This window comes from Silurus meridionalis, chromosome 16, assembly GCF_014805685.1.
Source record: "Silurus meridionalis isolate SWU-2019-XX chromosome 16, ASM1480568v1, whole genome shotgun sequence".
Classification (NCBI taxonomy): Eukaryota; Metazoa; Chordata; class Actinopteri; order Siluriformes; family Siluridae; genus Silurus; species Silurus meridionalis.
In genome coordinates this window covers 10,858,263-10,918,865 of record NC_060899.1, presented here as the reverse complement: position 1 = coordinate 10,918,865, position 60,603 = coordinate 10,858,263, and the positions used below count along the sequence as shown (strand labels likewise).

Below are 60,603 nucleotides of genomic sequence, written 5' to 3'. Positions count from 1 at the left end.
GCTGTAAAAAAGAAAAAACTGTTTAAAATCATAAACCATCTAATATTTATGAATGTGTTTGACACACATTCAGGACATTTTTTATTTTTTTTTTTTTTATCTTTCACTTCTAGTCCTTGTTTTTCTTTTGTCTTCTGTATATTATTATTATTATTATTATTATTATTATTATTATTATTATTATTTTCTTGGAAACCTGTCTTAAATTAATTGATGTTGAAACTCTGAAAATAACATGAAATAATTGCTATATTTTCATTTGAATGGACTGTTAGTTGTGTTGCTTTTGTATGTTACATTCAGTAATTTACAACTCGTTGCTCATACAGGTGTAAAACAGTCCATGTCATAGACTTCCAGGGTTTTTTTTTTTTCCTTTTTTTTTTTTTTTTATTCTTTTAGCCATGATTGTAATCACATGAAATTCATACAGTAATAAAAACGGTGTATAAATAACATATTTACATGTGTGGCATGTTATTGTGGGATTTTGTGACCTGATATTGCTGAGATGACCTGAGCTAGAGCTATAAAATGCTGAAGGCATTTTGGTTGGATTTGGGCAGGAGGCAGAAAACGAGGCTGCTGTACTTCCAGACCAGCTTACTAAAAATAAAGCTAAAGGTTTCAGGAGTAAAGGTGTTCTGTAGGAGGCAATGACACTGTGTTTTTACAAAGGAACACTTTTATTTTATGACCCGTGTTATGTCTTAAATGGCAGCTTTTTCACTTTATAGTGCACCATTTTGCTTTGCCAGTGTGTATCCATGGCAGAAAGCATAGTGTTTTGTTATAGAAATGTGATAGGAATGTGCCGATTTGGCACAGCACATAAAAAAATATAAAAATTAGCAAATAGCCCAATACACAATTATTCAGGACATCTTTTTTTACAATGATCAGAATGGGCATTTTCTTCTTCTCCTCTCCATTCTCCTTCTTCTGCTACTGTAGCCTACACTCTCCATTCTCACAGTAGTGATGCTGCATAACAGCAGCAGCATTTCTGAGTGTGTTTAAAAGACCTTCAAACTATGAATCACTGGCTGTAATGGTTGCTGAACAACACAAAGCGGCACAATCTGGAATTTGGGTTTCACAATAGATGCTCTTAATTACTTTTCTATGTCAAATATCCTGCTGCACTGATTATATAGTCCGTTTGATCGAGTGCAACCTATCCTAATCTTTATGATGATTTTATTTTTTTTGCTTTAAAAACACCAACACCTGGCTTGCCTTAATTTGAATTATACCACAGTTATTATTAAAGTGACTTATCTACTAAAGTATAATTACATTCAGACAGTTAAAGGGGATATGCAATTATTACATGAAATGCATACACTAATCAACCTGGCACTATTATATGCTGAGAAATGACTGGTACTTGTGTCTATTACTGTTATATGAAATGATGCTGGTTAAATACTTACTTTGCTCTTCTCTGGCTTTATATGAACAAACTTGTTCTTCAGTTAGCATTTACTGAGCCCAGGTGTCAATAAACAGCTGACCATCAACAAGAAAAACTGATGCGGAAGTGGTAGCTCAGGGGTAAGGACGATGGACTTCTAATAAGACGGTTGTGAGTTCAAAGTCAAGTCAAGTTTATTTCTATAGCGCTTTTTACAACAGACATTGTCTCAAAGCAGCTTTACAGAATTTTAATATCAAGTACTATCAAGTACTGCTGGGCCCTTCGGCAAGACCCTTAACCCCCAAATGTATAACCCCCAGTTGTATAAATTAGATAAATGTAAGTCGCTTTGGTTAATGATATTTATGACAAATGCCCAAAATGCTAAATTTAAATAATGCCAGACAAACACCTAAGCATGTATTGTATTTGAAGGGCTCAGGGTCCGTGTGAGCATATCATACTGTATGTCCTGTAAAACACATTATGAATGTAATTCACACACCCAATTTTTTCTGCATTCACAAATTCCTCTTGTATTAGACAGTTAACAAAAAGCAACAGTAACATAAGTAATAAAAACCTGTCAAAACCTTCTAATACATAGGAATAGAAACAAACAGCTACAGTAAAACATTACCTATACATGAGGTCCTGAAGAAATTAGTTATATTTTTGAAGATTCATGATTATCACCATATTTTGTAGAAATTTAGGCACTTTTTTAGTTCAGTCTTTTGTTTCACAAAAGGAAATTAGAGTATATAGTATAGTCTGTGACTCTGGGTGTCTGCATTGTTTAACACCACCACTAGAGGACACACCATGTAAGTGTTACAAGGAAATCAAGCAAGATGGAGCCTGGGGAATCAACACAGTATCCATTTCTAAAATCGCTGTACACTGTTTTTTGGTCATGAATGAAATTATATTAGCCACAAATGCAGGTGCATTTGTTTAGACCTCTGTGCCACAGTATGTAAGGTTTTAAAAACTACACAGGTGAAGACACAATGCCCATAATGCAATACTATGAAAAACACTATGTGACATATAATATCTATAAGCTCAGCAGTTATACAATTTGTCAGATCTATTAATAACAGCAACCCTCTGTACATTGTTATGGGATAGCATTAAAAGAAATAGTTTTTTTTTGTGATTCATATCAGAGCAAAACCCAACAATTTCACTGCTGTCTACCAAAATGAACATCTGTTGGAGTATATCTGTTTGTCACTTGTTCAGTGTACAGGAGACACTGTTGTGTGTGAATTTTCCAGATCTCAATCCCATAGAATATGGAACAGTAAATTAAAGGACACAAATGCACTCACAGACTGTAGCTGAATTGTACACTCAGGAAAAAAAAAACTTTACTGCTTTTAGTAACCAAGTATTGTCAAAGAATTTACACATGCAAATTTTTTGTCCAGGAAGCTAGCTATTTTATTATTTAGGTACACAAGAATTAAACATGTGCTAGAGGTTCAGTGTCCAACAGGACCACTATACTTAAGCTGACAAAACCTGAACCTGAAGTCCATTTAAGGGCAGAATTAGCAAGAATTTATGGCTGATATTTCTGTTTAATAATGTTCTCCATACAATCTAACAGCATGAGCAGGTTGGCCAAGAAAATCAGGCAGAAATATCAGAATCCAGATGTGCAAGGCATTGACCCATGAGTGGAAAAACTTATGCAGCCAAACAAATATTTTTATTGAATGGATCTTGGTGTCCCAATTAAGCAAATATTTTTATTAAATCAATAATGGTGTTTCAATTAAACAAATATTTTTATTAAATCAATCTTGGTGTATTATTAAAACAAATATTTGTACACTTTCATCCTAAATTCTTTATTTTAATTCACAAATTATCAAGAAACTATAAAAATAAAGTTAAAAATGCTCATGCAAAGCACTATAACGTCTGCTTACATTGCACTTATTTATTAATTTTACGTGAAATATTGACCCTACCTGTCATGCCGGACACTAATACACTGAGATTCAAAAAGCCTGTTCAGTCATGCTAACAGCCCAGATGTTGAAAAATCATTTTGATTAAAACTACATTGTAAAAATGACTGCATTAACATGATATCGAGTCCTTTTGATCTTCACTTAAAAAGAGCTGATTCGCTTGTGAACATCACTAACCCTTCTAAGCCTCTGTATTGTGCATTGACGTACAACACTGGAGATTTGATGTGCTGTTTATGTAAGATCTTAGGGAACTGATTCATCCCCCAACTAAAGTTTATGTCTTATAGTCTTATGGTGTTTATGAAAGTCAAATGTAAGTAACACTTTAGATAAATACTAGAAGAAAAATCATTAATCAGGACCATATGTTTAGGAAAAATAATCCTGATGCTTCTTTAATGTTTTAAACATTTGTGTTTGCAGTAACAATACATTTCAAGCTTGACTGCACATGATTAACATTTTTTCTTTCTACAGAAAGAAAACAATATTTCTTTCTATTTTTGTTTTAATATTTTTTTGTAATATTCTTTGTTTCCCTTAATCCTTGTTATTGAATTTTCTTTTACAAGTTACAGAAAAGCAGTTCATTAGGGACCTTAAAAAAATCACACAATGTAAAACTATTATATTTAACATCTGTATTAGCGCAATGTATTTTGAATCATAGAATCCATGAAAAAATATTAGCACAGTAAATCACAGTCTTGTCACGCTCTTATTTAATGCCTCAACAAGACTAAATCACAATGAGTCTGTATTAAGACAAAATAGAGCATTGAAATTTGAGAATGTAAGACTGGCATGTGGTGGAAAATCAGGAAAGGAGGTTGGTGTGAGGATTCAACAGGCCTTTATTTCCAACTTCCCACGTCTTTCTGCAATTTTACAGGTTTTTGAATCACACTGCATTTTGAATTCATGCATATACTGAAGGTGTATTGGAAGCACTTGTTCTCTATACTTTTTAAATACTTAAACCCCCATTATGTATATTTTATAATTGTTATAAATGTTATCATTATTATTATGTATATTATAATTACGTTATATTGTTTATTACATTTTTTTTTCTTCAATTTGTGTCTGTAGTCCTCTTCTCAATGCAGTGTGGTCAGTCTTCTGCTGCCTTCCTCAGACATTTCATGTTTCTGGATGAATCTCTGCATGTCTGATAGAAAACCAATCACACTTTGGAGAGTGCTCAGCTTTCACAAATGTCACTAACTGGAATTAGAACGTGCCTGCACAGTTCCTGGACAACTAACTACTCTAAATCCGCTCACTAACTGACACGGTTATGCTGGTTTCTACTTTAAAACCACAGGACGATCCACTGTTTTCAATCCATAGAACCCTCTCAACAGTGTTGGGCAGTAACGTGTTACTGTAACAAAGTTACTTTTGACAGTAACTTATACTGTAACGCGTTACTTTTTAAAATAAAGTAACACCGTTACCGTATGGTGCGTTACCCGTTACTTTTTTAAATGAATGAATTTCGGCTGAAGTGTAGACTACAGTCTAACAGCAGCGACGCATTGTAGGATAAACCACTGTAAACACGAAGAAGACGCACTGTGGGCGTGTCTCCGCTTATTCAGGTCTGTGCGGCAGTAATGGCGAGTCGAGGCGAGAACAAAAACTTTTTAGTCAAATGTAAGCTGTGTGTTTTTGGTTCGAAGCTCATATCTACTGCGATAAACAGCAACTCCAACCTGTCAAAGCTCCTCCAGGAACTCCATGCTAGAAGGTAGAAGCTAACCAGGTGTTCTGTTGTAGATTGTTGATAGTTTTCAATTCAATTCAATTCAATTCATTTTTATTTGTATAGCGCTTTTAACAATGAACATTGTCTCAAAGCAGCTTTACACAGATAATGTGGTGATTAAACATAAATATGTTCTTTGTAAGTATGTTTGTCCCTGATGAGCAACTGTGGCAAGGAAAAACTCCCCGAGATGGCATAAGGAAGAAACCTTGAGAGGAACCAGACTCAAGAGGGAACCCATCCTCATCTGGGTTGCACCAAATGTCCATTTGAAGCAGATATACAATGTTGTGGGGTACAGTGATGATGATCAGAAGCAAACTGCACTCCCGAGTCAGTGCAGCAGACCGCCGACACCAACTACAGTCCAATCCGTCCTCAAAGCACCCGTTCTACTCCGGAATTAAGAGAACGTCCCGAGCTGCACAGAAGTGTGAAGATCCAAGGAGGGAGAGGGGCAGGAACACTGGTCACTGGAGCCTCAGGAGCATGTTTAACTCGACCGAGAGAGAGAGAGAGAGAGAGAGAGAGAGAGAGAGAGAGAGAGAGAGAGGGTGACGGGAAGAGAAGGATATGGATTATTAAGTGTAACTATTGGTGTACGAAAGTTAATGTCACTGTGCAGTTTGGACTCCGGCAAGACTCGCTATGGCAGCATAACTAAAAGGGAGAACCAGAAGGTAACACAGACATGAGGGATCTCTGGGATAAGAGACGACCCACCACACCACCGTCAACAAACCTGAGTGAACGAGTGAATGTGAGGGGACGACAGCATACAAATATACCAGTTCATATACCAGTTTTCATACTTAAGCTGTGAAAGGAACATTTTTAAGAGCTCAACACAACAGCAGAAGCCACTTTAGTTTTTGATTGTGAATATATTATTCAGCTTGCTTTGTTATTTATTTCAGAAATCCTTGTGATATATTCAGTTTGTGCTGGTTTTTCCCACGTTTTGAACCCCACGGCTTAAACAATGAAGCGGCTTATTTATGAATTTTTCCTGGGTTTTTTCCAGTTTCACAAACTTCAAGCCAAAAAACTGAGCGACATAACATTAGACCAATGAAATTTCCGAACGGAAACGAAAAAACGCACCTCACCTGTGTTCTGAGCTGCACGGCATCAGGAGAAAAAAAGTTTGTTTTTTTTAACGCACAACGATGCCAAAAGATAAACTCCCGAGAGAAATAGTTGTGAAAGGAAGGAGGAAGTCAAGTCAAGTTTATTTGTATAGCGCTTTTCACAACAGACATTGTCTCAAAGCAGCTTTACAGAAATCAACAGTCAAGGTGAATGGTGTGCATTTATCCCTGATGAGCAAGCCATGGCGACTGTGGCAAAGAAAAACTCCCTTAGATGTAACAGACAGTAAAGACAGTGAACAATAACTTTTTCGGTAGGCTACTGTTTAGATACAAGCCGTTGTAACGCGTTGAGTCAGGGTGAAGGGAGAGCTTGCTAACTTCAGTTGCAACAGAAATCATATAAGCACAGACAGGTTTCCAAAACTCGTGCTTTTTTATTTTTTTTGGCAACAGTGTTACGGGTTAGTCAAAGAAACTTAGAAATGAGCATCAGAATTTAATAAGGACATAATCCTCGCCTTGAACACACAGTAATACCGGAAAAATGCCGTGCCAGGCTATTCCCAAAATACCGCAACATATTTCACCCGTTACACCGTGTGTAACGTGTCTTTCGTTAAATCCTGTGTAAAGTACATTAGTGTAGACACCTGTGGCTTATAGTTTGGTGCGGCTTATTTATGTTAAAAATAAAAATATTTGTAAAATTCAGTGGGTGCGGCTTATAAGTAAGTCAGTTTTGTGTTTGTATAGACCATAACGCAAAAAAGGGCATTAATGGGAACATAAAAGAACGTTCTTTAACAAAGTAACTAAAAAATGACTACAGTAACGCATTACTTTTTAGTGTAAGTAATCAACAAAGTAATTGAGTTTGAATGAAGTAATTGTAACTAGTTACTATTTTTTAGTAACTAGCACAACACTGCCTCTCAGGTCCTTGTTCAGTCTCTTTTGGTTTTTGGAAGCTGGACTACTGCAATTAGCTTCTGCCAGTCTGCCCTTGCACAACATCAGACCCCTGTGACTGGTGCAGAATGCAGCTTAACAACCTTCAAATTAAAACCACCCCCAAACCACCTGACTGCTACTGTATTTTTCACTATTTCCAGCATCCAAGTTAAAGCACAGATGCATGCCTACAATGCAAAAAATGAATCAACACCCACCTACCATAAAGATGTTCTGCTCTGTGCTTCCTCCAAGCCTCAGGCAGTACTAGACTGGACCCACGTCTCTCTCATGGTACAAGGAAGATGTGAATCTTGGCCCTAGGTGGAAGCAGTCACTTGGCTTCTTGACTGGCTGCTTTACACACAGACTAAAGACCAAGCTTCACCATGCTTGTCTGTCAGTCTAAACATCTTTTTATTTTATACTGTACTAACCTCTTCAACAAGGTTTTTAGTCTGATCATATTCTCAGTCTTGCTTGCTAGTGGGTTAGCATGAAGATGTATTTTTTGAAAGAGACTACAAGGCACTTTAGTAAGTTACTCTGAATAAAAGTGACTACTAAATATTGCAAATTTAAGTGTAAACATAAAAAAAAAAAAAAATGGCCTGCAATTCAGTATAATTCAACAATGCATAGCTTAAGAGTACCGTATTTTTTGGACTATAAGCCGCTACTTTTTTCCCACGTTTTGAACCCCACGGCTTAAACAATGAAGCAGCTTAGCGACATAACATTAGACCAATGAAATTTCCGAACGTAAACGAAAAAACGCACCTCACATGTGTTCTGAGCTGCACGGCATCGGAACAGCAATTTTTAAACGCACGACGATGCCAAAAGAAAAACTCCCCAGAGAAATAGTTGTGAAAGGAAGGAGGAAGACAGTGAACAATGACTTTCTTGGTAGGCTACTGTTTAGATACAAGCCGTTGTAACGCGCTGTATCAGGGTCATGGGAGAGCTCGCTAACTCCAGTTGCAACAGAAATCATATAAACACAGACAGGTTTCCAAAACTCGTGCTTTTTTATTTTTCTTGGCAACAGCGTTACGGTTTAGTCAAAGAAACTTAGAAATGAGCATCAGAAAATAATAAGGACATATTCCTCGTTCTTGCACACATGCAATAATACCGGAAAAATGCGGCGGCAGGCTATTCCCAAAATGCCGCTCTGCTCTTAAAGGAGCCACAACATATTTCACCCGTTACACCGTGTAACAGACACTGTCTTTCGTTAAAGCCTGTGTAAAGTTCATTAGTTTTAGTGTAGACATCTGCGGTTTATAGACAGGTGCGGCTTATTTATGTTCAAAATAAAAATCTTTGTCAATATATATATATTGACAATTTCCGGACTATTAAGCGCACCCATATATATATATATATATATATATATATATATATATATATATATATATATATATATATATATATATATATATGGGTGCGCTTAATAGTCCGGAAATTACGGTAATAGTAATAGTAGAAGTGATTCATTGACCGCATATTTGTGATCTGAAATCTCTTTAACGTGGAGTAAACACAAAGGATTATGCAGCACTACCTCTTCCACCCACCCTTTCTCTACATGTGTTAGTTATATAAGACATTATTAACGTGGTATAAGACTCACTAATCCTTTGGATCAGTGGCATACGCTTCATTCCTGTCTTGTTTTTGACTGTGGAGGTAACCAAAGTTCAAGGTACAGAATGAATGAATTCAAGAATGAATTAATGAATTAATAAATTAATGGATATTCTTGTAAATTCTTCTTAGTAAGAGAAAAAAGTTAATTTTTTATATTTTTCAAAACTTGTTTCCTTGCTATGTTCCAATAGCACCTTGTCAAGCAATAACTTAATCATAACCATTGCATCATACTTGTTCTCTGGCAGGTCTTATTGTGGTAAGAACCCCAGATGGCCTGGAGGTAACCACCAGAGCAGTTTCTTTCTGAACAGGTGGAGGTCATATATCAAAGCTGTCATAAAAGATTATACCAAGTACTTACTGTATACTGGAACCCATCAAACAATTACTCATAGCACTTATAAATAATTCTAGTGCCATTATTCACTATTCATTATTTACAAAAAAAATAAAAAGACTTAAATGCATTGATACTTGTGAGGAAAATGTGTCCAGGGTTTATAATATTTTTAATAAAACATGCACATGATCATTTACAGTACAATTCAATAAGGATAAGAATTTCTATTCTTACCGATTTGTTGATATGTAGGTAATGCTTTAGACAGGTGTTCATTTGTTGTGTTACAGGGCTTGTTTGCCTGCCCTCATTATTTTTGTAGTTTTTTTGAACATTGGTGTTCAATGTCTGTCCTTGCTTGTATATGTGGCCCCACTGGAGGTTTCTGAATGATCTGGTGATCTATTAAGGTGATCTGGTGAAGGATTGCAACACATACAGCTTTACTAATGGAGTTGCATTTACTAGGCAAATAGGTCTTCTGTCTAAAAGGCTTGCATGGCATTCAGTCAAGCAACATGCAATTTCATTTAAAAGTCTTTGAAGGAATCCTTTAACCAGCTTCAGTACTAGCGTAGACAGAACAGGTCATTTGTATCTGGCAGCTACCCAGCAGACAGCAACTTGCACATCATTTTGCATTGGGTTGTTTGGTATGTCTCAACAAATTACCCATATACCCCAATGTGGTTGCTATTTCCATGGCTCTAAACCTAAGTATAAAATGGCTGCAGAATTATGGTGCCCCTCCTGCCCTGGTAGTGTAGTAGTGTAGAGCAGTGATTGGTCAAATGCAGTTAAATATACATTCTGATTATTGTCTTTAGCTTTACTGACACAGGTGTCTTCAGCAGAAGGACAGTATCACTTCTTGCGATTTTGTTTCTAGTAGGTGTGATTTAACAGGATTTATACGTTGTGCATACAGTAAGTCAGTGACGTGAAGTAAATGATAATTTGCAATGCACTAAGTGCAGTGAAATCCCATTCCGGTTGAATGTGCTGCCACATGCGTTACCACATGTATCACCAGGTTCCCAGCAATTCACTTCTGCCTCCCATTGCTTGGGCATTGTTGCCAGTGGGATCTGCAGTTGTGGGCTTATTTGATAAGCCACTGTAGAATTAAGCATTTGCTCAGCTATGCCGAGTGGAATATACTTTCAAGTTTAAAATGAGCTTGAATTCTTTGCTTGTATGAGCCTAGCTCGTGCTTTACACTCTAATGATCAGAGCACTCTGATGGCAGCTATCAGCACTCCAGCTAGTGCAGGCTAATTATTCAAGTGCATGAAGAGAATAAGAAGCAGCCACTAAAATACATCTGAGGTGGTCTCTAAAAGCTGTACCAACCACCTCTCAATTCTGCAATTCATGAATTGCTAACAGCATTTACATTTGCCTCATGCCCACTGCTACCTCCTCTTCAATGTAAAGACACTCACACTTCCCATTCAAGGAGTCTGAGGAGCTGAGTCATATACTTTATTTTTGTTTCTGCCGTGACAACACGCCAAAGAATTGCTTACCATTTTGTTCCTGGAGGGCTTCACAGCTGCGGTTCACTTCACTCCCTGCTGTGTCCATACAGCAAGAAAGGAAGGAATAATGTACAGTCAGCACAGTGTAACAGTTTGTCTGCTTTGTGCAGAAGGTCAATAGAGTTCAACAATTCATGGAAAGTTATGGCACATGTCTGTTCTTATTCAAACTTGAAACAACAGTAACGTATTACCACACCAGAATTACCATCACCCATGTTGTGTGTCAGTGCACCTTGGATTTTTTATCCACTTTTTCACCTCCTTCACAAGACGGCATAGTCATAGTCATGGTCACCATAACAAACTTCTAGCTTTCCTGTTGCCACTGAATAAGGAAACAAGGGGGAAAAAACTACACAACATCAGAACCAAACAGCCCTAGTGGTCTGCAAAAAAAGGTAGCAGAATTTGGAGTTATGATGTCCGTTAAAAGATTTTAAAAAAGGCATTGCAATAAAAATATCAAAAGATCCTTTAGCAGAAGAGGGAAAAGGTGCTGTGTTACACTGCAGTGTGATGCAGCATCAGCAGCAAATGCAGTACAAGTTAGCTTTCACACTCATATTTTGTAGTTGTTGTAGGATGAGTATTGGCAGATGATAGAGAAATGTCATTCAGGAAGAACCTTGTTTCTATTAGCTTGCAATGATTGCAATAAACAAAAATAGTTCGCAGATTTTAACAAATTTCTTTATAAATCTCTTAGCTTTTCAGGGGAAAATTTGCTTACTGATCTATGGAAAGTTGAATTAGTCAGTGTATTTTTATGTCCACAGAAAACAACAATCATCTCTATTCGCATTGCTATCAACCACCTAGAGAATTCTATTTTAAGTTTCCATTCTCCCTTCCTTGGCAACATCAAACATACAAATTTGTAATTACCATCTTCACATGGGTTTATTCCATTTACCACTACAGTAACCTCACCAGAGACTGTGCTTCTCCAGGATGTAGAGATTTGCTTGAAAACTCCCACTGCGATCATGCTCTGATGATTTTGCGTTGCTGGGTAAATTTCCGCCTCACGTTGTTCATTCCCAGGATAGACTCCAGATTCACTACGATGCTTCCCAGAATAAATCAGTTACTAAAAAATAATAAATATTTTGCTTGGCAAGGACAAAAATATTAATATATATTTAGTAAAAGCAGTGTAAAAGCTCATTATTTATAAATCTCAGTATGCCTGCTTGTCTCCAGAGAAACACAAGATTAGGCAAGTTATGCTGTCGTATCAATTAGATCGCATGATACAGTAATCCTGATTGACTGAAGAACTTAATATGCAGTCTGAGCCTTTGCCACCTCACCTGCTTGTCACTGTTCACCTTGTTTTGCTGACAGTGCACCAGGTAAGCTTAGACCTCTATACTACTTTTGTCCACGTAGGTTGCCTTTGGGTTCTTTGAATTCCAACCCCGCAAAACATGCATGCAAATGGACTGTTACTTATAAATTGCACCTTGATCTGAATGAGGATGAATTTGTGAGAATAGTGAACTAAAACGGACTGACATGGCATTCAGGGTGTATTCATGCCTTGTGCTCAGTGTTTCTGGGATAGGGTCTGGAGCCACTGTGGCCTGACCTGGATGAATGAATAAATGAATGAATGAAGGAATGAATGAAGGAATGAATGAATGCATTTAAGAAGAAAGTAAACAGACAGTCTTTTACCATTCTGAAGTTTGCTCTTATGAATTGCATGACAATGTCTTGCAAAGTACATCCCCTTTACAGATCTATGTTGGGCGAGTACACACCTGAGAGAGTGATGCACTTTTTCCCACCACCCCTCCCTTCTCAGGCTCTATCCTCGTTTCTGTCCTTGCCTCCCAATCTGTCTAAAGCCTTTGGCAGGAGAGTCTGAGCGGAGCATCTCATACCCCTCTAGGTTCTAGGTAAGTTAAAGCTGCACGTAAGCTGCTTTCAGCTTCATTCATAACGCAGGGACTCGCGCGAGCTGCTGCAAGCTCAAGGAAAGCGTCCTTTTTTTAGGCACACTTTTATATACGTTTGCATTATTGCTTCACCGTGATCGATCCTTCTCTAGGGAACATAAAAAGGTAAAGGGTGAGCATTTTTTTGGTAACAGCCCACCTTGCTGTACTGTACTTTACTGCATTGCTCTTGCACAGTCATGCGCTCCGAGTGCACGCGCCTCTGGGTCCCATGTTCGTGGCGCTAAGATCAGCGCATCAGTTGCTCCGGTTTTCTCGCGCTGTCCTCAGTCCCTGCTGTCCCTGCTGTCCCTGTCTCCCCATTCTAAACTCCTGGAGCTCTTACATACCAGAAGGTAAGGTTGAGAACATACAAATTCTTTTCATTGGGGCTTATTTGGGCATGCAATCATCGTGCGTAAAGTATTATTATATATGTATATTCAATAGATCGAAAATATGTTTTAGTTTATGATCCTCTTCAATCTTTAATTAGAAGCTAGATTATTAGAAATCTACTACAGCTACTTAAATGAGAAGTACATTTTGTATTTGCGAATACATTTGCTTTGAACAAATATTCTGCATTTCACCTAAAATGGATTTTTACACAAACTGTCAAGGACCACACAGGTGCAAAAAAGGGGACATGACAAATACTAAAAAGACCCTGTAAAATTTATGTGAATATTTTACAGATATTACTGTTCGAAATTTTTTTATTAAAGTGGAATTATTGGGATTATTTATTTCCAATTATCAATGTATAACTGGCCAATTATAAGTATAACTGCAATTGGTAGCATTGTTGCCTCTCAGCTCCAGGGTTCCTGCTGAGTTTGGGAAGAACATAACATGAACCAATGTAGATTTTCTCTCAGCTTTTTCTTCTTCAGTTTCCAACCCCCACAAAAATGCATGCAGGTGTATTAATTACTCATAAATTGCTCTAGGGTCTGAATGAGTAGGAATCTGTGTGCATGGTGAACTTCAGTGGACTGATTTGGGAACTGCAGTATTTTAGTGTGTGTGTGTGTGTGTGTGTGTGTGTGTGTGTGTGTGTGTGTGTGTGTGTGTTTGTGTAAAGAGAGAGAGAGAGAGGGAGAGAGGGAGAGAGAGGGAGAGAGAGGGGGGGAGGGAGAGGGAGAGGGAGAGAGAGTTAAACTGTACATTTAAGCAAGGAATGAGGAGGTGACACAAGATACAAGATAGATTGTTTTTACAGTGGAAAATATCAATAAGCATGCTGTTCAACATAGGGTAATATAGACAATACATAACTTATACACATTTACTTTAAGGAGGAGGTCACATGTTACAAGTATGTTGTGTGAAATTAGATTAGTCCTAACTTTGTTTGACTCACAGAGATTTGCCCAAATAGTGACACCTTATTGGATGTTCTTTCTGTTTTTACTCTGTTCTAGTCCATTCATTCATTTACTTACTGACTAAATAAATGCACTAATGCAATATAAAATAATGCTTACACAATATCCAAGTATGTCCCAAGTCTGACTTGTTAAACTGTGAGGGGGTTAATTCCTTTAGGGTTAAGTGAATCATGATTCTTTACTCTGTTATATAACAGAAAAGAGGCCAAGTCTTAAAGACAGACCAAGCTTGCTGATTGACTTCTAATCCTTTCCAGTGCTTTCAGGTGTTGATTGGATAACCCATTTACATCCCTGAGGATTTAGTTTTCCCTGGACGTCATACTATCTATTCTTTCTGTTGTGCAGAGTTGAAAGAGATCATTTTGATATACAAAAAACAAGTTATCTTGTTATTGCAATATCTACTCTATACGTACAGCCTTATTACTTATACGTGTTTCCTTCATATGACAAAAATAGATATATGAGGGTAAATTGGGGAGTAGAATAATCATATAAATAAGCAAGCATGTTTTCAAAAAACTTATTGATAATTGCATTGTATGTCACTGCATGTTTCGATGTTGTGCAACATTTTCCGATGCAGATTTGTTGATCATTTCATTGGCTCAAATCTGTGCATCTGCATTTCGATTTGATGGAAAACTCTTAGAGATGACAGCGAGCTGATGAGCATGAGCAGCATCAAACAGAAGTAATTGTTTTTTAACCTTAATTAAATTGACTGCACACTGTGCCAGATGCCTCATGGTTCCTGGAATATTATGAGTTACGTTCCCTTCCAAAAAACATAGAATTCTAAAGCTCTCATTGTGTGATTTGCATTTATCTGCTCAAACTGGATAAGTTACTTTAGCTTACTAGGTTAATATTGATCTCTGAGTCCTACTTCCTGTGTTGCAGAAATCCCTGGAGAAGATTACGCTGAAATGGGTCGCAAAGAAGCCGACTATGACTGGAAGAAGAGCACTGATAACATTCAAGAGGTGTTCGACTTCATGGAAGTGCTCGGATCGTGAGTACTATACAGTATTTTCATAATTAATACCATAACAGTAATATCGGTGGTATTATTACTTTTTGATTGTATTAAAAAGTAAAAGCAATATGCATGACATCATTATACATCACCATACAGGACAATCTTTGGAGATTAGTGATTATATTTATATACACAGTTTATACTGCAAATAAACAATACATTTATTTGTCTATAAAGTATAGGACCTTTCTACACTTTGCCTAGTGAGTGTTACTGGTCCATCATTAGTCTGTAATATAGACATATTTTGAGAATCTGTGATGTGATGTGATGTGATTGAGGCCTAGGCAGAGAGGAAGAACTTTAGCATACACAGAAGATTTAAAGATTAGGCTTTCAATAACAAGCTTAGCTCATGCTTTAATGACATTGGAAAATCTAAATAGTAATACATAATGAAAAAAAAAATGCAGTCGGTTATGATTATAATCTTTAATAGGAAAATGAAATACCTAAACTACAAATACTGAATATTATGATCTTCAAAAACAGTGAAAAAATGATTTGGTAATTATAAAAATATATATCCATGTATACATTAAACAGTGTAAAGATACTATTTGTCCAATTAGGATCTGGTTTTCCAAACATCACATATTCAGTGGCTAGACTGAATTGTATTGCTATACAATAAGACACTTTTTTATGTGATTTATGTGAAAGGAGGAGAATAATAATAATTTCAGCTTTTATTAACAAGGGCCAGATGGGGGTTTTCCTGTTGATTTCTTTGAGATGTAAAGTGCATGCTTAATTTGTTAAGGTCTGGACATTCACTTTTTTTCAAATGATTAAGTCTTTTGTTGACTTGGCAAAATATTTTGGATCATTGTTTGCTATATTATTAAGTTCCTCCCATTAGATTGGATGTACATTTCTTTGTCATTTGAGAGGCAGAATGCTTCTGAATGTCTGAAATAATTCTGAATTCATTTTGCCATCATAAGTTGCATCATCAGTAAAGATTAGTGTGTAATGCAAGCCCAAGATAACAAACTCCAATGTGATCAACCAATGAGCTTATGCCTTATGGATCATAAGCAGATCCTTTTTTCTCCATACTGTGGACTTTTCATTGGTGGAGGTTAATTTTAGTTCCGAAACTTTTGAGGCATATTTCATTGCAGATGTGATTAAAATATTGTGGAATAGACTCTATATTTTTGGCCTTAAAGTATTGAATAATTGATTGTGATACCTTCATGCCTGCCCTGTGGAGGTTGTAGACTGTTGTTTCGGGTGTTTTCTTGACAGCGCTCACAATGTTTTTATTTGTGGCTAATTCATTGATATTTCGTCGCTAGTAAACCATTCTTTTTTTTTTCTTTTTTTTTTTTAGAACATTCCAGATGGTATAATCAATGTTTGTGCAATAGCTATTTTTTTCCTTTTATCTCAGCTTCTAAATTATTTGCTTTTGTCTCACAGACAGTTCTCTGCACTTAATGATGGGTTGTCGTTTTTACATGAATCCTTTGTTAGACTGAGAAACCAGGCTGTGTGTTAAAAGTGTTTACTATGCATTTAAATTTGTTTTATTTATCCGATGCAATCGGATAAATGTGTATCAAATTCAATCCTTGTTTAACTGTTACAGTACTTGCGGAACATAGTTAAAATCTGAGTTCCCTCAGGAACATATTAAGTGGCAGACCGCAAGTTTGTTTAGTCTTCGCCTTGCAATCAAAGTGCAATCCTTGATGCAAACTCTAAAAACGAAAACAGCAGGACCAGTGAGAAAAGCTTTGCCTTGGGGGAGATGACCTGCTTATATCCTGTGTGAAAAACAACCTGAACCAAATCCCAATATCCCTCAATAGAACTTTAAAAGGACAGAATATGTCATTGCCCAAAAAATGAATGGTGCATGAAATTGCAACAATTGAACGGTTGTGATTGGGATGTAGTATCATTGAGACATGTAGGATCTTGCTTATAAGACATGAGCCATGTGCATAATTACTGGTCTAGTCTTTTCCACATAAAAAGCCATTAGATCATACATAATAATGGTGAAAACACTTAATTACTGATTTAATTACTTAATTACTACCACTATAATTACTGACTGATGCAGTTCATGGCTACCAACTCTGCTTTACAGCTTTTATATTCAGACATAAAATTGTAGCGGCAGATTTTCAGTAACTGAGCTTGTGCTGGCCTCATAGGAGCTCGGGGGTGGCAATTATGAGCAATTCTGTAAAGCTTCATGTACTTCATGAATGTGTGTTTTTGTGTGGGTGGGAGACAGTGGGAGACAGGGCATTGTAAGTGGGTGTCCTGTCACAAAGCCCAGAGTAAAATCATTTTTACCCTTGAGAATGTGTTTTATCAGAATATTAAAGGGAAGGAAAGTGTGATGACAGTCACAGGAGCTTACGTAGACCATATATGAATGAATAGTATGAATGAATGAATGAAATTAATCTGGTCTGTATAGAAAATTGCATCATCTGCATAAAAAAAACCCTTGTACTTCAAATATGGATTTTACAAACAGTTAAAAAAAGAAGGTTTTGATCCTTTCTCTGAGAGCTCAGTGACCTGTATGAAGAGCCACACCTGGATACCTGAGCTGTTACTATTTCCATTGCATAGGGGATTTTGAGGCTTTAATCCCCAGCCAGGACATATATTCCAGGTTACAGCTTCAGACAATGTGAAAGCCAGAGAACAATAAATTAAGTTACAGCAATAACATTTAATTTTATTATCAAAAAATGTGTTGGCTTTTGATTTCCTTCAAACATAAGATCCTGAGTTCGATTAATGGAGCACAAAAAACATCCATAAAATTAAACTTTTGATACTGATAGCAGGTAGATATTTTCACAAATGATGAAGTATGAGAGCCAGAGCTGAAAACCTTACGAAAGAGATTCTCTTCGGCTATTTTCTTACCTCCTACCAAAATCCTGCAAAAAAAGGCTTTGGGCAGGATTGAAGTGCCAAAGAGCAAGGGCTTTAAAAGGTCACTTACACATCAGTATCAGTTTTTTCTTTTTAAAAATCAGTCTGTTTATTTCTTTCGGAGCAGGAGGTAAATTTACATCTTAATAATTGAACAACGTCACCTGACTTCCTTTTGCTGTGTGCATTTCTTACTCTCTGTGTCTCTTAGGGGAGCATTCTCTGAGGTGTTCATGGTAAAGGAGAGGAAAACAGGAAAGTTCTTTGCCATTAAGTGTGTGAAGAAAAAGAACAAAAGGGACATCAACTTGGAGAATGAGATTGCCGTGTTAAGGAGGTACAATAAATGAATGAATGAATGAATGAATGAATGAATGAATAAATAAATAAATAAATAAATAATTTACTAATTGACCCATTTGTTTTAGGATTAAACATGAAAATGTGGTGGCCTTGGAAGACCTGTACGAGGGTCGCACTCATTACTACCTTGTCATGGAGCTGTAAGTAGAGTTTTTAACCTACACATGTAAACTTAAATCTTACAAAATATTGCAAGTGCAAAAGATTCATCACAGTAAATTGACTAATTTACATTCATGTGAGTTTAGTTCTTTCACCTCACAAGAGGGTAGCATTATCGTTCAAGTGGATGATAACTAGCCAACTAGCCAACTTATGCTAGGTATCCTTCAGAAACCACTCCAGTCTGCACTTCAATCGAAACTATTTGGTTTTAAATGTATTTCTGTAGCACTAGGGTTATTTTGTTATATTTCTTATCTGATTTATTAAGATTGTAAGCTGGCCACAAATCAGTAGCTTTTTTTGCTGATTTTGTTTATTAAAAAAAGTATAAACAAAAGGGAACATTTAAAACCATTACTAAACAACTAGTTAGTTGCCTATTATTCTGACTGATGAGTCCAAGGGTTTGGACCATTGCACTGGCCACAAACTTCTATTGCTTTATAAAGCTTAGTACTAAAACGAATTTCTAGCTGCTAAAAGTCCATCACAAGTATTTTCAGTATATCACAAAATATAGGAAAAAAAAATTACAGGTATCTAGATATCTCTAACCATCAAATAAAAAAGACTAAATAAAACAAGTGAGACCATGTACCTATTATTTTCTATGCTGTAGTTTTATCAGATATCTTTTGTCTTCTTATTTTCGGTAGCGTCTCAGGTGGAGAGCTGTTTGATCGGATCCTGGACCGCGGAGTGTACTCAGAGAAGGATGCCAGTTTAGTGATAAGACAGGTACTCGACGGAGTGAACTACCTGCATAAGAATGGCATAGTACACCGTGATCTTAAGGTATGTGTACGTGCAGACACACAGTTTTACTAACAAAATTCATCATGGGTGTAAATAGTGTGCTTTTTTACCTTAGTACAATTAAATTTTTTTCTCCAAAGCCTGAGAATTTGTTGTACTACAGTCCTGATGAGAAGTCTAAGATAATGATCAGTGACTTTGGACTTTCAAAAATGGAGGACAAGGGCATCATGTCCACAGCTTGTGGCACCCCAGGCTATGTTGGTAAGTAGGGCATATGAAAAGAAAAAAGAAAATGAGAATTTCTGTGTAAAAATTTTACTGAATATGTATTTTTTTTCCTAACCTATAGCTCCAGAGGTGTTAGCTCAGAAGCCCTACAGTAAAGCAGTTGACTGCTGGTCTATTGGAGTCATTACCTACATACTGTAAGAATTTCATCTTATACTCCTTCTATTTATTTGACTATTGTTGGTATTAGTTTTACTGTTACATTTACAGTTTAAACTAAAGCAGCTTACATACAGTTTGTCACACATGTGACCTATTGTAGTAGGACCTATTACAGTTCCACTGGACGACAAAATATTAGATAGAAATGAAGATCCCTGACATGTTAAGAGTTTAGATCATGATCGTTATACAATCAGAGTAATGAGCTGTTTTCACCTGTCATTGAACTCCAGCCAGGTTAAGCTCTTCTTAACAGGGCAGTGAGGTTGTTGCCGTATACAGAGCATAGAGTATAATGCGAAATAATTCCCCCTTGTGGAGGAACTTCTAACAGTTCTAACACATAATACACAGACATATTGACTGTACACTTGTGCTACTAAGGAAATATATTACAAATAAAATAAGAATTATACATCATTTTTTAATGAATATTAAAATGTAATAAATAACCAAACAGATAATGATTATGTTCAATGATGTGTCTCTGTAGTCTCTGTGGATACCCCCCCTTTTACGAGGAATCTGAGACTCGCCTGTTTTCTAAGATCATGAAAGCCCAATATGAGTTCGACTCTCCCTTCTGGGATGACATCTCTGAATCTGGTGAATATCTTTTTTCCTCTCAACATGACTCAATGATATATTTATATTTGTATTAAACATTTTTTATGCTTATTTTCAGCAAAGGACTTCATCCGCAACATGATGCAAAAGAATCCTAATTTGCGCTACACAACAGAGCAAGCTCTTAGACATCCCTGGTAAGATTTTACAACAGCAAATTATACAACAGTTATGTTAGTCAAAGCTTCAGAGCTGATATTACTTTATAATTTCTTTATATTTACATGTTCTGATTATTAAAACATTATCTATCTTGACTGCATGCTAATTAAGGTCACCGATCACCTTTTAGGTTATGTTGCTTACACAGCATTATAATACATCAACTAACAGTCAAAGAATACATGTTGTATGTCTGTCCTTTTACTCCTTTACAGGTTTGCCAGATATAATTGCTTTGCTTAAGATTGTGGCCACTGCCTATGATAAATCAAGAGATTAGGAAACAGATTTGTTTTTATATTTGTCTTCAGGATCATTGGAAAGACTGCCCAAAGCCGCGATATCTACTATTCTGTCAGTGTGCAGATCCAGAAGAACTTTGCCAAGTCCAAGTGGAAGGTAAAGGCACCCAGTCTCTTAAGGCTCTGCCTATTAAAAGTTTGCCTTCACTGCTCACTGGGGTAATTCATTTGATCTCTGGCCTGGTTACACAAGATGGCTTCAGCAATGATTATTTCATTTGCTCAAAAACTCATAAATGTGCCCTCTGTGTGATAAGTTATCTTTTTGTGTTTTTCAGCAAGCTTTTAATGCTACAGTGGCCATCAACCATATGAAGAAGTTACAGCTTGCTCATGGCGAAGCCTTGGTCAAACAGAGCAAGACACAGACACAAACTCAGTTGCCTGATATTAAAGTCATTTCTCACCCTGAAGCAACAAACAACAACCCGGCTTATGACAACCTAGAACCCAATGGCAACCTACCTTGCAGTCATATCGCATTGCCATCTGTTTCCATGGAAGCAAAGACTCAGTACCTACTGCCGAAAGGCAGCCACAGTGTTACGCTCACAGTTACTGAGAAGAACAAGCATGTGTACCACTCAGAACCAGGAAACCTAAATGGGTACTAAGATTTTCGATTTTAAATGATGAAAAATGTTTATGTTTTATATAACTATAATATCTAATCATATTCTTGTGTGATCATTACTCAATTCAAATAAATTTTCAATTTAATTTTATTTGTATAGCACTTTTTACAAAGGACATTGTCTCAAAGCAGCTTTACACAAATAAAGTTGTAATAAGTGTATATAAAAGAATGTTTAAATCATAAAAGTTATAAAAGAATATTGCTTATAAGTTAGTTCCTTATAAATGCAAGCCAGTGGCGACAGTGGCAAGGAAAAACTTACTGAAATGGTATGAGGAAGAAACCTTGAGAGGAACCAGGCTCCCAGGAACCCATCCTCATCTGGGTGGCACGGAATGACCATTCCTGTGTACTCCTGTGCTTTATTTTGCTGGTTTACCTCGAAATATGCAATTTATATGTAGCTTTGTTAAAGTCTGAGATGAAGGCCGTCCACAGCATGTTGACAACTTCAATTTGAGGCCATTAGCTTTGAGGGTGGATTTGGACTGTACTTAATGTCAACAGTCTGCTACACTAACACAGGACTACAGTTTGCATTTGATCACCATCACTGCACAACTTAACATCGTTTAGCTGTAATAATAGACATTCAGTGGCACCTAGATGAGGATGGGTTCCCTCTTGTGTCTGGTTCCTCTCAAGGTTTCTTCCTTATGTCATCTCAGGGGGGGTTTCTTGCCACAGTCGCCACCAGCTCGCTCATTAGGGACAAACTTTCTTCCCACTTTATTTGTGTAAATCTGCTTTGACACAATGTCCATTGTTAAAAGTGCTAAACAAATAAAATGAATTAAATTTAATTGACAACTGAATACATATGTACAGTGCATTTAGAAATAATTAAGACCCTCTTCACTTTGATCAATTTTGCTATGTTTCAGCCTGATACTAGAATCATTCAAAAGATAACTTTTCTCTTTAATCTCAGTAACCCATAATGGCAACATGAAAACAGAATTCTACTCTTTCAAGAGCTGTCCGTCTGTCCAGATTGAGCAATTGGGGTAGAAGGGCCTTAGTAAGAGAGTTGACCAAGAACCCAATGTCACTCTGCCTGAGCCCTAGAGATCCTGTTGGGAGATTGAAAAAAGAAGGACAATCATGACTGCAGCCCTCCATTCTGGACTTTATGGAGTAGTCACTAGTAGCTAGTAGCTCTAGTCAAATGAGTTTGCAAAAGCACCTGAAGGACTCTTAGACTGTAAGGAACAAGATTCTCTGGTCTGATGAAACCAAGATTGGTTTAGAAATTCTAAATGTTATTTCTGCAGGAAACCAGGCACTATTCCAACAGTGAAGCATGGTGTTGGCAGCATCATGCTGTGGGGGGTGTTTTTCAGAAACAGGGACTGGGAGAATGGTCAGGTGTTAGGGAAAGCTGAATAAAGTATTCTAAAAAAAAAACCTGTTCCACAGCACTCAGAACCTCAGACCCTGAAGGTTCACCTTCAACTCTAAGCACTCAGCCAAGAAAACAAAGGAGTGTCTTAGGGATAACTGTAAATGTCCTAGAGTGGCCCAGCCCGAACTCTGACTTTAACCCTATTGAAAGTCCCTATACAACCTGAGCCAGCTTGAGAAAATTTGCAAAAACAAATGGCAAGTAAGTCCCCAATCCTGGTTGGCAAAGCTAATCAAACCCAAGAAGACTTGAGGCTCTAATTGCTGCCAAAGGTGCTTTACCCAAATACTGAGTAAAGGGTCTGAATGCTTATGTACATATGATATTTATGTACATGTGAAAATAAATATACAGACAATTAATGAGATTAATGAGAAAGAAAATTTCATTATTTAAACAATTGCTCAATTACTGATTAATTTGTAGTATCAGGCTACAAAATAACAAAATTGAGAAAATTAAGGGGGTCTGAATAGTTTCCAAATTCATTTTAGCTAACTCATATCCAAGCAAATTCACACTATACAATTTTATCATAAACAATGGGATTTTATTTAAAAAATGCTTTGGCTTGTGGCTATTAAATGATCTACTTCTATCTCTACAGGTATGACAAGACAGGCACCAATAGCAGCAGGGAGAAACTTCAGACTGGTGTCTGCTGTGTCATGTGACTGGCCATTGCAGCATTATAAATGGACCTTAATAGGTAAACCAAATAGAATTACTTTTTTTTAAATAGATTTAATAGCATCTATTTGAACTTTTCAATCTTTAGAGCAGAGTCCTGGGCTACCACTCCCCACCAAAGATATTTATCTTACATTACTATGAAGTTCCAAAGGTTAAGGCTGGGATTCATTAAATTTGTTTTAAGCAGCTTTATAGAAAATCCTGATATAAGATATAGGTAGATATAAGTTACTAATGGCAGGTTAAAAAGTTCTTGAGATGGCAGGAGGAAGCAACCTAGAAATGCCCTAGGCCCATAGGCGAATCCTTCCCTGTTCTGGGATTATATTATATATATGTATTCAAATAATACTACATGTGTGGAAAAGAGGTTTATAGTCTATTTTTTACAAAATTGTTGAAGGCACACAGTTGTATAGGATATTTTTAAATTTTACATTTACTTTAACTCCATGAAGATATGATTTACATTGGTTGAAATGGGAGATCTTCAGTGGCCTGATATAGAACTCTAACCTATTGAATTATAACGCTGACTGCACCCAGGCCTTTTCACCCTACATTAGTACCTGACTCTGCTAAAGCCCTTGTGGCTGAATGAGAACAAATCTCTAAAAGCACACTCCAAAATCTAGTGGAATATCTCCCCAAAAGAGTGGAGGTTATCATAAAACAAAGGTTATTACATACAGCAAATGAGAAAAAACTTATAGACAACTGTCTATATAGTATGCATATGTGTGTGATGGTCTGGTTTCTGCACAGACTTTTGGCCATATAGTGAATATTATTTTAATAATAATATTATTGAACCAGTAGTAATGAACTGCAATTATTATACTAACTATACCTAATAATGATATAACAATTTATTTAACTTCCCACTTGTGTACTGTATTTTACTTCTCACAAAGACATTGTAACCTTTCACACTTTTGTTTCCATGTGTTTGCAGATTTGTGGCCTGTCTCTTGGCCACTGACAACTACGAGTTGACATGTCTTGCTGCTTTGAGCTTTGGGATATGGAGTGATTACAAGACAGCAAACCTGTTGCTTGTTGGCTTTACTCTGTATACTTGAGTTGAGAAGAGCGCCTCCATATGATCATACCCACCCACAAATGCACTGACATGACTGTATATATAATACATGGAAAATGACATGCGGTACCATCTGCAGAACAGCATGGCTAGTCACCTGGTTGTATTAGAGCACGAAGAGCTTGTTCCTCAGGACTGATGTGACATTAGCTCTGTATATTATATCTTTCGATCCATTTTTTTCCAGAACTTGTGCTTCATTTTAAATTGATAGTATTGAAGATATGATCTTTTTTTATTATTTATTTCCTGTGATTTGCTGTAATATTTAACTCTGAATGGTTTCGGCTCCCCTCTGGCTTATGCTTCAAAGAAATACAAAATTTATTTGACTAGGTTTCTCATTGCTGAGCCCAGATAGGGAGGCTGTGGTTGGCAAGTATATAATATACAGTTATATAATTATCAGTTATATACTTTTTGTTATAAATATTATTAGTTATATTTTTTTCTTGCTTAATCTACCGTAAAAACGCCAAAGTTTTATTTTTATAATGAATATCTGAATACTGTGTACAAGCAGAATGTATTTATGTATTTTGTTTTATGATAAACGAAATAACTATACCCACCACCATTTAAGAATGTCTTTCCTTTTTTTATATAATGGTTTGCCATTGTAATACTCCAGAAAAGTATTGGAAATGTATTACTCAATTATCATGTTTAAGTTCATATTTATTTTATAATATAAATAATAAATGATAAATAATAAATGTGTCCTAATATTTAAGGTCTGTGTTGACTTCTATTATTGTGCAATGTTAAATATGTCAATTTGATTAAAATGATTGATTGTCTGATTGTTCTATATTGTTAAGCATTCTTAAATTCTGGAAAGGGAAACATAAATTACACAAAACCCCTTACAAATAGAAATATTAACCAAATATTAACCCATTTCTTTTCTGAAAGATAAAGGATAAAAATAATTTGGAAAAAAAAGAGAATTTAACATTAATGTAGTTAGAGATTATTGCAAAAGTCCTCAGTTGTGTCATTCCCATGATTAATTTGTACAATCCTTTTAAAAATCCTTTTTTCACTCCGCTTCCTGTGTTTCCCTGAGAGCTTAAATGTTTACATGCAATCTGCGTAGCTATTTATGTCAAGGGGCTTGGAGACTAGATTTAATTCTAAGTTAATTCTTTAACACCATCAACCTGACTGAGTAGTAATGACGTTATATCCTTGAGATGGTTGATTCTGAGGCAGTAAAGCAAAGACATTGTTTGTTTTCACCCTCCACAACATTTAGACACTGACTGCTTGAGTACCATGTTGTGATTTTTGTGCAGACAAAAACTAGATAGATAGATAGATAGATAGATAGATAGATAGATAGATAGATAGATAGATAGATAGATAGATAGATAGATAGATAGATAGAACTTTGTCATTGCATTGTACAGGTACACAGCAACGAAAGTGTAAAAAGTAGCAAGCGTGCATATAGTGCAGATAAATAGGTAGCATATTTACAGCATGTATGTGTGATTGGAATACCAACTCTAAAGAAATGCAATTAGCAGGAATAGCTGAATTACCAGATTTGGAAATTAAATAGTGAACTGTTTATTTATCTGTTCTTGTATTAAATTACAACATGGTTCAAACTATTGTTCTACTAGTCACTTGTAGCAAAAATATTAAATCCCACTTTGATTAAAAACAATGAACAGCATGCACTGCTTACTGTATGGTGATTAGGAAACTGATAAGCACTAATGAGAATGAAAAAGTTTAATTTCTCAGACAAGTTCCAAAAGAGGTGAATTGTTCTGCAAGCAAGAACAGTGAATGACTAGATAAATGTTGGTGCAATAATGCTCATAATTAAAAACCAACTTAAGATTAATGGTACTACAGGAAATAAAGCTCAAATTATACATCAAATGTGCACACAACAGTTCTGAGATTTTTCAAAGACATGACACCTGAACCTTTATGTTGTGTTCCTAATTTTCATAAAATGGCATGTGTGCGCAAGAGCATAACGCAGGTTTTACACACTGCCGCTGAATTTTTTTTAAACAGATATCTGAACAAATATTGCAGAATCTCTCTATTTTCATGCACAGCAACAGTCTATCAATTATAATGGGACAGAATAAATTATGTGTCAGAGTTTCAAATTGAAACCAAAATCCAAAAGTGCTGGGTTTTGTTTCATACAGTGAGGAAAATAAATATTTGAACACCCTGCTATTTTGCAAGTTCTCCCACTTAGAAATCATGGAGGGGTCTGAAATTGTTATCATGGTTGCATGTCCACTGTGAGAGACATAATCTAAAAAAAAAAAATCCAGAAATCACAATATATTATTTTTAAACTATTTATTTGTATGATACAGCTGCAAATAAGTATTTGAACACCTGTCTATCAGCTAGAATTCTGACCCTCAAAGACCTGTTCGTCTGCCTTTAAAATGTCCACCTCCACTACATTTATTATCCTAAATTAGATGCACCTGTTTGAGGTCGTTAGCTGCATAAAGACACCTGTCCACCCCATGCAATCAGTAAGAATCCAACTACTAACATGGCCAAGACCAAAGACACTAGAGACAAAATTGTACACCTCCACAAGGCTGGAAAGGGCTACGGGGAAATTGCCAAGCAGCTTGGTGAAAAAAGGTCCACTGTTGGAGCAATCATTAGAAAATGGAAGAAGCTAAACATGACTGTCAATCTCCCTCGGACTGGGGCTCCATGCAAGATCTCACCTCGTGGGGTCTCAATGATCCTAAGAAAGATGAGAAATCAGCCCTGAAAAACACGGGAGGAGCTGGTCAATGACCTGAAAAGAGCTGAGACCACTTTTCCAAGGTTACTGTTGGTAATACACTAAGACGTCATGGTTTGAAATCATGCATGGCATGGAAGGTTCGCCTGCTTAAACCAGCACATGTCCAGGCACGTCTTAAGTTTGCCAATGACCATTTGGATGATCCAGAGGAGTCATGGGAGAAAGTCATGTGGTCAGATGAGACCAAAATAGAACTTTTGGGTCATAATTCCACTAAACGTGTTTGGAGGAAGAAGAATGATGAGTACCATCCCAAGAACACCATCCCTACTGTGAAGCATGGGGGTGGTAGCATCATGCTTTGGGGGTGTTTTTCTGCACATGGGACAGGGCGACTGCACTGTATTAAGGAGAGGATGACCGGGGCCATGTATTGTGAGATTTTGGGGAACAACCGCCTTCCCTCAGTTAGAGCATTAAAGATGGGTCGAGGCTGCGTCTTCCAACATGACAATGACCCGAAGCACACAGCCAGAATAACCAAGGAGTGGCTCTGTAAGAAGCATATCAAGGTTTTGGCGTGGCCTAGCCAGTCTCCAGACCTAAACCCAATAGAGAATCTTTGGAGGGAGCTCAAACTCCGTGTTTCTCAGCGACAGGCCAGAAACCTGACTAATCTCGAGAAGCTCTGTGTGGAGGAGTGGGCCAAAATCCCTCCTGCAGTGTGTGCAAACCTGGTGAAAAACTACAGAAAACGTTTGACCTCTGTAATTGCAAACAAAGGCTACTGTACCAAATATTAACATTGACTTTCTCAGGTGATCAAATACTTATTTGCAGCTGTATCATACAAATAAATAGTTAAAAAATCATACATTGTGATTTTTTTTTTTTTAGATTATGTCTCTCACAGTGGACATGCACCTACGATGACAATTTCAGACCCCTCCATGATTTCTAAGTGGGAGAACTTGCAAAATAGCAGGGTGTTCAAACACTTATTTTCCTCACTGTAATTCTAGGTACAGATAAGACAAGATGTCCATGCGAATTAAATAAGCACAAAAGGCAATAAAATCATTGTAAGCTGAGACTTGAGAAGCATTGTAGAAAAAAACTGCATACTATATTGCAGCTAACATAATAAAGTAAATTAGTAAAACTGTGCAGTTAGTTGTTGCCACGGTGACATTTTATTAGGATACAGTGCATTTAAGGATAAGTCACAGCAGTCCCTGTAAGATAGAGTAAAAGAAAATACTTTTTTCCAAGACAGTTTCAGACACATGAACTTCTCTGACCTTAATATTATTTACCAAGAAGTAGGTATATTAATTCTAGTCCATGAGGGAGAAAGATCTCTTTAAGAAACATGCTTGTATAGAAGATTAAAGTAGAGACTATTAATATCATCATCATCATCATCATCATCATTAGTAGAATTTCAGTCGACATTCAGTCACAAGGAGTGAATTCAATTCAATTCAATTCAATTCATTTTTATTTGTATAGCGCTTTTAACAATGAACATTGTCTCAAAGCAGCTTTACACAGGTAATGTGGTGATTAAACGTAAATATGTTCTTTGTAAGTATGTTTGTCCCTGATGAGCAACTGTGGCAAGGAAAAACTCCCCGAGATGGCATAAGGAAGAAACCTTGAGAGGAACCAGACTCAAGAGGGAACCCATCCTCATCTGGGTTGCACCAAATGTCCATTTGAAGCAGATATACAATGCTGCGAGGTACAGTGATGATGATCAGAAGCAAACTGCACTCCCGAGTCAGTGCAGCAGACCGCCGACACCAACTACAGTCCAATCCATCCTCAAAGCACCCGTTCTACACCGGAATTACATGGAACCACCCAAGGTGTTGATGAGAGACCGTCCCAAGCTGCACAGAAGTGTGAAGATCCACGGAGGGGAGAGGGGCAGGAACAGTGGTCACTGGAGCCTCAGAAACATGTTTAACTCGACCGAGAGAGCGAGAGAGAGAGAGAGAGAGAGAGAGAGAGAGAGAGAGAGAGAGAGAGAGAAGAGGGTGACGGGAAGAGAAAGATATGGATTATTAAGTGTCCTTATTGGTGTATGAAAGTTAATGTCACTGTGCAGTTTGGACTCCGGCAAGACTCGCTATGGCAGCATAACTAAAAGGGAGAACCAGAAGGTAACACAGACATGAGGGATCTCTGGGATAAGAGACGACCCACCACACCACTGTCAACAAACCCGAGTGAACGTGTGAATGTGAGGGGACGACAGCATCCAAATATCCCAGTTCACCAAACACTCTATATCCATGCTCCCTCCAGATCTGAGCCTTTACCTAAGAAAAACCTACTGATAAAAGGCTTGACTAAATAAATAAGTTTTCAACCTCGACTTGAACACTGAGAATGTGTCCGAGTCCCGAACACTGGTTGGAAGGCTGTTCCATAACTGTGGGGCTTTATAAGAGAAAGATCTGCCCCCTGCTGTAGTCTTCATTATTTGAGGAACCAAAAGATAGCCTGTGCCTTTTGATCTAAGTAGGCGTGGAGGATCATACTGGTACAGAAGTTCACTCAGATACTGCGGTGCGAGACCGTTAAGTGCTTTATACGTCAGTAGTAATATTTTATAATCAATGCGAGATTTGATTGGGAGCAGTGTAGATTGATTAAAACAGGGGTGATGTGGTCATATTTCCTAGATCTAGTGAGGACTCTTGCTGCTGCATTCTGAATCAGTTGAGTCAGGTACTGATGTAGGGTGAGGAGGCTTATGGTGCAGTCAGTGTTTCAATTCATCCCAAAGGTGTTCAATAGGGATGAGGTCAGAGCTCTATAGCAGGCTTTTCACGATCTTGCACCTCATCCAATGTGAAACATATGTTCAAGGAGCTTGCTTTGTGCACGTGGGCCTTGTCGTGCTAGACCAGGTTTGAGTCGACTAGTTTATCTGAGGGAAAAATGTAATGCTACAACATCCAATACGTATAATTATATTCTGTCTGTAGGATAGATGTGAGAACAGACTAAAAAAATTTGTCATCATCTCCAGTGTTTGGTTTTTTTCTTTTTTTTTTGCTGAAGCTGCTCTTTTGTTTTTTCTTTGTATTACGTGCAGCGTGTGATGATGTGGTCGTGCTTGGGCTGTTTCTCAACACTGTCTGTGCATCTAGGGGACAGGCTGTGGCATAGATCAGAGCTGTGGGTCAGAAGTCTCTGATGGGCTTCTCTCCGTGCAGCAGAAGCTCTGTCTAGAGTGAGTCAAACAAATAACGTTGCTCAATATTCTCTTTCACCTCACACACAAACGCTCACTCGATCAGCACTAGTGGTTGTTATTTTTTTTTTGGAAACTTGATTTTATCAAATGACTGGAAAAGGTCAACAGTATAGTCAACATTAAAATAACATATAAGTAGTTAAATATTATAGATAATCCAGTGCAAAAATGTTATTATATGATTGTCTTGTTTGCTTTTTTCCTCCCAAATAAAATTGCTTATTTATTAATATTATTATTATTATTATTTTTTTTTTTTACATATGATCAATGTGAACATGGAATATTGTATGAAAATGGTGTCTAGTCTTAGAATACAGTTATGCAATTCTAATATCTGTGTAAAGTCTGATTTAATATCTTATATCTGGTGCATAAGATTTGCAAATTACCTTTTTTTAGATTCCAGTAAAGAATGTTTTTATCAAGCACTAAATAAAAGCAGCCACAGTGCAGTAGATAGGCCACTAATCATTACCTTAACATGATGCAATCTTATTGATCTCAGTACAAACTAGTTTACTGGTTTCTTATTTTAACAGTATTGACACTGCAACAGTTGGCAGAGGACCCACTAGAGTAAGGTTAACTGATTGTCATCATGTCCTAATTTGTACTGCTCTTCAAATGAAAGGCTTTGTATCGCTTACATTTTACATGCACATATTTAATGTCTACGGATGAACGATAACACTAAGAGGTTAAACATACCATTAAGAACATTTATATAAAAATGTGCAAAATACATTTAATGCATCAAGACATCTCAAGTCATTGTGTTTAAGGCTGTTACTCTGTAAACATTTACAATTTGTAATTTAATTCTTATATTGTTATATTACTACATTCACTAGGTTTTGGTTAATGGTGATACATAAATAAACAATAACAATAGATAAACTATACCATTTTTTACATTATCATGCATTTTGGTTTAGAAATCTGATGGTATATTAATCTATGGTTTAGAAGTTTGATGAAAACTTGCTATCAAATCATTGTTTCTTATTTGTGCAGTCTTTCTGTTCAGTGAGGTAAAAAGTAATCTATATTTCAATTGTGAATATGTTTATATATTTTGGCTCATGTAAAAACTTTCTAGTTCCTGCTCAGAAATTGTAGATACACTATATGGACAAAAGTATGTGACACCTAACATTTCCAGCAATATTTTGTTATTTCCACAAAGAGTTTCCACAAAGGTTGAGGCTCACAATTGTGAAGGATGTCTTTAAATGTGGTGAAGTTAGTGGCCTGCCACAAAGCTCTGACCTCAACCCTAATAAACGGTGGGATTCATTGAAATGCTGCCTGTACCACAGGCCTTATCACCCCACATCTGTACCTGGTTTTACTCACACTATTGTGGCTAAATAAGCCCAAAACCTTAAAACTTTACATCATTATTACACCGAATAGGGACTCAAAGTGGAATAGGATTTTCAAAAAGCACATACGAAACTTGTAGTCAGGTGTCCAGAAATGTTGTTCTTAATAGCGTATATGAGGAGAGTTATACAACAGAGACTTCAATCTAAGTATCACCTGATAACATATGCATCATTAATACAGACAAGACACTTCCCAAGACAACTTGTCAGTATGTGGTATTCCCATATGGAATGTCCATATATAAAAGGGAATATGTAGATTACAGTTACTTTCCAGTTACTTTAAAGACTGTCCTCCATGAACAGAGATGGCAAAAGTACACAGATTCTTCAATCAAGTAGAAGTAGAGATACTATTTTTTTAATCTGTTAAAAATTAAAAGACTGAAACAATATTGAGAAGAAACAATATTGATCATGTCACCAAAAAATAAAAAAATAAAAATAAAAATAAAAAACCATGCCTGGTTTGAAAATGTAAGAATTAGAAAGTACAGATATAAAAAGTTGTTAAAAAAATAAATTGTTAAGTAAAAAACTGATACCAGAAGAATCTACTTAAGTACAGTATTTGTACTTTATTACTTTCGATTTAATTTAATTTAATTTAATTCATTTTTATTTGGATAGCACTTTTTACAAGGAACATTGTCTCAAAGCAGCTTTACATAGCTAATGTAGTAATTAAAAGTGAATATGTTTATCTATGTTCATCTGTGTGTGTGTTCCACTGAACAAATAAAAAAAAAATCACTTTGAAACATAATGAACATGCTATAACTAAGATCTTATGACGAGAACATCATACTCACCATATTACTCACGTACAATAGAGAACAACTGTTTTCTCACATGACTAGGAGATGGTGTACAGAGGTCACTTTAGTGACTAGACACTTGCCCTAGCATCTCTGAAGCACACAAAACCTTGCACAAGCACATTAGCAGTGCTTCTGAATGAATATTCATGTTCAATGGGTGTGGCTACAGTTGCCACTGAGCTTAAATAGGGAATGCTCCTGCAGTCAGTTGTCTGTTGATACTTGGACATAATCAAGCCAAGAGAAATCAGCTGAAAGAACTGAAGTTTCTGCTCATTTTGCACTTGTAAGTACTTCTTGCAAACATTTATTTGCTAATTCTATTTGCCTTTAGTCTTATCATTTTTTAACTAACATTCTGAACTTCTCTGATCTATGTCTTTTTAATGCATAAAACTGTTTAATGCAGTATAACAGTTATATTATAACAGTTACAGTAATAATGTAGTGTTATATGTAGTGAGCCTAAACAAACTTTTCTCTCCTCACAGACACAACTGTTTTTCAACACAATGGAGATGATGCAGGAGATAATTCCATTTGCAAGGGAAATGCTAAGTGTTCGGCCAACAAAGGGTACCATGAAGGTATATCTGGTGGGAGGGACCTTTGCAGTCCTGGGCATCATAAGCGGCTTGGTGGAGGCTGTGTGTTCACTCTTCCCCGAGCAGGAAGAAGGCCCTCTATATGAACTGATCGAGGAGACCGTAACATTGATGGTTCAGGCTCAAGAGCCACAAACAATGATCCTAGAAGATGATGAACTGGACGCTGAGATGGAAGCCAAGGCTAAGGAACTGCCCATGCTCAGGCAGCGGCGCATGAGTTTCAGAGCCCATGCCTCTTAAAAATACACACTCATTAAAACACTGTGTGTGCTGCCTTTGCACTGAGGGTTGTATATGTCTGACAGAAGGGAAATGCAAAGTGCCTGTTGGAATGGAATGCTGTAGAACAGCTAATGCTGGTAATTATAGGGGGGCCCTGATGTTAAATGTTACTTGTAAGTTTGTTAAGATGATGTAATGATTTTATACTGGGTGAACATTATTTATAAAGGATGTAACAAGTCTTTACTGAGTGAGATTTCTCTTATTGAAGATGAATAAAGTCTAGTTTGTGCAAAACCAGGGTCTGTGTCATGCTGTACCTTAAAATTTATAGTGCATGCATTTATAGTGCATGTATAGTATAGTGCATGTATAGTGCATGCACCTGAGAACAATGATATCGGTTGCGCTGGCGCAACCCCGACGACTAAGAGGTCAAAAATACTTGCTTAACTGACACCTTGTCACTGATATCCCTGATTTTATTTTTAGCCATAGACAGGTAATCAGGTACAATCAGGGTAATCAGGTACAATAGGCCACACAGAACAGGAGTGGTTTACTTATTGTATTTTATCATAAACATTTACTAGATTCATTCTCTTGCCCTAACAGGATTTGGCGTTGTGCACGTATTCATATTAATGCAATCATGCATATCATTGCAGCAAGGCAGTTAATGAAGCATTTGTAATAAACCCAAACACACTCACACAATCTTGAGGACAACATATTGTCTCATTTTCCATTGTTGTTCTTTTTATTATTATCATTTTACTTGTGATTTCAAGGTCACCAGACAAAAGTCTGTTTAAAGGTCAAACCAAGGCAGGAACCTTGTGCTTCAGAAATTCTTCAGAAATTCTAATTCAGAAGATCTGCATTTGGCTGTGAAGGTCAGGTGTCCACATAGATTATTTCTGTGTGCTTCTTATCACATGTAGTCCAAATCCACTCTGACCCTGACCAAAATGAAGCAGCTACAGTTGACAAATAAATGAATGAATATGTTGTTGTTTTTCTCTGACTGTTTTCCTTCATCTGTTACTCTACCTGAAGCGACAATCAAATTTTTTATCCAAGCTTGGAATCGGTACTGAGTGCGCACTGGATTGTGCAACCTGAAGTGGGATCAAAGCTGGGTTGTGGAGACAAGTTTACTGGTAACTGTGTGGCACTGGCAGCTCAGGGGGAATTAGTAGCTCGGGGGCAGTGGTAGCGCAGGGGCAGTGGCAGTTTAAAGGCAGTGGCAGTTTAGAGACAGTGGTAGCTTTGGGACAGTGGTCACTTAGGGGCATTGGCAGTTTAGAGACAGTGGAAGCAATGGGGCACTGGTAGACCAGTGTTTATTGTGTATGATTACATACTGTGAGATCACAGAACTGTGAGATCACAGAACTGCCAAACTGCTACTTGCTAGGCCCTTGAGTAAGGCCCTTGAGTAAGGACCATAATCCTCACCTCCTTAGTTGTATAAACAAGATAAATGTATCTGTTCTGATCGCTGTTAATTATTTTTTAATTGTTTATTATTTGTTAATACAAATTCTTCAATCCCCAAACTCACAGCATCATACCGGTATCATAAACTTTCCCAGAATCTAAAGTATACGATTGGCTTTTAAAGACTTATATTATGCCCAGGACTCTTATTAACACAGAGCACATTGGCACAAAACGAAAGTTGCTATCGCTACACAGCTCAGTGAAGAGAAGGAGACACAGACAGAATGATTTAGCTATTTCACAAGATTACTGGTATTTTTCTTTACGTTTTAATCAGTAGAGAGGAAATAATCGCACCGATGGCAGACCCTGCGGTGGCAGGCGGCGGACCTTTAAGCGCCGGAATGGTAACTAGCCTCTGTTTATTAGCTTGTTAGCTTGCTAGATAAACTGTAGCTAAATGTTCTGTAGTCGCGCATGACATTTTTGGGCGCTTTTGTAGAATTATATCTTATTTCAGCGAATTGTTTTTGAATTTGTACATCCTCTGAGCAAGATAGGAGCCTTTTCCCCACCTTTTAGTCGTCTTCGGTTAAGGCTAAACTAGCTAGTGTTTGCTGGCTAATAAATGGAGGCTACATTCAATTATTTTCAATTCAGGTTTATTTGTGCAGCACTTTTAACAATGGGTTTTGTCTCAAAGCAGCTTCACGGAGACGAATAGGTTAAATATGAAATGTATATATTGGTGCCTAAATGTTTATCCCTGATAAACATGGGAAAACTTTTTCACATTGTGTAAGGAAAAAAGAAACCTTGAAAGGATCCAGACTCAGAAGGAACCTATCTGAGACCATTCCTTGTCTGAACCCTCTTAAGGTTTCCTCCTCATCTCTATCTTAGAAGGGAACCCATCCTCAAAAATGACAAAATTATTATAAATTGATATCAGGTGTCACCCAGATGAGGATAGGAGGTCATCACACATTTAGGTGACAAATAATGTCTATTTATTATAGTTCCATCATGGTGGAGGATGGGTTCCCTTCTGAGTTTGGATCCTCTCAAGGTTTCTTCCTATTGCTGTCTCAGAAGGAACCCTTCCTAATCTGCATAGCACTGAATGTCCTTAACTTATTGTCCCCTCACCATTAAGGAGCACTGTTTAGTGATCTGACACTTAAATGCAGAACTGTTCGTGCCAATCGTAGCAGAATTTTTGTATTAATTACAGTCCATCCTCATGGTTTGAGTTTCCCAATAACTTCACGGATCTTCAGGGTGTTCATGTGGAACCATCCTCATCAAACCCACACAATTCCGGTCATATGAATTAAGCTACCTCATCAAATTATACTGACTGTATGTTTTGTTTGTTCGTTTTGCTTTGTAGCGGTCAGTTGGTAATAAACCAACTTCAAATCCTGCTGAGAATTATTACCTGGCCCGGCGGCGCACCCTGCAGGTGGTGGTCAGCTCTCTGCTGACTGAATGTGGCTTCGACAGTGCAGAGAAAGCAGCTGTGGAAACTCTAACCGAAATGATGCAGAGTTGTAAGTTAAATAGAAAGAAAAAAATAAAAACACACACGGTTTAACATGAGAAATGTGCAATACCTCTTTTCTTTTTAAACCGATACCAATGACTTTCTTTGTCTGCCTTGCCGATAATTAGTACCGGTAACTGTATGTTTAAAAGCTGTCATTATTAATATTAAATAGACAACATCAGCCTGGACTTATCTCTTGTTGCATTTAATAAATAAACTCACAATCGGACAGAAGATAATCTATCAGACAGAAGATAATCTGTCAGACAAACCATATTCATATTATAAGAATAATATTAGAGCAAAAGAATGTTGAGATTTTTCCTCCTTGTTCCTGTTTCAATTCTCCTGCTTTTGGGGGAAAAAATAATCTAAAGCAGCGATCCTGTTATGTTACACAGCATATGGCTGGATGCAAGGGGTGTGTGTGTGTGTGTGTGTGTGTGTGTGTGTGTGTGTGTGTGTGTGTGTGTGTGTGTGTGTGTGTGCACGCAAGCGCACGCGCGCTCTGTACGCTGTAAGGATCTAGATGTTGGTTGAACAGAGACGCATAACCCATTATCCAAATCACAATGAGAATTTGTGCATTTCTGATTTACCTTCGTCCATACAGATAACCATTTTATGGTTTGCAGATATAACTGAGGTTGGACGTTGTGCAAAAGCAAGCTGTGAGCATACAGCTAGAAGCAGCCCTACCCTCTCAGACGTGGTTATCACTTTGGTGGAAATAGGTAAGCTTCACTGGTTACAGCAGATGCTGTGTACAATCTACAGGGTAATTATTTCACTGGGGTAAATCAGTGAAAAATGAGCAGCGAATTTAAAAATCTTGGGGGATTTCGCACAGGGAATTTTGAAAGTAAGTGGAGCATGGATGTGTGGGGGGGATTTATGGTCTGTGAGAATATGGCTTTATGTCAGTTGATGACTCCTGATGTAGACAATGTAAGATGACTCTTGTCTGTTATAACCTTTACAGGTTTTAATGTAGACTCGCTCCCCTTGTATGCCAAAAGATCACAGAGGATGGTCATAACAGCACGTGAGTGATCAGAATCAACATTCTCCCTTCATTTTAATGTATAATTTTAATGTATCTTCATTTTAATCTATAGCCTACACTTGTGCTAAAACTGTATTCAGTATTTATATTTTACTGTTTTGTGTTTGAATCTCAACTGTACTGAGGTAAAAGCAAAAAACCCGTCAGATCCAGAGCAGACTAAATTCCAGTAAATACTGTGGATAATTATTAATTGCCTCACCTTGCCATGTAAAATCTAAGATTACTCTTACTGTTCACTGTCTATTACTCTTACTGTCTATTACTCTCACTGTTCACTGTCTTTTACGTTCACTTTCTATTACTCTTACTGTCTATTACTCTCACTGTTCACTTTCTATTACGCTTACTGTTCACTGTCTATTACTCTTACTGTTCACTGTCTTTTACTCTTACTGTTTACTGGCTATTACTCTTACTCTTCACTGTCTTTTACTCTTACTGTTCACTGTCTTTTACGTTCACTGTCTATTACTCTTACTGTTCACTGTCTTTTACGTTCAGTCTTTTACTCTTACTGTTCACTGTCTATTACTTTTACTGTTCACTGTCTTTTACATTCACTGTCTAATACTCTTACTGTTCTGTCTTTTACTCTTACTGTTCACTGGCTATTACTCTCACTGTCTAATACTCTTACTGTTCACTGGCTATTACTCTCACTGTCTAATACTCTTACTGTTCACTGGCTATTACTCTCACTGTCTAATACTCTTACTGTTCACTGTCTTTTATGTTCACTGTCTTTTACTCTTACTGTTCACTGTCTAACACTCTTACTGTTCACTGTCTTTTACTCTTACTGTTCACTGTCTTTTACATTCACTGTCTAATACTCTTACAGTTCTGTCTTTTACTCTTACTGTTCACTGTCTTTTACATTCACTGTCTAATACTCTTACAGTTCTGTCTTTTATTCTTACTGTTCACTGGCTATTACTCTCACTGTCTAATACTCTTACTGTTCACTGGCTATTACTCTTACTGTTCACTGGCTATTACTCTTACTGTTCACTGGCTATTACTCTTACTGTTCACTGTCTTTTACTCTTACTGTTCACTGGCTATTACTCTCACTGTCTAATACTCTTACTGTTCACTGTCTTATGTTCACTGTCTTTTACTCTTACTGTTCACTGTCTTTTACTCTTACTGTTTACTGTCTATTACTCTCACTGTCTAATACTCTTACTGTTCACTGTCTTATGTTCACTGTCTTTTACTCTTACTGTTTACTGTCTATTACTCTTACTGTTTACTGTCTATTACTCTTACTGTTCACTGGCTATTACTCTTACTGTTCACTGGCTATTACTCTTACTGTTCACTGGCTATTACTCTCACTGTCTATTACTCTTACTGTTCACTGTCTATTACTCTTACTGTTCACAGGCTATTACTCTCACTGGGTTACTCTTAATGTCTATTACTCTTACTGGTCACTGTCTATGTACCTTGGTTTGTAGGAACGACATTTAATTTTTTTGTATACTGTGTATGTTAAAGTTGAAATCCAAATTCAAAACACATTAGTGGAAACTGAGGAAAGGCAGTACACAGCCAGACTATATTTATAAAATAACTATGTATAATTAATTACAGAAATTAAACATATAGTTAAATGTAAATAATTAAGTAATGCAAAATATATATCTGGTTATGAATAATTACATTTAACTAAAAATGCTTTGTTTCTATAAAATTATTTGTTTATTTAAAAAAAAAACTTTATCCCTGGTGGTCTAGTGGTTAGGATGCGGCGCTCTCACCGCTGCGGCCTGGGTTCGATACCCGGTCAGGGAACCAACCCCAGCCATTAGGGTTGCACAAGCCTTAGTGCCGGTCCCAAGCCCGGATAAATGGGGGGGGTTGCATTAGGAAGGGCATCCAGTGTAAAAACGTGCCAAATCAAACATGCAGATGAACCGCTGTGGGCGACCCCTAATGGGAGAAGCCGAAAGAAAGTTTTAAATAGACTTAATTCAAGCAATGAATTCTATCGACATGAAAAATAAACTCAATGTGACCGATATGCAGTTTAATGAAAATTTTGACTCAACATTAAGATATCTGTTGAATCATATGCTGTGACTAAACGTGCACTACAACCACCAACAGATCATAATCTTGATAAATAAGAGCCCCTGTACTATAAAATCCTCCAAACACAAACTAGATTACAGGCATCAGATAAGTATTGTTTTTCACTTGGTGCTCATGACCGCTTTAGAAGCTGTGTCTTGGAATTGAATTTTCTCTAAAATTACACACTCAAAGTACTCTTGTATGACCACAACAGCCCTAGACTGATTGATTTGATCCTATAATTGTAATGCAACTGTTTGTTGTTGTTTTTTGCTTTTGTGACAGCACCAGTGACAAATTCTCCAGTGATTCCCAAGGCTCTTGTTGCGGGACAGAAGCGTACTCACCCTCCTTACATCCCGAGCCATTTCCCAGAATTTCCAGATCCACATACATACATCAAGACCCCGGTAAGACACCCGTACTTGCCGTGTGGATGCAGATGTAAAATAATATGCATTTGAAGGACTGTGCGCAGCGCAATCTAAACTAAAACTTAATTAGAAACTTTTTTTTTTTTGTCAAAGAAAATGTTAGAACATGATATTTAGTACCACAGTATGATGCTTTTTGTCCCCCCCCTTTTGTGTGCAGACATTTCGTGAGCCTGTATCAGACTACCAGGTGCTAAGGGAGAAGGCAGCATCCCAGAGACGAGATGTCGAAAGGGCGCTTACACGTTTCATGGCAAAGACTGGAGACACACAAAGTCTCTTTAAAGATGATATCACTACTTTTCCATGTAAGAACAGTGTTAAATAATGATATAAATTCAAATTAGAAGGCCGGTTGGTCTTGTGCTTTCCTGTCTGCCTGAAATGATTATTTTTAAATAATTATAGCTGTAAGAAAGTCAAATGTAATATTTTTTACACTCTAACCATTAGAAATTATAGACTTAATAGGCACTTAATTAGAAGCCCATCACTTTCCTGCCCACAAAACCGTGGAATCTCTATAGTGAATGATGATCTTGAATATTGTTTAAATGGATAATAATATTTTTTTAACTCTATAAATCGGATCATATGCTTTTAAATAAAAAAAAAATAAATAAAAAAAAATAAAACATTTACATCCATTGTTTTGAGTTGTTTGTAGGAGTCAAAATAAATTGTGTGAAAATGTTAATGCCTCTGCCTGTTTATACTCAGTGATCGCAGCAAAGCTGAGCTCTATCCCGTACCTTAACGCTCTTCTGCCCTCTGAACTGGAGCTGCAGTCGCTGGAAGAGACAGACTCGTCTGAGCAGGATGACCAGACAGACACAGAAAACAATGCAAACAACATTAGTGTAAGAGAACTGCGTATGATCTCTCTTCTGTCTGTCACTATAAAATAATGCAGCATGCCTTCAGATGATGCAATAGCATTTAGTACAGCTGACATTAAATTCTGTCTAACATCAGTATATGCTGTGTATAATAGTTTGGATAAACAATGGTGCTTTAAGGAAATGTACAGTTGTACAATGGTGAAATGTGTTCTGTTTTTATAAATTCAGGGCACAGGAGCAGATAAGGAGAATGCTGTTGTGCCACCTGGTGGCGGTGTACCTTCTGTGAAGAATAACGAGGAAAACATGATTGATAACCCGTACCTTCGACCAGTCAAGAAACCAAAAGTGAGGAGGAAAAAATGAACAGCAAAACATGGACTCCAGTATACAAAGAAATTGTGTCAAAAATGAAAATACTGCTTAGGGTTCACAGTGTGCCTCTGAACAGAAGGGAATGCATTTAAAAGTGCAGCACAGGAGACTTTGTTTATTCACAACTGATGGCTTTGTATAATACCGAGGCTGATCGACTGAACTGCAGTGTTTTTGCTAAAGGTGGGTATTTGTCGTTCATATTATATATAGAACTTTAGGTTGGGTTTATGCTTGGATTTTCAGTGTTCCTAAAACAAAACCTTTGTAAGATGTTTCTTTGTTTAAATGAATGAAGGCAGAAAATAAATCCCTTCCCAAACATCTGTAAAAGTTTATCGTGAAAATGTTTGCCTTCCATGTCCACATCTTATATAAAGGTGCTGTTTATCATTTTAGAAACAAGAAACACTCAGATCTATAATGATCTCATTTCCAGACACAAACTTAATGCCGGCAATCGCTGTTTAATGAAAGTTTAGGTCTAAAGAGCTAAAAATTACAGATTGTGATTTCTAATTGTCTAATTTAGTTTTTAGTATCAGTGTTATTTGGCAGTGTGGCGCTACTTTTTAAAAGTGCATACATGTTTTATTTATGTTCTGATTTATGGCAACAAAAATGCACATTAAATTTTTACGGGCATTCTTAGCAAATGATTTGTACAAAAAAGGAATTCATATAGCTGTGTGCATGCACAAGAACAGGTCGCGCAACAAAACGTCTCTGTATTTGATTTAATTCAGCAGTGTGCTTGGATTCTTAGTCAGATTTACACATTATATTGCTCCAGGAATCTCATGAATAGTACAATCGTAAATAAGCTACTCTGTTGCGATGTTTCCGGAGCTCCTTGTCACATGGAAGCTGCAACATACAGAATGAAACACAAACATAATTTGTCAGAAAATGTCTCAGCGTATATGCAAATGTTAAATTAGTACAACATAAGCACAACACAGGTTGTTATGATTAATATTGTTTTATTTATTTGTTTCTTTATTAATTAATTAATTAATTTTACCTCTGTGCGAAGTCCCTTTTTCTTCTGCATGGGCACACTGGACCAGTCTGGTGAGCCAAATTTCATTGGCCATGATACCTTCCGATTGCATGGCCCACCAGGCGAGTAGGTACCTGGTCTATCGTAATGAATGGCACATGAATAATAGATTAAAGGTGTGTGTGTGTGTGTTTGTGTGTGTGTGTATATGTATGTGTATGTAAATATATATATATATATATATATATATATATATCTCACACACACATACATACATACATATATATATTTTGTGTGTGTATATACACTGGAGATTAAAATTAGAGAACAATTTATAAACAATTGAACAATTCTGAAATAATGTCATCTTCACTGCTCAACAGTTGGAGTTTTTGTTTTGTCTATACCATGCTACCAGAACACCTTTTCCACAAAATAACTAAGGCATTTAAAAAAAATTCATTATTTTGCAGAAAACACACTGATAAAACACTTTCAGATACCTCCCAGTTATTGGTGTTAATCTGGTACCTGGTGCTAATTTCCTTGATTATCTGTCAACCCCTATTTAACTGGCAGCCTAACTTCCAGTTTCACTGACTCTGCAAGATGGTGGGCCGTTCTAAAGTGCCTGAAAGGCCAAAGGGATGACCCTATCAGCCGTAGTTGGGCGTTCCAAATCTGTGATTTCAAGAATATTAAATCTTTACATTCAAGCAATCATTCAAGCAATCGTTTCCACACTGCAGCTGGAATTGCTCACCAGTTCAGCGCTGAACAGGGTAAGAATCTGTCTCGTCATACAGTGTCTCAATGTTTAAGAACATTTGGACTGAAAGCCCACACTGCAGTGACCAAACCTCTCATTAGCAGAAAGAATCAAAAGGCTAGACTAAGCTTTGCTGAGGAGCATGTTGTGTGGACAAAGGAGAACTGGTCCAAAGTTCACTTCAGTGATAAAAGCAAGTTTAATTTATTTGGGTCTGATGGGAAACATTATGTTTAGCGACAAACTGGAGAAAGACTGAACCCAAAGTGTGTAAAGAAGTCAGTGAAAAGTGGAGGAGGAAGTGTCATGGCATGTTTTCTGCAGCAGGAGTTGGGCCTCTTATACAGCTACATGGCAGAGTGAATGCAAATGTTTATCAGAACCTTCTTCAACAACATGTGGTTCATCACCCAATCAGCCCGCAGTGTTCATGCAGGACAACGCTCCATGTCACACAGCAAAACGGGTAAAGCAGTTCCTTGAAACTGAGAACATTGAAATAATGACATGGCCTGCCCAGAGTCCTGATCTCAACCCAATAGAGAACCTCTGGAAAATCTTTGGCAGCAAAGTTATGGCCAAGAAACCCACTACAGTCACCGAACTGTGGAGGAGACTGGAAGAAGAGTGGACCAAAATCACACCAGAGCAGTGTGAGAGACTAGTGCTGTCCTGTGGCCGCAGATGTGCTGAAGTCATTCAGAGCAGAGGCCTGTACACTTCCTACTAATTGGTGATTGTTGTAACCTTAAGAACATTTTGTTGTAATCTTTTTCCATGCTACAGTCATTGTTGTTCTGCAAAATAATGTTTTTTTTTTTTTTTTAAATGCCTTAGTTAATTTGTGGAAAGGTGTTCTGGTAGCATGGTATAGACAGGACAAAAAACCTTTCAACTGTTGAGCAGTGAAGATGACATTATTTCAGGATTGTTCAATTGGTTATGAATTGTTCTCTAATTTTGATCTCCAGTGTATATATGCACACAAAGTATTCAGACCCCCTTAAATTTTCACTCTTTGTTATATTGCAGCCATTTGCTAAAATCATTTAAATTCATTTATTTTCCTCACAAATGTACACATAGCACTCCATATTGACAGAAAAACACAGAATTGTTGACATTTTTGCAGATTTATTAAAAAAGAAAAACTGAAACATCACATGGTCCTAAGTATTCAGACCCTTTGCTGTGACACTCATATATATATATATATATATATTTAACTCGGGTGCTATCCATTTCTTCCGATCATCCTTTATTTGAGTCCAGCTGTGTTTGATTATACTGATTGGACTTCATTAGGAAACCACACACCTGTCTATATACGACCTTACAGATCACAATGCATGTCAGAGCAAATGAGAATAATGAGGTCAAAGGAACTGCCCGAAGTAATCTGGCCAAGGTTACAAAAAGGTTTCTGCTGCATTTAAGGTTCCTAAGAGCACAGTGGCCTCCATAATCCTCAAATGGAAGACGTTTGGGACGACCAGAACCCTTCCTAGAGCTGGCCGTCCGGCCAAACTAAGCTATCGGGGGAGAAGGGCCTTGGTGAGAAAAGTAAAAAAAAAAACAAAGATCACTGTGGCTGAGCTCCAGAGATGCAGTCGGGAGATGGGAGAAAGTTGTAGAAAGTCAACCATCACTGCAGCCCTCCACCAGTCGGGGCTTTATGGCAGAGTGGCCCGACGGAAGCCTCTCCTCAGTGCAAGACACATGAAAGCCCTAAAAAACACCTGAAGGACTCTAAGATGGGGAGAAATAAGATTCATTGGTCTGATAAAACCAAGATAGAACCTTTTGGCCTTAATTCTTAGCGGTATGTGTGGAGAAAACTAGGCACTGCTTATCACCTGTCCAATACAGTCCCAACAGTGAAGCATGGTGGTGGCAGCATCATGCTGTGGGGGTGTTTTTCAGCTGCAGGGACAGGACGACTGGTTGCAATCAAGGGAAAGATGAATGCGGCCAAGTACAGGGATATCCTGGATGAAAACCTTCTCCAGAGTGCTCTGGACCTCAGACTGGGCCGAAGGTTTACCTTCCAACAAGACAATGACCCTAAGCACACAGCTAAAATAACGAAGGAGTGGCTTCACAACAACTCAGTGACTGTTCTTGAATGGACCAGCCAGAGCTCTGATTCCACAAATCTCTGGAGAGACCTAAAAATGGCTGTCCACCAACGTTTACCATCCAACCTGACAGAACTGGAGAGGATCTGCAAGGAGGAATGGCAGAGGATCCCCAAATCCAGGTGTGAACAACTTGTTGCATCTTTCCAAAAAGACTCATGGCTGTATTAGATTAAAAGGGTGCTTTTACCAAATACTGAGCAAAGGGTCTGAACACTTAGGACCATGTGATATTTCAGTTTTTCTTTTTTAATAAATCTGCAACAATGTCAATAATTCTGTGTTTTTCTGTCAATATGGGGTGCTATGTGTACATTAATGAGGAAAAAAAATGAACATAAATGATTTTAGCAAATGGCTGCAATATAACAAAGAATTAAATAAAACTTTTTAGATTTACTGTCCTCTGAAAATAACTCATCATGCAGACATTATTGTCAAGACAGTGACAACAAAACTGAGTATACCCTGCTGTACATCATTAAGCCATGCAAAGCCACATGTACTATTCATCATGTTCATGTTTTTTTATCTGCTTGACAGTACTATACAAATTTGTGTATCTTGTATTAGCAGTTTAAATTTGGTGCTTTAACTACAATTCTCTCATACTGACCACTGGATGTTCAACATGGCAGTTCATGGCAAAGACTCTCTAAGGATTTGAGAATTAGAATTGTTGCTCTCCAAAAAGATGGCCCAGGCTATAAGAAGATTAGTAACACCCTGAAACTGTGTTACAGTACAGTGGCCAGGGTGATACAAAGGTTTTTTAAGATGGGTTCCAATCGGAACAGACCTCACAAGGGTTAATGAAAGAAGTTGAGTCCTCATGCTGTGTGTCAGGTGCAGAAGCTGATTCAAAAAACAAATGCATGAGTGCTGCAGCATTGCTTTAGAGGTTGCAGAAGCAGAAGATCTGCTTGCTCGTGCTCAGGTCATACGCCGTCATCCCAGATGGAAACCTCTTCTGAAGCTTGCTCACAAGAAAGACTGCAAATGGTTTTGTTAAAGGCAACCTGTCTAAGATCATGGATTACTGGAACAATGTCCTGTGGTCTAAAGAGACTAAGATAAACTTGTTTGGCATTAAAGGAAACATGAATTCCATCATGTACCATGACATTCTGAAGCAGAACATGAAGTCCTCTCTTCAGAAATTGGGCTGAATGGCAGTTTTCCAACATAATAATGACCCCAAACACAAAAATGACAACTGCCTGGTGATGGAGTGGCCAAGTATGACTCCAGAACTGAATCGTATTGAGCACCTGTGGGGCATCCTCAAGCAGAAGCAGACGGTGGAGCGTCTAAAGTCCAGCAGCTCTGTGATGTCATTATGAAGGAGTGGAAGAGGAGCCTAACAACCTGTGCAGCTCTGGTGAATTTCAGGAGGATTAGGGAAGTGATGGATAACAATGGTGCTCACACAAAATACTGAAACATTTGACACAGTTTTAACATGTTTACTCACTTTTGTTGCCAGTTATTTAGACAATAATGGGTGGATATTAAGTTACTTTTAGAGGAAATCTGTACTGCTATAGAAGCTGCACATTGACTACTCTAAAATATAGCCAAGTTTAATTTCTATAGTCTTCTTCCTTGAGAAGATATACTAAAATGGTTCATAAAATGGGAGGGGTTTACTCACTTTTGTAAGCTACTCCATTACATATATTTACAATATTGTGACTGCCTGTTTACGCTGTAGAAAACTAATACTCATAGACCAAAAAAGCCAAAACCAAAAGGTTCATTTCAAAAATTCCGGTCATAATTCACATATATTTTCATCAAGAAAAATCTAATCCCAATATTTACTGGCTTTTATATATAATGCACTATTTGTTTCTGCTTTTTAAACATACCAAAGTAACCAAACATGAAAGTTTGTGTGGGTGCACACAATGTAAACAAGTACAGTATTTAAAGAGGCTCACCCAGGGTTGGAGCTGATTGTAGTAGACTTGGACGTAAACCTCTGTGCAGTGGAGTTGAACGCTGTTCTTCCAGGAGCACATTTTTCTGACCCGCTCCAGTCCTGCTGGTATTCCTGGGGTGATGGAGTGACAGTCTGAGAGAAAAGAGAAGTAGTGCTAGGCAAACAATTACTCCAATAAATGATCAAACCAAAACTAAGCTACCTCTATATAATATATTTTAGTGTCATTTAATAAACTTTAACTGAGACATTAATCACCGAAGAACTAAAGTGAACTTTTTATCAAACAGACTGAGTCACTAAAACATTTTTGTCCTTGTGGTGTGAGATATTGGTGCAATATTGTATACTTTTATATTTACTGGTGTCTTACAGGCTTTGCACATTCATGATTGCAAGCAGAAGCATGACAATTCAAACCAAGGGACTTTGCCCATCACCACATTTTAAACTGCAAAGTTCATTGAATTTTTGGAACACAAAACATATTATTATATATATAATTGCTTTTTTAAACATAGGCAAATGCATAAAATACAAACATTTGTATTATTTTACACTACTAATACCTGTATTCATGTACTGTGGTAATGACTTCCAGTTCATGGGAAATACCTCAAGAACTAACACAGTTTAATCACAGAAGCATTCCCAGTATGTGCATTCTTGGTGACATAATAGAATTTACCAAAATCAGAGTTAAAAAATTAAATAAATGTATAGGGTTAGTTTTGTATCTCTGGATAACACACAAAAAAAACAATTTTACTACACTGGAAACCTTATGGTGGGATAATACTACTATCAAACTTTACCATGCAGAACCACTCAGACAGTCAACCCTATAAGCAATCAGAGTGGTGCAGTATGGGGCACTGATTATGGGCTTATTCACATTTAGCCTAATTGGTATTGATCTGCAGAGCCTGTACAGAGGTGCAGCAAATACACTGTAGAGATGGTACACATGCGTTGGGGAGTGATGTCTCACTCAGTAGTATTAATCTAGGTCAAGGACCAAGTCACACTTTGCAGATTGTGGTTCTCCCTGGGAGATGGAACATTGGGAGAAGCTGCTCTTACTCATGACTGGCTCCCTTGTGTAATATATTCCTTTTATTTTCTTCTCTACTGATTCTTTGTATTATATGCTAAATTAAGCAACTAGGCCAAGAGACCTGCTTATGCTCCCCAAAAGCTGACAAGGCATTGGCTTCAATTACTCCTTTCACACATGGACTGAATACCTTGGTGGTTACAAATGTATGGAGAGATCTGGCACTCTCAGCAAAATCATTTGTGTTTCCATAATCTTTAATACTATTATTGCAAAAAGCCCCTCAATCATCAGCACTTTCATGCCCACAAAACCGTGGAAACTCTTTTGTGAATGATAATGATTTAAATATTGTTAAACCTTTTCCCAATGACTGCCAAATGATCCCCATCTAATCTGAGGCAGTTATTACAGCGCAGCACAGCGCAGCACAGCGCAGCACAGCGCAGCACAGCACTATAGATGGCATCTTTTTGCAGCCTGATAGTGTTTTCAGATGCCACAATTACTTTCATTTTATTTAGTCAATTATACTAAACATGTTATATCAGCTCGTATGTGAAAGTTTTTCTTATACCACCCCTCTCGTGTCATTTTAAAGGCCATTTATTGGCAAATCATTATGGGTACAAAGTGCCTGAAATATCATGAAGTTTGGCAAAAAATACAAAAAGGCAATGTGGTCATGTTAAGTCACAAACAAATTCTGTTCTATGAATATAATCATTGAACAGAAAACATTTGTAAAGCCTTTGATACTACAGTCTTATGACCAGTCATTTTGTTAACAGAATAAAGAATGTATTCTGATACAAGTCTTAATAGGGACAATGTTTTAGAATTCATTTCTACCTGGAAGGGCTGGATGAAGCGAGGCGAAGTGCGGGCTGCTAAACTATAGCCTTTCTTACTTTCTGGTTTTCTTTCGAGGTTATAAACAATCGTATTCACCTGTTGGAATTAATAGATGGATTTGTTAAAATCATTAACTGTTTGTTAAACTAGAGCAAAAAATCTTTATGAGGGTATAGGACAGAAAATACTTGTTTGTTACTAGCTAGCCATGTATTTATGATTTTGGGACTACTGCAAAAGCAATTATACATACCACATGGTTATCATAGCTGCCAGGGCCAGGTGTTGGTAAACTCTCCAGTGTGAGATCTTCAATTCCCATGCGATTTGGTGTCCTGTGTACTGGAAATATTTTTCTATCCTGGCAGCTCCCGAAGGCCACAGTAGTAACTAAATTTTTTTAAGACATAAAAATCAATTGACATGTTCAAATGTAAAAAAAGTATTTTCAGTAGGTTTTTGAATCCTTTCAAAATATATAGAGATCAGCCATTACATTAAAACCACTGACAGATGAAGTGAATAACACTGATTCTCTTGTTAAAGTGGCACCTATTAAAGGTTGGAATATTTTATCAGAAAGTGAGCAGTAAGATCTTGATGTGTTGGAAGCATGAAAAATGGGCAAGCGTTAAGGTCTGAGCAACTTTGGCAACAGCTTTGATGGCTGGGTCAATGCTTTTAATAGCATAATTATTAAAAAGATTCTCCTCTTAATCTTAGAGATCTGTTTTCTTTTAAGGTTTTTCTTCTCATACCATCTTAGGGAGGTTTTCCTTGCTGTCAGCACTGGCTTTCATGTTAGGGCTTAAAGACTAATTTATACATTTAAAATGTATATAAATATATTTATAAAACTGCTTTGGTCTAATGTCCATTTGTAAAGTGCTATTTGAATAAAATAAAATAGGTTAATGACATGAATAAGTGGGTATACAGGTGTTCCTGATAAAGTGATCAATAAATGTAAATACTGATTTTGATCCCGGACGCTGCCTACACGCTTCTACAGAGCATGCGCACGTTTTGTATTTTGTTACGTGTGAAATAAAATAAAATAATTAGTAAAGAGATTAAATATGTGAAATGCGGTGTAGCGCCATGTCTGGAATGAAAAACTGCAAACACACTACTTAATTATTCAAGTTTTTTTCATATAATTTCATTCCGTTTTACCTTTGTTGCGTGCCGCCATTAATTTCCTGTTTAGTTACCACGTTACCATGGTAACCAGGTGTCTTTGAAAACAACGTCACAGCGCTTAGAACACAAACCTTTACCGTCATCCGGTGACAAAGAAAAAAGCTGTGTATGACATTCAGGTCCGACAAAAAAGCACAGTTTATTAGATTCATGTTCGAAAGACTTACGAGGTCTTTATCACGTTCATTATCACGATAACAATGCGCGTGCTTTTCCACACGTGTGTCATGAGATCCGACCAATCACCGTGCTGATTTCTAATACCGTTCATTCACTTTGTGTGTGTGTGTGTGTGTGTGTGTGTGTGTGTGTGTGTGTGTGGATGAATGAATGGAATCAATTTTGACATCTTACACAGTGAACTAGTCTCAAGTCTCGTTTTTTTTTTCTTTATTTTAGAAATAAACATTTCATTAATTTCAAAGAGAACAGCAAAAAAACAAAAAAAGTATATGTGTGTGTGTGTGTGTGTGTGTGTGTGTGTGTGTGTGTGTAATATATATAATAAATACTGAATTTATAATATATACCGAATTTTGTACATTTTTCCTTTATTCATCTAAATCAACAAATCAGAGATAATTTGACATGTCATAGTGATATACAACTGTTCACAAATAAATAACTGCTTGTAACAGGCAAACACTGCAAGCCAGTTTTTAATTGAGACATCTTAGTCTTATTATTAGTATTACTACTACATGATAATATACAGTATGCAATTTTAGGTGTATGTGTGACTGATCTGTATTTCAGTAGTATACAACAGTTTATAAGAAAAAGCAATTCCTGGCAATCAACATTTTCATCAATAAAAACTAAAATATTGTTCTTCACTGAGTTGATATATGACTTATAGGTCCTATTACTTACCCCATTACTTCATATATCTTGAACTAGATAGTAGGCAGGATAAAGGTTGATATTCAAGTGTTTATTTCTGTCCTTCTCTCTAACAGAATTTACATACCAGCTGGAAATTGTGGAATTCTTCAAACAGGAGGATGGTTACCCTACTCCAAGAACACTGATTTCAAATGGTGCTAGATGATTTATATAAACACTTCAAGCCACCATTTCAAATCAGTTTCCAAGAGAAGGCCTCGCTATTCACAGTGTAGTTGTGTTCTCTTGTTGGTCACTGAAAATGAGCACAAAACATTCGATCAAATTTATACACAAAGTGTATACAGAAGAAATGTTCCTTTTCTAAAAATGGCATAAAACAAAAGCATTTAGAATCATAGATTATTTAAGAAGATATAATATCATATATTATTAGCTTATTATAAGCTTATGTAAATTTAAAAAAGAACATAAATAAAAATAAAAGAATGGACATTAAAAATGAAAAAAACTAAATTAAGATTTATGAAATGGTTTGTATACAAGGTTTCTATAACCATTTCTATTATACTGTGTAAAATTCAAACAACTTCTCACCTCACTGTGCACGGATGCGTAAAAAAAGCTCTAATAATAACAAATAATATAGTAGAATTTCTTAAAGATGTTTCTGTAACTGTGGATATGTCTCCTAAAATTGGCTGTGTAATGAAGAACAATTAACACACAGGGTATAAGGAGGACTCTGGTGAAAATGTGCCGACTTCAGGTCAAAGAAGAATGAATTAGCTGAGCCACATCTGGCTGTCCTAATGACTAAAAAGAGCTTCTAATCACTTTCTCACCTCTAGTTGTCATCACGTACTACCAGCAATCTGGCAGCAATGTTCGCAATATTTGCAATCAGTAAACAGCAGAGAATCAGGAGATCTGCAAGATGGCTAAACTGAGCAGATACAAAGAAAATGTACATGAAAGAACATCCTGTGAGTGCAATCACTCACAGCTACACAGTCAAACTGAGAGGAAGTGTAAAATGTAATCTACAAGCAACTCTATTAATTGTGACGCAGGTACAATGTGGCATAAAAAAGCAACCCTGCAATGCACTGCTCATACACTATATGAACAAAAGTATAGGGACACCTGACTTTCCCAGCTATATGTGGTTCTTTCTCAAACTGTTATAACAAAGCTGAAGACACAAGATTGTAAAGTGTGTCTTTGGATGCAGTAGCATGTTCCTTCACTTGAACAATGATACCCAAACCTGTTCCAGCATGAGAATGAACCTTGAGTCTGAATGAGGACAAATCTTCACAGACATATTCTAAAATATAGTGGAACATCTTCCCAGAAGAGTGGAGGGAATTATAAGAGCAAATTGAAACTAAATGTGGATTGCTCAAAAAGCTTTAAGTATAAGCTTTTTGAGCAATCCACATTTAGTTTCAATTTGACCAGGTGTCCACAAACTTTTGGCAAAATATTCTAGCTCACTTCAGCAGTTAAATAAAAAACTATGATGAATCAAATGCAAAATGTGCATCAAGAGAGATATTTCACATAATGTGAAATACAATTTCATTAATGACAAACTTTAAACCACCGGCTTGATCATGAGAGATAAACTTTACATTTAGGCATTAAATTTAGACGCGCTTTTACACAACTTTATATCCTTTTGCTCTGAGAAGCTGTTTTGGGACAATGTGAATTGTTAAATGCGCTGTACAAATAAAAATACATTGAATTGAAGTAAACATTCCACACTGAAAAGCGACGTGTTTCATTGTGCTTTTATTCTGCTGAGCTACTTTTTCAAGGACAGAATTCTCTTTTCATCTTCATGCATCTGTCACACTGAAATGCAATCCCAGTTCATCAGTCTGTAGTAATGTAGGGGCTGAATCAGAAACGAGCAGGAGGACATGAAAATGTCATTTTATAGTTTTACTGATTATTTATTTCTATGTATCCAAACTCAATAAAGAGGCATTTAGAATTATTACTATAATAAACTGTGAAAAAAATATTATAATGTGAAATATCACTAAAATAACACAGCTCACAACAGGACCTAAGAGCCTCATGTTACCAAATCTTGTACATACAGTACAGTAATGTACATTCAGATATCAAAAAGCAAGCATTTGTTTGTTAGTTTATATTTATATTCATTATACACTGCATTTTATTGGCTCTGTACATGTGTCTTGCACAATAACAAAGTTAAATCTAATTTAATTCCTAGACAACCACTCCTTGAACCATTAGTCAATCTAGACTCAATCTAGACAAATAAGTCACTTTGAAGGCTTTTTACTTTATGCATGTATGTATGTATGTATGTATGTATGTATGTATGTATGTATGTGTGTATGTGTGTATGTATTGCAGGGGTCAGTGACTTTGCTTTACTTTTTAACTGTATCTTTCTTTCTTTCGGCTTCTTAGTGGTTTTTGCTGACACCTGGTGGTCAAAGGAACAAAGTGTATATTTTTATGTTTCCGTGTATAAAATCCTCTTTTACAGTCGACTATAATTTTGTCTATTGGAAAAAGAGCTCGTTTTTGAGGTACTTTGGGTTCTTTTCGCTTCCTGTCTGCAAGAGATATATTATATTATATTAAAAAAGATAAAGGTTTATTTTATCAAAAAGATTAGATAGAGGGATGCCATCATACACACACACACACACACACACACACACACACACACACACACACACACACACACACACACACACACACACACAAATAGCATAGATTAGTTGACTAAAGTTACTAATTGTCACTGTGGGAGATTTCAACTAGTTAAATATAAAGCAAGAATATAGGAAAAATGTAATAAAAAGAACACAGGCTTAATGCAACTTTTATAAACTTCTACAGTCAGTTGACTGACAGGGTTACGCAAACTCCTTTTCAGATATTACTGAGCCTGTATATGCACATGGTTGTATGGGCGATCATCCCGGAAAAGTCTCTCAGAGCCTACTAGTATTCTCCATTAAAGGATGGTTGTTTATGCAAGAAAGGCTCTGCTGATAGGACATGGTTTTCCACATTAAAATGCCACATTAAGTGGTTTTAAAACGTGGACCTCCTTGTGTTTCGTTTGCTACTTACAATTCTGCAAATGGGCGAAAGTAAGTACAGCACCTAGTTATTACACTTATATAAGATTGTTGGACAGCCCAATTCAAACACAATTTATATGACAAAGGAGTTGCCCACTTCCCCTATTTCTGAAGATATAACAGCCTTTGCTCTTCGTGGAAAACGTTTTACAAGCTTTTGGAGTGTATCCTATGCAAACGTGTTCCTATTCAGGCAAATTCGTTTTTTTTTTTTTTTTAAGGTGCAGCTGTTAAACTAGTAGGCTTGGCTTATGATCAGCAGAGATGGAAAGTAATGAAGTACAAATACTGTGTTACTGTACTTAAGTAATTTTTTTTGTATGAGTACTTTAAGTCAATATTTTTCTGACAACTATTTAATTTTTCACTCAGAATTTTTTTAGGAGTGAAATATCTGTTTTTTTTTCTACTACATTTTCAAAACAAGCTAGTTACTTTAGTTATTAGTCATCTATCTGGTGACATGATCAATATTTTTTCTTCTCATTGTGCACCCTTTTCAGCCCATCAATCTATCTCTTGTAATTGCGTGGCTTTTTCAGCCTACCACTGGTGTTTAATTTCCTGGCTATCATGTAAATGACGTAAACTAGCCTATGACAAGCAGGGTAGAAGGCAACAAGAAGTATAGGGGTAATGTGGAAGAGAGGGAGTCAGCGATGTAAACATGACTGAGAACAGAGACATTCCTGATCATCATCATCATTTTTTCTCTGCTTGTGTTCTATATGGTGGATGTTCAGCCTGAATATATTTATTAGGTAACAAAATTTAAATTGGTTCAGTTACCAGCATGACACTAAAACAGGTAGTAGTAATGGCTACTTTTTACTTAAGTATGAGTCAAAGCCCAAACTTCTTTACTTTAACTTGAGTGACAAAGTGTAGTCAGTACTTCAACTTTTACCAGAGTCTTTTAAAACATGAGTTTCTGAACTTCTACCTGAGTGAAGGATGTGTGTACTTTTGCCACCTCTGATAATCAGTGTTAGAATTCTTTCCCAAAGGTTTTCACTAGATTTGAGGCCAAGGCTTTGTGCAGGACATTGGAGCTCTTCAACACCACAAATTAAAGACATATATCCATAAAGACATCAATCCATGTCTTTATGGAGTATGTTATGCACCGGGGCATAGTCATGCCTACACAGGAGAGGGCTTTTTGCCCACATGTTGCCACAATGTGTCTAAAATGTCATCACTTGTTGTAGCATTAACATTATCCTTTACAGGAACTAAAAGGGCTAGACCAAACCTTCTATAAACAACCCTAGACCATTTTTTCTTTTCAATAATGGTGGCACTATGCACTCTGGTAGATATTGTTCTCCTGGTATTTGCCAAACCCAGATTAGACTGCCAGATAGTGGAGGGTGATTCATTACTCAAGAGAACATGCATCCACTGCTCCTGAGACAAGCTGAGGATATAAGACATTTTTGTATGGCTGGTAGTTGGAGTAAAGTTTGACGTGTTATTTAAATTGCCTAAATATAGACATGTCCTGGATCCTGTATGGAAACAATGCGTTGATTAGTTAGAGGTTAAAAATGAATTGTCAAGCATCACATACACAACAAAGTGAAAAAATGGCAGAGAAGTAGACATCCTAGAGAAAGCTGTGGAGCTGTGGACTGCGTTTCTTGTTCCATTTTTGTTGTATTTATTTTTCTTAAACAATTTCAGTACTAAGATTTCTCTTATTTTAAAATAACACAGTCTTGTGTTGAATTGTATCATCCTATAAACTTTATCAGCAAAAACAGTAAATTGTCATTAGGATCCCAATAATTTCTCTTTTGTTGAAAAAAACTAATATTTATTTGTTGTTAAGGGTTTACCTTGCTTTAAGATCTTGAGTTTGGTCCCATGGTCCAGTTATTGGCTGTAGAGTTTTGCCTTTGTTGCTATAGATTACTTTCTAGCATGGCTGGTGTGACTGATAGGAGGGTCGAGTTGGCTGAGAAATTTACAAGGTCCTCTTGTTTCATGCAAGCACATTTTTTATTTCTTGGCATAATTAATGACAGGGACACACCCTAATGGTCCACTGTCATAGATCATTAACAAGAGCCATCCACCAGTGTAGATCCTGCCCTGGTCAATCCATAATGCTGATAACATTCTCGCCCTTGTTTTCACAGACTTTTCCACTTGATGCCTCAAGCCATTTATTTTTGTCATCGATGCCACACCTTCTTTCACTGCTGGTACTGTTACATGCATAAGAAATGCTAAAAGATTTCCACATCATTAGCATGTCTTTTGCAGAGCTAAGGGAAAACTTGAAAAAATGCAACTCTCTTATAAGCTATTAATATTACAGTGTGTCTGATTACCTCAATTTCCTCTGCTGTTGAATTTATGATAAACTATGCACCATCAACATTTGGGTATTGTTCAGTTATGAAGCCCAAATGCACAATGTGATTCTAAAGTCCTATATATTATAATATCTAATATTTTATTGAATCACATCCCAGTCACTCAAAAATCAAAACAAAGCCAGAGAAAAGTCTTTCTCTGTTTTTCTTTTACTAGACCACATAATTCGTCAGACTCTAATCTCTATTCTTGCTGACTAAGGCTGATATGCTCTGGCCTTGTTTTTGATATATCTAAATAATATTTAGTTCTATCAGGTAGCATGGAGAGTTTTGGTATTGTTCCCTTAAAGCCTTATTATTGAAGTTTGCCAGCAGTCAGTCCTTGTTTCACTCCTGTTCTCAGCCATCATTCGTCTTCCACTTTATCCTGATGAGGGTTATGATGGATCTTAAGACTATTATCTCGGTCTCATTATAAACTACATGTCTGGGGTCAGTGATCCACATCACTATTATGCTGTTTTCTTTTCTTTTGTCCATATTCTAAATGTTCCAGAAGAAGACTCTCTTTCTGATATTCTTTCTTTAGATGAAGACTCATCATCATCATTTGAAACTTTATCTTTGCAATAGAACTTTTGGATAATGGAGGAATGAATTAATAAATAATAATGTTGACATTTACACATATGGCTAGAAGTTTTGTTGTAATTTTGCACTCACTAAAACGTCCTCTGCTTATCTGAAGACTTGAATTTACAACATGCTCATACTGAACATCCATCCAACACACACAGTATGTTTGGCTTTACTCTTCTACAACTACACCATTTGGTCAAAAAATTAAGGAATTTGCCCTTAACATCCCATTTCCAAAATCATGGACTTCCCTGTTGCATATACAGAAGACAGAATAGCATAATTGGCTCCAGTGTCAGTTGAGAAACATGGCATGCTGTTAAAGTTACAGTTAATATTAATTCAGTTTGGCCGGGCAGGTTCTTGCAAACCATGACTTTATTGAGTTTGCTTTGTAAAAAGCGTAATGTCATTCTGGTAAAGTTTTATAAAGATCTACAGTGAGATTTTTGTATTCTGACAATGTCTCACCTCATCTTGGGTCATCTTCTCCCAGTCTCTGTAGACATCATCTAGGGTAATGCTATTTACGCTGCACTTTGCATCGATTGTCTAAATCAATACTGTATTTCCTAGAGTCAAAACTTCAGAGAATTATGTGTTAATATGATGTTAAAATGACATTCGAGTTGTAGTGTAAGTGCTACTGGTCCAAATAGATCACTTGTCATATAGCAAACCCGGCATATGCAATACAGCATTTAAATGGTAAAAGAATATATAATCCATAGTGTCACAATCTCATGTCTGGTACAAAATAAAGTTTACCTGCAAACCTGATGTGCTGGACCTGTTTCCAGTGTAGTTTGAGCGTTTTACTAATAACTTCTCTACTAATAGAGAACATGAGATTTTAATAGAGTACCCGAAGATGCTCTGGCATGCATGATTATGCTTTGGCCTATACTTTATGTGGACATGTGGCATGACAAAATATCTGTTTTTTATGTGGTTTTGACACCATCTTTTTTTAAGTTTCAATGTTCCAGGAGGCCAAACTCAACTTTAATGCCCATGGCTTTAGAATAGGATGTCCAACAGTCTCCTACACATTTGGTGTTAGAGTGTAGCTACTTATGTATAGGGGACTAAAAGGTAAAGTGCAGTGTGGATCTTGTAAAGCATATGGTTTTGCATTGAGCAAAGTGTATAAGAGTAGAGCTCTAAAAAAAAAAAATCCTTTTTTAATATTTGAACATTTTTGAATATAAAAAGTATTTATTAAATATAAAAATCCCTGCAAGAGACTTACAAATTAAAAAGCATTGGATGATATTAAGAGATTGACTATATTTAATGTGTGTTAATACAAAAATAAATTTATTAAGATTAAGATTAATTAATTCATCTGATTTCTAATCTGAGTAATGGTTTTACAACTTACCACTTCGCTTAAACATCTCTTCAAGGTTGTAGGCAGCAGAATAGATAATTTTTTCTCATTCAAATGCTGGTCTCTGTCCTTCATTGTAACCGATTTCAAATGGTGCTAGAAACCCCTAAAGACTCTGAACACCAGAAGAAATCAGTCAGCCTTGGTAACAGGACATGATCTTGAGGTTTAGGCATAGGGTTTGTATTATAGTAGTAGGCTTATACTTGAATCTTCAAATTCCCAGATCAGAATGTACATCAATGTAAAGGGTAAGTAAAATCAGAACGATGATTCTCCCACCCCAAGAACACTGATTTCAAATGGTGCTAGATCACTGGCAGAAACACTCTAAGCCACCATCTGAAACCAGCTTCCAAGAGGAGTCACATTTCTCCTCCTCCGCTTTATGTCCTCTTGCTCATCTGTTTGCTGAAAGAAGCACAAAAGGAAAAAAAAATTAGAACAGATTTATTAACTTTCTACACAATGTTCTGTCAGCAACATATTGTAACCTTTACATGTTAAACAAGGAAATGTTTTACATTTACATTTACTGTCAGTCAGTGGATTCTTGTTCTCAAACTAGCTTGCACACTGTACTTTTCATATATACATTACGCTCACTGCACATGTACAAATGTTTACATTTCATATGCTTCCACACAGAGATAATTCTTATGCTAAACACTTTGGCCTACTATACATTTTTTTACTTCACTGTTAAACCACAGTGACAAAAAACCTCAGTTACTTATGGCCCCACTATCTGAGACTGTTGTAACAAGCCTTACATCTTGAAGATTTTTTGTCTTTTATTTGGATTTTTTGCCAATTCTTCTAATTCTTACTTAACAGGCATCTCACTCCTATCACACAACAGCAACATCCTCCAAGACTAGCTAATTTGATGAAATGCAATGTCAGCGGGTGGCAGTGGAAGGTGCTAATCTACCCACTTCCAAATGCATAAGCTCATGGATGCCCATGATTGGCTAGCATCACTGTGACTGGCAGAGCATGCCATGGCCAATTTTTATTTAACTATAGATTTCTAGTTTGACTTTGGTATCATTGATTTGCATTTTGTATTGTTAGAAACAGCCAAAAATTAGACTTAATTCCATTCTTCATTGGACAAGTGACAGTATACTACAGACAGTATCTCACAAAAGTGAGTACACTCCTCAAATTTCAGCAACCATTATAGTATATGTTCTACAAAAGTAAGTACACCCTAAGTGATCTGTGTCAAAAATGTCAGTATTTTGTGTGAGCACCATTGCTATCTAGCATTGCCTTAATCCTCCTGGGCATGGAATTCACAAGATCTGAACAGTTTGTTGCTGGGACCCTCTTCGTGACATCACAGAGCTGCTGAATGTTAGACACATGGTGCCTCTCCACCTTTCGCTTGACAATGCCCACACCATGGCGTTGTCACGCATGCTGGATGCCCTCTGAGGCAAGGTCTTTTTAGACCACAGGACATAGTTCCAGTAATTTAAGCTTTTAGACAGGTTGTCTTCAGCAAAACTGTTTGCGAGCTTTCTTGTGAGCGAGCTTCAGAAGAGGTGTCCTTCTGGCATGACGGCCATGCAAACCGACTTGCAAACAAATCTTGCGCTTCTGCAACCTCTAAAGCAATGCAGCAGCACTCATGCATCTGTTTTTTGAAGCAGCTTCTGCACCTGACACACAGCATGAGGACTCAACT

General features: G+C 36.9%; 4 protein-coding genes and 1 long non-coding RNA gene across 10 annotated transcripts; 3 read left to right on the top strand and 2 right to left on the bottom strand.

The window, feature by feature from the left end:
• Positions 1-7,105: 7,105 nt before the first annotated feature.
• Positions 7,106-11,030, bottom strand: LOC124399306. The gene is made up of 3 exons (XR_006928197.1): positions 10,756-11,030; positions 9,461-9,641; positions 7,106-7,547 (listed from the first exon to the last, which is right to left on the bottom strand). It is a non-coding gene; the product is annotated as an uncharacterized LOC124399306 (long non-coding RNA).
• Positions 11,031-12,562: 1,532 nt separating this feature from the next.
• On the top strand, positions 12,563-25,518 carry camk1gb (calcium/calmodulin-dependent protein kinase IGb). 4 transcript variants are annotated; one of them, XM_046870162.1, is made up of 14 exons: positions 12,619-12,674; positions 12,912-13,069; positions 15,014-15,125; positions 18,277-18,402; positions 18,494-18,568; positions 19,250-19,388; positions 19,490-19,613; positions 19,702-19,777; positions 20,296-20,408; positions 20,488-20,566; positions 20,903-20,990; positions 21,172-21,500; positions 23,543-23,644; positions 24,584-25,518. In XM_046870162.1, the coding sequence occupies exons 2-13, from the start codon at positions 12,946-12,948 to the stop codon at positions 23,607-23,609; spliced, it is 1,452 nt and encodes a 483-aa protein (XP_046726118.1). In that variant the 5' UTR covers positions 12,619-12,674; positions 12,912-12,945; the 3' UTR covers positions 23,610-23,644; positions 24,584-25,518. The 4 variants fall into 4 exon arrangements, with proteins under 4 accessions (XP_046726120.1, XP_046726118.1, XP_046726119.1 ...); XM_046870163.1 differs by lacking the exon at positions 12,619-12,674 and adding an exon at positions 12,681-12,839; XM_046870164.1 differs by lacking the exon at positions 12,912-13,069 and having other exon boundaries at positions 12,563-12,674.
• Positions 25,519-33,169: 7,651 nt separating this feature from the next.
• Positions 33,170-34,089, top strand: g0s2 (G0/G1 switch 2). Its single transcript, XM_046869922.1, has 2 exons — positions 33,170-33,248; positions 33,454-34,089. Exon 2 carries the CDS (start codon positions 33,475-33,477, stop codon positions 33,808-33,810), a length of 336 nt encoding a protein of 111 aa, XP_046725878.1. The 5' UTR covers positions 33,170-33,248; positions 33,454-33,474; the 3' UTR covers positions 33,811-34,089.
• A 1,349-nt stretch (positions 34,090-35,438) lies between these two features.
• Positions 35,439-41,922, top strand: taf8 (TAF8 RNA polymerase II, TATA box binding protein (TBP)-associated factor). Its single transcript, XM_046870186.1, has 8 exons — positions 35,439-35,645; positions 36,632-36,791; positions 37,423-37,521; positions 37,770-37,832; positions 40,224-40,348; positions 40,533-40,680; positions 41,093-41,232; positions 41,443-41,922. Exons 1-8 carry the CDS (start codon positions 35,598-35,600, stop codon positions 41,578-41,580), a joined length of 921 nt encoding a protein of 306 aa, XP_046726142.1. The 5' UTR covers positions 35,439-35,597; the 3' UTR covers positions 41,581-41,922.
• A 373-nt stretch (positions 41,923-42,295) lies between these two features.
• si:ch211-66i15.4 (uncharacterized protein LOC560315 homolog) lies at positions 42,296-50,815 on the bottom strand. 3 transcript variants are annotated; one of them, XM_046870187.1, is made up of 6 exons: positions 50,533-50,683; positions 49,610-49,746; positions 49,354-49,452; positions 47,443-47,576; positions 42,614-42,731; positions 42,298-42,456 (listed from the first exon to the last, which is right to left on the bottom strand). In XM_046870187.1, the coding sequence occupies exons 1-6, from the start codon at positions 50,549-50,551 to the stop codon at positions 42,388-42,390; spliced, it is 576 nt and encodes a 191-aa protein (XP_046726143.1). In that variant the 5' UTR covers positions 50,552-50,683; the 3' UTR covers positions 42,298-42,387. The 3 variants fall into 3 exon arrangements, with proteins under 3 accessions (XP_046726145.1, XP_046726143.1, XP_046726144.1); XM_046870188.1 differs by lacking the exon at positions 50,533-50,683 and adding an exon at positions 50,115-50,135; XM_046870189.1 differs by lacking the exon at positions 49,354-49,452 and having other exon boundaries at positions 42,296-42,456; positions 50,533-50,815.
• Between the last annotated feature and the right edge of the window lie 9,788 nt (positions 50,816-60,603).

Bases quoted from the DNA above. Each gene is read 5' to 3' on its own strand.
- g0s2 (XM_046869922.1), top strand. From the start codon at position 33,475: ATGGAGATGATGCAGGAGATAATTCCATTTGCAAGGGAAATGCTAAGT.
- taf8 (XM_046870186.1), top strand. From the start codon at position 35,598: ATGGCAGACCCTGCGGTGGCAGGCGGCGGACCTTTAAGCGCCGGAATG. The intron at 35,646-36,631 runs GTAACTAGCCTC...TTTGCTTTGTAG, and splicing joins GACCTTTAAGCGCCGGAATG to CGGTCAGTTGGTAATAAACC. The intron at 41,233-41,442 runs GTAAGAGAACTG...TTATAAATTCAG, and splicing joins ACAATGCAAACAACATTAGT to GGCACAGGAGCAGATAAGGA.
- camk1gb (XM_046870162.1), top strand. From the start codon at position 12,946: ATGTTCGTGGCGCTAAGATCAGCGCATCAGTTGCTCCGGTTTTCTCGC. The intron at 19,389-19,489 runs GTATGTGTACGT...TTTTCTCCAAAG, and splicing joins TAGTACACCGTGATCTTAAG to CCTGAGAATTTGTTGTACTA. The intron at 21,501-23,542 runs GTACTAAGATTT...CTATCTCTACAG, and splicing joins GAACCAGGAAACCTAAATGG to GTATGACAAGACAGGCACCA.
- si:ch211-66i15.4 (XM_046870187.1), bottom strand. The intron at 49,453-49,609 runs GTATGTATAATT...TAATTCCAACAG, and splicing joins GCAGCTATGATAACCATGTG to GTGAATACGATTGTTTATAA. The intron at 42,457-42,613 runs GTAAAATTAATT...TGTATGTTGCAG, and splicing joins AAAAGGGACTTCGCACAGAG to CTTCCATGTGACAAGGAGCT.